We start from the raw sequence: 72089 nt of genomic DNA on the forward strand, positions 1-72089 counted from the left end.
ATGCCACTACGGATCTCTGAGTCATCAATTGCTTCTGAGAAATGTCCACGCGTTAGTCTCTCACGTGCATCATTACTCAGTTCGGGGTAAGCTAAGGCAGTCAAATCACGGATGGCTTGGCCGAGTTCTTGCAGAGTCTCATCTTTCCCACGACGCCTCATTCTAAGTTCCATCAAGAAATTTTCAGCATGCTCCCCTGGACCAAATCTATGTTCCAAGTGCTTCACTAAGTCCTTGTAAGAAATGGGTGCACCAGGAGGCAAATTTGACAACACCTTCAAAGCAGGTCCCTGCAAACGAGTCGCCAAATACTGCCCAGCCTCAGAGTCAGTCCACGCATTCAACTCTTTGCAAACCTCAAAATGACGGCGATAATCAGCCCACGGCATCTTGCCACTGAACTTGTCGGGAATGACATCCTTGCGATGTACATCTGCGGTTCGCATCATCACTTGAGTTGGGACATCACTCGCAACATATCGGGGGTTGGCATCAAACTGCCTAGCGGTATATTCACGTCGTCGTCTTGGCGGGATGCTATCACCATACTCATTCATTCTGACAGCTATCTCTGGATCCGTACCATCAACAGCCCAACTTCTAGTGACTACATCATCACCCCCACCAGTACCCTCTGTCATCGTCACAGGACTCACTGGACTAGCTTCAGTCATGACCGCCTTTTTATTTTTAGCGTAGAAATGGGGTTTGTGAACGTGTCTCTTACAAACAATCAGGAGCAAGCTCCCCTATGCAACTAGTCACCTATGTACTACTCTTTCACTTTAACTCTAACCAACCAGTTCGTGAATAGAGTTCTAACTTACACTAAGGTGCGAAGTGTGCATTTTTACCGCTGCGTAACTATCTTACGTGTATCAATACTTTGTAATACGCACTCATACTCTCCTATACTCCCAACCAAATTAAAGAACAGTACTTTATTACTTAGTACTCAGAATTTCCAGTCTATTTTAGAACACAGGTACTACGTGAACCTCTCGACAGTCCAGCTGTCCTAACCTCAAACTTCACCACCAATGTCACCATAACTTCTCCACATCACTATCTTAGGTCTCACAGCTCCCTGCTGTTCACCTACTACTAACTCACCACTTCAACGTCACTACATCGCCTTATCTCCACAACGGCATAAGTTCTCCAACACTCCAACGATTTGTCATGTAATACCAGTGTCCAAGATAGCACAATCACCTCATATTCTGTACTTCACTTTTAACCACTAAGTATGTGTTAGTGCTATAAGCCTAAGTACTATTTCCAAAACTAGCAACCTGTTTGTAACCACACCAACAAATTTCATTCTACTTTCCTAGTACAAAAATTCACTGACTAAATGCCTGACTTAGACCTTTCCAATAGACCATCAGACCGCTCACATGCTTATATAATTTCTGAAGTAAAGATTTAACCATCACTCCGCTTACAAAAATTTTGATCTCTACTAGTGCAGCGTGACCATCCCACCACTTACAAAAATTTTAACTTCTGAAAGTATACGTGACCATCCCACCGCTTACAAAAATTTTAATCTGAACTAGTGCAGCGTGACCATCCCACCGCTGCCACCAAAAATATGTAACGGTATTTGATCGTGACCATGTACCAATTTGGGGTGGCGATCTTAAAAGATTTGTCCTATCTGCCACCAAACAGTAACAAGGCTAGATCTCCGTAACGGTAGCTCAATCAATCAAATCTCATCAACTATCACTCATTCGAAGGTAATGCTGCCACCAGGTTTGTTCAGGTAAACCACGCCTTGCCAACAACATAACTTCCTTATTTGTCAGCAGAACTACAGAGAGAGAGGGAGATTAACTAGAATCTATTCATAACAAACACTGACCAATCAGAAAGTTCCTTTTATAAGTGCCTAATCGACCCTGAATGCCACTATCATACTGAATGTGCAATTGGTTGAAAGTGCGTACATGCAAATGAGCTAACTGACTTGACCGCCAAACAGTCCTACTAAGCCATTACTACTAGCACTCGAATACAGTGAGTCTCGTGATTTTGCACTAAAATCTCCTGTTTCAACAAGACTTCTATGCCAAGTTTCTAACAATCTCATCATTCAAGCATTCAGCATAATATAGGTGAGTTGATAATTCGATATTTAGTGTCTTTGTGCATAATCGTGACTGTCAGAATAGCTAGTGTTGATATTTAAATACCACGAGTCAGCTGTGCACGTTTCAGTCATTGCACCACAACACTCCATACAGCGACAATTTCTCCACACGTGTTTCCAGCACACACACAGTCAGACTGGCATGCTAAGCATTCACAACCACTCTCGAGCGTAAGGTCAACAGGCCTAACTGTCATGTACATTTCACTTGTAAATTGCGGCACCCACATTCTGGCATTCCTACAGTGCATCCTAACTACTAGTAATCCCTTCTCTCTCAGTCACAAAGTTCTTATCAAACTGATTACTTCAACTGGCTCGAGCGTCGATGACGGGTTCGTTTGTCCACAGTATATGGACGCGGTCGTGGGATGATGGTCTTGTTATACTGCTACTCTCGATTACTCCACACATCACAACTGCAACCACAGATCACTAAACAGACTTGCAGTCATTCGTCACACAACACTTGACTTTCTTCGTAACTTAGTCTGTTCAAGCAGGAATTGAATTCACAACAACACTGAACGTTTAATTCCAAACTTCTATGTACATTGTCGCAAAGTGTGATTACATGTAATACTCTGACGGTCTGTACACTTTACAGTATTGTACAGTTCAAACATTTACACACGGATTGTTTCCATTTTAGAAAATCTAGTATTGATACTTATACTCTGTCCCCCAATTCTTATATTATTACCTTTTTAGGAGAAGTATGAGTGCGTTTCTTTACTTACAGGCATGTTCATACTGACTTAATTACTACTAGACCACTTTTCTAATGAAGTGCTAATATTACTAATGTTACACTCTGTGTGAACTTAGATTCTATCAACTTTTGGTTATAGATTCTACTTATAGTGTCTTTAACTGAAATTGAATTACCGGTTCTCCATTCTAGATGTTACTTAGCTCTGTTCCTGGCATTTGTCTCCAAATCTAGACTGCAAGCAGTCTTCCTTGGTTTTCTCCTTTATAAAGCACGGCTCAATAAAATACGCAAACAACAAGAATAAATAACACGCGTCTTTCTACTAGTCTCATGACACTATCCGGATCTCACCCCGCCGGGATTTTAACCAGCACACACTCCACAGATACATTTCTAGGCCCTGTCAACAGTTCCTTGCAAGTTCTGCACTCACTCTGTCGGTGTCAGACCCTGCAACCTAGGTATCTCACTACCCGGTACTCGGTGATAGCATAGACATCAAGTGGGTCACACTCCTACCTATCACTGGTGGGACACAAACACCGCTTTAAAATAACCATCTTCTGACACTAAATCAGCACCTCGACCGTTACTGTGCACTAGTCAGGCCTGCCCTAGGCACACTCGATTTTGACACTTGTTAAATTTACTAAAAGTAATGAGTGAAAGGACAGAAACACAAGGAGGGAAAAGGGGGGGGGGGGGGAAGAGGAAAGAACAGCAGCTTGCCATGACCACATCACGCTAGGAGTAGGACATCAATTGCCAGATTGCAGCTAAGCCCTTGTAGTTTCAGCATCATCGAGACTCGACCTTCAGCTAAAGCGTCAAACTTGTCTTTCATCTCGAACCCAGTCTCCGACACTGCAAACATCACAACTGCTGGTTTGGCATGGTAACACGTCACTCATCAAGCTGTAGAATCTGCCGTCAGTCTTTCGCCTCATCAGGGAATGAAAGGGAAGAGGGGGGGGGGGGGAGGGGGAAGGGGAAGGGAATCTGCCCAACACTCATCACAACCTACACATGTCTATATCTATAACCTATTCGGTATTCAAATACAAAGAGCATGGTACCACCTCATGTCTTCATAAGATGTTAAACTACAATCCACTGCACATCACATTGTCATCATAAAATATTCTAAGTTCGCACTTCTCTTGAAAAATTTCTAAGTGCTGACACTGTCAAAAATTTCTAAGTCACACTTCTCTTAAAAATTTCTAAGTGCTGACACTGTCAAAAATTTCTAAGTCACACTTCTCTTAGAATGACTAAGTGCTGACTAGCGACACCATAAGATATTCTAAGTTCACACTTCCCTTGAAAAAAATTTCTAAGTGCTGACACTGTCAAAAATTTCTAAGTCACACTTCTCTTAAAAATTTCTAAGTGCTGACACTGTCAAAAATTTCTAAGTCACACTTCTCTTAGAATGACTAAGTGCTGACTAGTGACACCATAAAATATTCTAAGTTCACACTTCCCTTGAAAAATTTCTAAGTGCTGACACTGTCAAATATTTCTAAGTCACACTTCTCTCAAAAATTTCTAAGTGCTGACACTGTCAAAAATTTCTAGGTCACACTTCTCTTAGAATGACTAAGTGCTGACTAGTGACACCATAAAATATTCTAAGTTCACACTTCCCTTGAAAAATTTCTAAGTCACACTTCTCTAAAAAAAAATTTCTAAGTGCTGACACTGTCAAATATTTGTAAGTCACACTTCTCTTAAAATGACTAAGTCTCAACAAGTGTCTCATACAAAAGCAGAACTAACAGTTAGATTCTAGACGACACCAACTAGAATCCTAACACAGTTTAAATTCCAAACACTAGTTGCCAATCTGGGTAAAATTCTAGCAACAAACTGGATAACAACTTGGGTAACAACAATAATTAGACTGAGTCTATTCCTAGGAGACATCGTTCATGACCCCCTATCCCAGGGTCCCAGACCCTGCATTGCATCATCGCCATCTCTCTGTTTAGCAAAGAAAAATAACATCCTCTCTTAATAAATTTGCCTAAGAGACTGTGAGCATGTAAGAAAAATATTCTCAAACAATTGATACTCCATACTTGTCCCTACTCTATTGAGAAGCAGAGTTATTTTCGCCTAAGTCAATGGGAAAGAAACCCTAAATTCGCTATCCATCTTCTTAATAAAATTGTTTCCAATTTCCCTAACTAAGAAGACCATCACAAATATTTTCTAAGTATTTGTTTATATCCTCATATCTCAGTTTATAAGTTCTAACCATGCTAACAACATTATAGGGACTTAGAGAATTTTAGACTTACGATTGCTCTAACTTTATAGCCTCAGACTTTATCAGATCACAAATGTAGCATCAACAAGACATCAAGGATGTACAGGGTCAAGATCATCAACGAAATTCTCAGCCAGGGTAAAATTTCAAGCTTCCCGGGCCCCCTTTTATACCCCTTGACCCGGAGTCCTAAAGTGCAGACAATACGCCTCTGAACGCTGATTGGCTAAAAGTTTTTACGTCACGCACAGCGGCAAATTCAATTGGGAAGTACACTGCAGCGACCATTGTTCGCCGGGGAATTAACCTGGATACAACAAAAATTACACTCTCATCTTTGGACATTACACTTCCAAAGCAAATTCTGGCTATTCACCAACTTATTTCTCTTCAGTATAAAAGGTAAGCAGTGAAATTACACATTTCTTAATGCCATTTCTCGTACGTGAATACACTCGATCTTACCTCAGTCCCACATGTACAATTCTATGTTTTCTGACTGAGCTATAATTAGCACACAGGTTTCGCCGTTGCCGGTTGATTTTAGACTTGACAGTAAAACCACATAGTCTCATTTTATACCTGTGAAAACATTAAAATGACTTAAGTTTCTTCCAAAATCCAATCTTTTCTACCAAAAAGATCTACAAGAGCCAAAACCTATGTCCTAAATTCTGAATTCGTCTGTTGACATTCTGTGATACGGTAACTACGCCATACACTGTGCAATTGTCTATATAGCCTAGCTAGCGTCTACACATTGTCATTTACGTGTGCATCCTGCTAGTCTTCTATCATCACTGTTCATTGTTTATTACACATATTCTTCAATAAAATCTTCCTTACTATAATATTCATTTTGTGTAAAAAGCCTCAATTTCGTTGTTTTATATTTCCCAGAATTTTGTTCACATTCCAATGTTCAACGTTAACAATTTTGAAAAAAAATTATCAAAACATTGCCTGTATCCAAAGACAATATCAACATTGCTGTTCTCATTATGTACTACATGTATTGTATTGTATTGTATTGTATTTTTATTTTATTTTATTTTATTTATTTATTTATTTATTTTTTTTTTGGGGGGGGGGGGAATAACAGCGTTTTCCTCACAGGCCTATATAGCTATAGGCCCTAGCTACCATTACGGTTTCATACATAGCCTAAAAACCCTAACACCAACGCTGCAAAATTGATAATATAGACAAGGGGTCTTGGCATTATACGCCAGTTAATGTGAATGAACAACATAGAAAGAGATATAAGAGGGAAATAGTACCGATAATTACTTTTCTAAACACATAGTAGTCAATAAAAAAACTAAAAGATTCACTCCAGATCCAGGCTTACCTTTTGCTTTGCTCTTCTTATCACACGATCCTCATCCCCAAACCGTGCCCCACCCATGAAACACCACTCTAGCTCGGCCGGCCAATACAGTATACCTGCGTGCATGTACTGCGCGCGCGAGGCGCGTCGCGTCGCGGCCCCTCATCTTTCCGTGCAGCACACATACATTATGTATCACTGCGCGCTGCACATAGAATTCCATGACTGACGCGAAATTAGATAGTCCCAAGAAAAATCATAATTTTTGACATATTGCTTCTCTGAATTACTGAATGAAACAACCGCTTTATTTTGTACTTTTTATCATCTTGTTACTTCCTAACTGCAATTAGATTCACAAGCATTGTGACCCTGTTTATCAATATCCGAATATTCGACCAGAGATTTCGCGGGGTCGCAATAACCCCGTTTTTTCTGGTCACTAGTGAATCGATCGAAAATTTATCAGACGAAACAACCCCGAACGGGGTCAAATTATTTTGACCCCGCAAAATCCAACCCCGCAATTTTTAGAGTGTGGTATTTCAGCTCTTGCTCCGCATGTGCGACATCACTATGAGGGCCTACTAAATAGTGGGGCCTATCACCGGCGTAGACAGGATTTGATCTAAGGAGGAGCGGTTATGTGAGGGAGCGAAGCAAGCGAGGGGGGGGGGGGGGAGGAGGGTATGGTAGGGAGGAAAATTTTGACATTTTACAGTCCAAAAACTGCCATTTGTAGCTATATTCTTCGCTTTGGAAATTAAGGAAGGGGCACACCGGGCGCAACTGCTGTCAATCACTGGCAGCAACATCAGGAGAATGGCATAGCGATTAAATGCGAGCGAGCTTGAAAATTTTGACATTTTACAGTCTAAAAACTGTCGTTTGTAGCTATACTTTTTCGCTTTGGAAATTAAGGGGGACCGCACCGGGCGCAACTGCTGTCAATCACTGGCAGCAACATCAGGAGAATGGCATAGCGGTTAAATGCGAGCGAGCGGAGCGAGCGAGCTTCAAAATTTTGACATTTTACAGTCCAAAGACTGCCGTTTGTGGCTGTATTTTTTTTTTTCGCTTTGGAAATTAAGGGGGGCACATCGGGCGCAACTGCCGGCAATTACTGGCACCGATCCGGACGATAGCCTCTTTGAAATGGTTATTTGAAGGTTAAATATAAATTCAAAACTAGTCTTTTAATATTACATGAGAAAAAGTACCAACGCACCCTTTCGGCAAAACCGGGGGGGGGGGGGGCTTTGGACGAAGGGTGGGGTTCCAGTCAACGCGACGCGACCCAACGCTCCCAACGCACCCTTTCGGCAAAACCGGGGGGGGGGGGGTTTGGACGAAGGGTGGTGTTCCCATTAACGCGACGCGCCACCACCCAACCCACCCTTTTGGCACAAGCCCTTCGGGCTTACCACTGAAGCTTAAAATTCAACATTTACCATTGGCGTACCACTCACCCTCCATCGTAAAAGAGACAATGATTCAAAAACTAGTATTCACATCAAATAAATATATGAATGTAAACATACATATTACTAAAAAAATTAAACGACCAAAAGAACAACAAAAAAATACTTACATCTAGAGCTCTACATGTCTTAAGAGTGTATATCGCCTTCATGGATTCTAATACTGATCCAATAGATACCAATGAATAACCAGTGGCATAAAAAACCAAAAACTGGCAGAATGGCACCATTTGATTATTAAATGGCTTGACCCTCTCCCAACCCCCCCCAAAAAAAAAATATATATATATATATATAATTTGATAACAAAAAAAAAATGACCAAATCATGTTATAGATTTTTATCTTTGAATTAATGAAATGAAGTTCCATTTTAAAAGATGGTGACATGTAATGATATTCGTGAATATACCAATAGCTGAATTAAATTCGGCTATCAAGTCGCCTTCACTTCTAAAATCTTAGCATAATAAACATTAAACTGCAATACTGAAATACCTTTCACCATTGGCAAATACCACAAGCCACTGGAAAGTTGCCATTAAAATACATTTCAACATTGACAGTTACCAGTGACCACTAAAAACTTAATATTGAAATGCCTTTTACTTTTGAAGGTTACCACTGACCACGAGAAACCTACATTTAGCTACCTTTCATCATTGACAGTTACCACTGACCACTGGAAAGCTACCATTGAAATATCTTTCACCATTAACAGTTACCACTGACCACAGCAAAGCTATCATTAGAATATTACCTTTCACCATTGACAGTGGTTTAACACTCACCGCTGGAAACCTACCATTGGCATACTTTTCTCCATTGGCGGTTACCACTGATCACTGGAAACCTACCATTCAAAACCCCTTCACAATTGACAATTACCACTAACTTGAGACTATAGAAACCTATCATTCAAATACCCTTCACCATTAACAGTTACTGCTGACTACTATAATAAAAACTTACCATTCAAATCCTTTCACTATTGACAGTTAGCGCTGACCACTGGAAACCTACCATTCAAAAACCCTTCACCATCGACAATTACCACTGACCACTGAAAACCTAACATTCAAATACCCTTAATTCTCCATTGAGAGTTTACACCGACAACTGGAAACTTACCATTCAAATATCCTTCACACTTGACAGTTACCACTGACCACTGAAAACCTACTAATCCTTTCACCATTGACAATTACCACTGACCACTAGAATCCTACCATTTGCCCTTTCACCAATAACGGTTACCACTGACCACTTGAAAGCTTCCAATCAAATACTATTCATCATTGACAGTTACAATTGACCATTGGATACCTTACATTCAAATACCCTTTACCATTGACAGTTACTACTGACCACTGGAAACCTACCATTAAAATACCCTTCACCATTGACAATTACCACTGATCACTGAAAACCTACCATTCAAATACCCTTCACGACTGGCAGGTACCTCTGACCACTGGAAACCTACCATCAAATACCCTTCACCATTGACAGTTACACTGACCTTTGGAAAACTACCATTCAAATACCCTTCACCATTTACAGTTACCACTGACCACTGGAAACCTACTATTCAAATACCCTTCACCATTAACCCCCACCGGCCACTGGAAACTTACATTCAAAATATCCTTCACCATCGACAATTACTACTGACCACTGGAAACGTACCATGCAAACACCTTTCACCATTTACAGTTACTACTAGCTACTGGAAACCTACCATTCAAATACCATTCACCATTGACAGTTACCACTGACCACTGGAAACCTACAATCCAAATAACCGTCACCAGTGACAGTTACCACTGTACACTAGAAATCTACAATTCAAATACCCTCCACCATTGACAGTTACCTTTCACAACACTATTCAATTGCCATTGACGATTTTTGTAAGGGGGTGGAGGTTTGTAGAAGGGAGAACAACATAAGTGAACACTCCCCAATCAGCAAAAAGAGACACATGTGTACAATTATGTTGTTTTTGCCTTGTGGGTGCATTTCATACTTTCGACGTTCAAAAGAATTCAGCGGGTTAGCAATGTTATAAAGCAGCACCCAGTTTGGGTAGAGTGTATGCAAAAATTCTGGAGCACTACTGATTCTGTTCGCAGCTGTGAATATAAGATGTCGTGAATTAGCGCAAGGAGAAAAGTTGCTGAGGCAGATATTTTGAAGAAAGAGTTAAAAAGGGAAAAAAAAAAAAACAAGTATGATTCGGATATCAGTGATAGCATCAGACTATTGTGAAAAGTCACCAGAGGAGAGTTTGTGATACAGATTAGTCTGTTTGATGAGGTTACAGTAATACTATCGTGACTATAGTCTGCTGCTACGAGCACCACGCGCGAGTGTGTTCCCATGAAGTTTGTTTGGTTTTATTTCTGCTTTTTCAAATCACACATAACCATAGAGTACATACATACCAACGGCGTAAATCCGTCCTGAGGAGTGGGGGGGATGGTCACCATCACCACGATTACAAGCCCACCGGACCGGCGCAGCCTTGGGGAGGGGGGGGGGGGGGGGGGAGAGAAGCTTGGTGCCCCCCCCCCCCACACACACACACTTTATACAAGGATCGGATGTCCCACTCTTTTGCATAAAATATGATGTGGGAGGAAAGTGGCAGCAAAAATATGAAGACGAAGTTCTTGTTGCCTTTTTTTTTTTTTTTTTTTTTTTTTTTGCTTATCAGATGACTTTCGGCGGGAAATCAGACCTTAAAAGTATGAAAACATTTTTTTTTTTAAATATATGTGAGAGGGAGCGGAACGACCGAACGGGGGGAAGTTGTGTATATGGGGGGTGGTATCCTTCTCCCACACGAGGAAGATTTTGCATTTTCAGCCCTGAAATTCAGCGATCTGGTGCACACTTTTGGTAAAAAATGTGTTTTCTTTTCTTTAAAAAAACAATAAGAAAATGAAATATTCACAATATATTATTGAATGACTAAATCGTGGTATTTCAGCTCTTGCTCCGCATGTGCGACATCACTATGAGGGCCTACTAAATAGTGGGGCCTATCACCGGCGTAGACAGGATTTGATCTAAGGAGGAGCGGTTATGTGAGGGAGCGAAGCAAGCGAGGGGGGGGGGGGGAGGGTATGGTAGGGGGGAAAATTTTGACATTTTACAGTCCAAAAACTGCCATTTGTAGCTATATTCTTCGCTTTGGAAATTAAGGAAGGGGCACACCGGGCGCAACTGCTGTCAATCACTGGCAGCAACATCAGGAGAATGGCATAGCGATTAAATGCGAGCGAGCTTGAAAATTTTGACATTTTACAGTCTAAAAACTGTCGTTTGTAGCTATACTTTTTCGCTTTGGAAATTAAGGGGGACCGCACCGGGCGCAACTGCTGTCAATCACTGGCAGCAACATCAGGAGAATGGCATAGCGGTTAAATGCGAGCGAGCGGAGCGAGCGAGCTTCAAAATTTTGACATTTTACAGTCCAAAGACTGCCGTTTGTGGCTGTATTTTTTTTTTTTTTTCGCTTTGGAAATTAAGGGGGGCACATCGGGCGCAACTGCCGGCAATTACTGGCAGCAACATCAGGAGAATGGCATAACGATTAAATGCGAGCGAGCGGAGCGAGTGAGCTTGAAAATTTTGATATTTTACAGTCCCCAAAACTGTCCTTTGTGGCTGTAATTTTTCGCTTTGGAAATTAAGGGGGCGCACCGGGCGAAAATTGCTGGCAATTACTGGCAGCAACATCAGGAGAATGGCATAATGATTAAATGCGAGCGAGCGAAGCGAGTGAGCTTAAAATTTTTGACATTTTACAGTCCCAAAAACTGTCCTTTGTGGCTTTTTTTCGCTTTGGAAATTAAGGGGGCGCACAGGGCGAAAACTACTGGCAATTACTGGCAGCACCATCAGGAGAATGGCATAATAATGAATGCGAGCGAGCGAAGCGAGCGAGCTTCAAAATTTTGACATTTTACAGTCCAAAAACTGCCGTTTGAAGATATATTTTTCGCTTTGGAAATTAAGGGGGGCGCACGGGGCGAAAACTGCTGGCAATTATTGGCAGCAAAATCAATAGAATAGAATAATGATCAAATGCGAGCGAGCGAGGCGAGTGAGCTTAAAATTTTTGACATTTTACAGTCCCAAAAACTGTCCTTTGTGGCTTTTTTTCGCTTTGGAAATTAAGGGGGCGCACAGGGCGAAAACTACTGGCAATTACTGGCAGCACCATCAGGAGAATGGCATAATAATGAATGCGAGCGAGCGAAGCGAGCGAGCTTCAAAATTTTGACATTTTACAGTCCAAAAACTGCCGTTTGAAGATATATTTTTCGCTTTGGAAATTAAGGGGGGCGCACGGGGCGAAAACTGTTGGCAATTATTGGCAGCAAAATCAATAGAATAGAATAATGATCAAATGCGAGCGAGCGAGGCGAGCGAGCTTCAAAATTTTGACATTTTACAGTCCACAGACTGCCGTTTGTCGCTGTTTTTTTTTTTTTTTTTTTCGCTTTGGAAATTAAGGGGGGCACACCGGGCGCAACTGCCGGCAATTACTGGCAGCAACATCAGGAGAATGGAATAATGATTTAATGCGAGCGAGCGAAGCGAGTGAGCTTGAAAATTTTGATATTTTACAGTCCCCCAAACTGTCCTTTATGGCTGTATATATATATTTTTTTTCTTTTTGCTTTGGAAATTAAGGGGGGGGCGCACCTGGCGAAAACTGCTGGCAATTACTGGCAGCAAAATCAATAGAATGGAATAATGATCAAATGCGAGCGAGCGAAGCGAGCGAGCTTCAAAATTTCGACATTTTACAGTCCAAAGACTGCCGTCTGTTGCTGTATTTTTTTTTCTTTTTTTCGCTTTGGAAATTAAGGGGGGGGGGGCACACCGGGCGAAAACTGCTGGCAATTACTGGCAGCAACATCAGGAGAATGGAATAATGATTTAATGCGAGCGAGCGAAGCGAGTGAGCTTGAAAACTTTGATATTTTACAGTCCCCAAAACTGTCCTTTATGGCTGTATATATATAGTTTTTTCTTTTTGCTTTGGAAATTAAGGGGGGGGGCGCACCGGGCGAAAACTGCTGGCAATTACTGGCAGCAAAATCAATAGAATGGAATAATGATCAAATGCGAGCGAGCGAAGCGAGCGAGCTTCAAAATTTTGACATTTTACAGTCCAAAGACTGCCGTCTGTCGCTGTATCTTTTTTTTTTTTCGCTTTGGAAATTAAGGGGGGGGGGGCACACCGGGCGAAAACTGCTGGCAATTACTGGCAGCAACATCAGGAGAATGGCATAATGATTAAATGCGAGCGAGCGAAGCGAGTGAACTTAAAAATTTTGACATTTTACAGTCCCCAAAACTGTCGTTTGTGGCTGTTTTTTTTCCGCTTTGGAAATTAAGGGGGCGCACCGGGCGCAACTGCTGTCAGTCAGTGGCAGCAACATTAGGAGAATGCGGTTAAATGCGGTTAAATGCGAGCGAGCGGAGCGAGCGAGCTTTAAAATTTTTACATTTTACACTCAAAAAACTGCCGTTTGTAGCTATATTTTTCGCTTTTGTTTGTCCCACTCTTATGGGGGAACCATCCCCCCCCCCCATCGACGCCTCTGCATAATGAGGGTGCTTTTGTTAAGTAAAAGATCTGCTACACACCCTTTGATAAATTAGGGAAATATACGTCAATGTAAAAAGTGTACAAAGTTTATCGAAAGGGATCATGTATAGCGCAACTTTTGCATGTTTATGATTGCAATGCAACGATCTGGTGCATAGTTCTGGCGATAATTGGACAATTTTCCATTTAGAAAGTTCGAAATTTGTCCTCATCTCGGGAATTGCTTGGGGGATAAATGATTTGTCTGCTTAAACACTTCCGTAGGGGTGGGGCAAATGCCCCTTTGCCCCCCCCCCCCCCCCCCATAGACTCGACGCCAATGATCTTCCCTGGGTATGCCCATAGATGTATCCTGACTGAGTCATCAGTCACTGTCGTTTCTCAGGAATGATTCAGGAAATGGAGGGGGTTCAATTATGGCTATATAGTTTTTGTTATTGTTTTTTTTTCTTTCTTTTCGTACATCGTTTGCAGATGGTCCCCAGTTACTCGCGTCATAACATTTTTACATGTAGGCCTATACTATTTGACGTTGTCAACGTCTGAGCCACACCTTACAGTGCATGTCGATTTTACTTTCTTCGCGAGCAAGCGAAGCGAGCGAGCGCTTGAGAAAATTATACATTTTCCTACAAGATAGAATACTGTTCAGCTCTGTTACCTGTCTGAAGGCCGGCGTACAAACGGCATGCAATATGCCAAAATTGATACAATCACATTTCTGCTTCCTCCATTTTTTTTCCTCAAAATTCAGGGGGGGGGGGATGATTGTACAGGCCATCCCCCCCTCCTCCATTTCAGGGGGGGGGGGGATATATCCCCCCCCATCCCCCCCGGGATTTACGCCCATGATACATACACACTCACCAAAAGAGAAAGAAAGCAAAGTAAACACTTTTTTTAGTTCATATTTTCCATAGAAGATTTTGATGAAAATCAATGTATTATATTTCATGTCATATCAAAGATAATTTAATTGGCTATCAACCAAAATTTAAGCATGCGTGAACACATTCGTTTTTGTCCTTCAAGGCACAAAAGTAAAACTTGCAAAAACTATAGCATGTTGCCTTTCATTTGCAAATGCTCTTCAAGGTAACAATGATAACAAAAGACCAGTTTAACACAATGAGAGACATGGATGAAATAGCGGGTTGATAGCCAATTAAATTTCCTTTCGTATGATATATAATACATTTTTTTAAACCAAATATTCTATTAAAAAATATACTCGAAAAAGTGTTTACTTTCTTCTTTTTTTTTGCTGAGTGTATTTTAACATAACATTGGTCGATGCATTAAGCTTATATAGCATTATATTACAGAATAATTCAGGAGGACATCGTAAAATAACAATAAATTGTAAATTCAATCAATCAATCAATCAATCAATCAATCATAGTTTATTTCCAATCAACGAAAATCAAAACGTAATACAAAGTATACATATCATAAAAATTAACTACATAATGATTGAGTATTCATTCACTATGTCATACACTACGATAACCAAATTTTAGAAGAAAAATAGAGAAAAGGGGGATTGAGGTAATGGATTTAGGAATGATTTATTTGTATAGTAATTGTAAGACAAGAAAAGAAAAGAAAAGCAGAAGACCGCGATCATAAGCAGCTGCTTGACATAGATCGAGGTCTCGGGGTAAAATTAGAAATCAAGTTTGACTTAGACGGACGCGTCTGCAAAACAAAATTGTACAATAAACTACAAAGTATCGCTGTGATATATCATCAAAATAAGTCGACCTACCTGCGTTCCGTGAGAGCTTACAATGCAAAGTTGCAAAGTGATAGGTAAAAGCATTCTCGTGTACGTGTGTGCCTTGTTGCAGCCAGATATTAGAAATGAAAGGCGCATGCGTGATAAAAACGTACGTCACTGCACCCCACCGATCTCCTCGGCCAATATGATCGTGGATGAGCCAGTGACTTCAAGAATAATAGACAATAAGAAAATTCAACGCTGAACGAGCAACACTCTGTCAGGCCCGTAACTATAGAACGTTTATTGGGGAGTTCGAAATTTGCAAATAGTGGACCTTTCTGAGGGAGCAGGGAGGTGGTATTACCTCCCTGGAGGGAGTGAGCAGGGAAGGTCTGAGAGGCATGAGAGGTTAACTGTATTACAATCCTTGCATAATTCCAGATTACTGATATGACTAACGAATGACACTGCAGGGAAACATGAAAATTATTCTCGGTACTGGGTATGGTGCAATCCTATGTCTTTTGTTAATCATATATGATTGACAGATGATGTCACTGGCAGAATCTTGGTTTGTAATGGTGTTTTTTGTTTTGTTTTGTTTTTGTTTTTTTTTGGGGGGGGGGGCGTATCCAAATAATCTGAAGGAAAATATTGTACAATATTGTTGTAAAAATGGCACATAATATTAATATACATTTTAAGTTGCTCAAAGCAAAAACAAACGAAATTCTTTGATTGTAGCGTAATTTCCTCATTTACTTGAAAAACTTGTAAAACTTGAATATGAAATGTGGAATATATACTTACTATACTTACTATGCTTGTTTGTTTTTTCCTCGTTCTCTTCCTCTATCTAATTTAATGTTTGGGTTGTTGGACTGTTGTTGTTGTTGAAGTAAATTATCATCGATTATTCAGTGTTTTAGGTTATAGCCATGATAAAAATCATGGGGAATAAACTCCGGTTGGATTCAAACCCATGACCTTCTAATTGCTAGACAGGAGTAATATCCACTAGACTCCAGAGCTTCCGGCCAAAAATCAGTCATGATTCTGGTTCCTTGTAATGCATAGCGGCGGTCATGGCCGTTATGTTATTGCATATACATTCAAATGGATGATTATTGCCTCGAGTTGTTTTTATTGCAACTGACTGAAAAATTGTCCGTCATACCCCTTCATCATTAACCACACATGTCAATGTTTCCCTTTTAATGAAAATAGTCGGAATCTTTGCAGTACCAAGAACGTAGACTGCAATTCTGAAAAATCTTGCAACCAACTCATCAGTTTCATAATATTCTACTGTCTACCTTGCTCCATGCTCACATCGATAAACCTACAAGAATAAACAATGCAAGGTCTATTAAAACTCTGATTGATATTATTCTCCCGATGTTGCTCGTGGAAATTGTAGAAACAGTATCATGATATTCCTGACCATTTACCCGTTTTTAATACGCTTTAAAATCCTCAATTACCTAGCCGATGTTATGATCGTTCAGTTACAATGTACAGGAGTGAAACTCCAGAAAACATACATTTTTTTTAATCAAGATCTCTTAGAAGAACAATAAAACGGTATGATGTTATCAAGGTGCACAATTCAAACATCTAGGTTTGTATTCGAAGGCTTATTTTTTTCTTATTATGATAAACAAAATCATACCCTTGACTCCTACAAAGAAGCCGAGGAAATGGCGTTTGACAACCTTGAACTGACCATGGTTTCAGGCAATGTACGCTCACCCGTAATCGTCTTTTTAAGTTGCACTGTATCTCTGAGAAAATGACAAAAGTGCCCCCTTGCTGACCATAAAGATTTGCTTAAAAAGTGTGATAAAGAGTAACCAACATTAATCAATAACAATGGAAAGGAAGTCACTTTAACTCAAAGTCAGTGATAAGCCACGTGGCACCTTGCTCATGTGGTTGTTGATTGATGGCATGGATCTCCAAGTTCAACATCCGAAGCCAAGGCGATGGTACCAGGTGTACACGGCTCCATCACTGGAGACGTGCAAAATTATCAGATATTATTTACCTCAATATTCACAAAGTAAAGCGTTTATTAATATGGCATATCTATGTCTGGAATCAACGTTACCAAACGTGTTTTTCTCCTCACGTGGCTATACATTAACTCGAGCGAGAAAATCTGTTACATCAGCTTTTTTTTTTTTAATACGATGTTATTGTATTATCGTTGTCTTGTGAAGGAAATCGTAGCAGTTATAGACGGGAATAATGGTCCATATACTGAAGGGAGATAGAAGTCACAGTTGTTGTGGTAGTAAATGGAGTAGTTGCAGAAATGGTATACTATGAGTAGCGATAGAAATAATCTATTAGTTATCAACATCTTTTAACGGGAACAATCGTTCAGTTCTGCTGATATCCAGCAGACTTTCATTTCAAGAAAGCCCTGTAAATAATATATATATATATATATATATATATATATATAATATATATATATATATATATAGACTTTCATATTAAAAGCAAAACAAAACGATACAAACAAACAAAAAATCTTTACACGAATTGAATAAAATAGCAATGATAACATATCAGTTGTTACTATGATAACATTAGTAGCTGTTTCTCTGATAGGGAAATGAGTAATGGGTGAGAAGACAGGAGTGCGTATTAGAATCATTCACACTGTTAGCAATGATGCAGTATTTATTCTAAGTACACAGAGTGATATTATAACAGTACTGACATTACGTTATGAGGTTAGCAAGAGCAAGATTATGCATTATTGTTCTTACTCTGTGGAAAATGTCTAGTCTCAGCCAAAGTATTCCTGCTTCTTCTATTTTGTTGTCAAGGTCAGTTTTGGTTGAGACCTAACTTCAGGTTTCTAACATTTTTTGGTGAGATGATGAGAAACCTCTTATAGAATATGAAAGAACGTGTTATTCCAAGAGGAATTCAATGTTCATTTGATGAAACTTGTTTTTTAAATGGCTGAGACATCCATAACAGTGCAATCCAAATAACAAGTGGGACCCACCTTTTATAAGGATTGCTTTGTTCTACTTTACTTTTGGATGCCTCAGCCATTCCGAAACCGATTTTCATCAAATAAACTTCGAATTCTTCTTATACTAGAATGATATGTTCTGTATAATTTCATAAGTGGTTTCTTGGTATCTCGCAGAAGGTTAAACGCCCAGTTCTCATCTCCACCAATACTATAACATCCCTTTAATCAAGGGTATATTGAGTAGTTAATAAACTAAACACTGTGAAATCCGTAAGCTGTTGAACTGTCTAAAGCAACCTTATAGGTATATAGTTACTAGGACAAACAACGCATTCCAAATTAATCTGATTAGACAAAATGCATTGGTAATCAAATGGTTAAACCATTTTTATTGATTGATTTCAGACGCTTCGGTTAATTAGGTAAAAGGTCGGTAGTCAAATTCACAAACCTACTAACGTCACAAGAAGGAAACGAAATATACCAGCTCTTAATCTCGGATTTCAAATTGCTGTAATATAAGCATTTTAAAGAATACATTATTTTCCTCGAGTGGCAACTGATCATGCGGTTGTGAACGTGACAACCGTCACTCCTGGTCTGCTAATTCAGCAGTTAGAGAGACTTCCATATCATTTTCTGTAAGTTAAAAAGTCGATAAAAGAAACTTACTTATAAAGAAGTACATTATTTTGTCGAGTCAGTATTTCGTACTTGCGTCGGTAGAGAGTCGGCATACAACCTACATCTTAACTTTATCATTGTCTTCTGATAAGTTATGATATGTTTGTCCGTTATCATACAATATACGTAACCCTGACATTGAGCCAATTAGATTTGCGGATCTGACTTGAAGTGTTTGCATTATGGCGCGCCGCTTGGGAACAGAACATCTTGCCACGGCTGCATCAAAAAGTATAAATATTGCCATCTGACTGCAGCTCCTCATCAGATCTGCCTTGAAGATCGCCCTCTACTGACCTCTAGAAGAGTCTTCTCGACACCAGCTCAACCAGTTCGTCTTTGCCGGTGAGTTTTCCTGTTTTCCTATTGAACCTGCTGTCATAATATCAGGAAATAGACAAGGTGCTACTTATTTACAATAGAGGTAATCCAACTCTTCTCCCAAATATCAATAAACTCCTCAGCATCTCTAATGTCTTCGAATAGATTCTTCACTAATGCTGCTTATCATTTTTCTAGAAAATAAAATCTAAAGGCTCCGTCAAAAATTTCTTTAGGAACTGGTACAAACGCCGTAAGAACGATTTTACACCACTCCGGAAGAGCTCCTCAAAACGGTCGTACAAAACCAGCATTCTTATTTTCATAAACCGTTCGTAAGTTCGCAGCCAGCCTTGTCGATAGCCTTGTCCAAGATAATTTTCAACATCGTATATATACGAATCCCCCTTTTCTCAAGGCGGCCACACGAACAAGAGCAACGTCAAAAAGATTTTAGTAAATTTCGTACGGTCGCAAGACAATTCCATAGAAGCCTCAAATATTCTTAAGATGATCGTAAAACGCTCGAAGTTTTTCACAGAGGGCTCGTACGGCGTTCGTGCAGTTGTAGTCTCCTTAGCACTGATGCCATGCTGGCAGTATCAAATTTTCAACAGTCATAGAATTTTCGGCAGTACCTACACGACATGGCTTTTTTCCTCAACCAGACAACAGATATAAACATTTGTGAGATCTTTTTACGAATGACTTGAGAATGCCGTGAGCTTCACGTACGACTCACTTCGTTTCTGAAGAAGGTCTTGAATAATTGTTCTTCTAAATTTATCGGGGTTCGTACGAATTTCGTAAGAAGGCCGTAAGAAACTATGCCCCATCATACGTATATCTACGAATCTCTACGAACTCCCGAATTCGTATGAACATGGAGATTGTTTACGAACCTTTGTGACCGTAACTTTACTTCAAACAAAAAAAAGTTATAACTGATTTAGAAAAAGTTGCCCATTCTATTAGGTGTTATTTTTTATTTAGATAGATTGAAAAACAATGCTTGAAATTATCAAGTTACGTGTATTCGAAATTCTGCTCGACCATATGATATCAATTCATGGAACTTAAAGATAGGTGTCGAGGGACCAACGCTGGTACTAAATGTTGTTAAATCCAGACTATATCTAAGATAAAGTCGTATATGTGCTGTTTCAATTAGCAGGAAAGTTTGCCGCAAACACAGTGATGGATTTAGTGTATGCAGAAATTATGGCACATGGAGCTAAACAAGCCTTTAACCGCCCCTCCCTCTCTCTCTCTCTCTTGACTTGTGCAGACATCATGTTGACCTTCTTTGCAATCCTCCTCGTGGCAGCCGCCTCGGCCGAGCTCGCCCCGTTGTACCGCAACTCGGAGCCTATCCCAGGCAAATACATCATCAAGATCAGGGTAAGTTTGAAGAGCTAAAGATTATAATCCTTAATTTCCTGCTTCAGCGTTCATGGACACGAGTTTCAGATTTCCACTTCCTCAGAAAAGGTAATATAAGTTCTGTTTGGTGTGTATGTAGGCTGTCGGTGATACTAAAGTTGTATGGAGTTATAAAAAAGGGTCGAGATCGTACAAGAGTAGTAACACTTACATCAAACCTCCAATGTGAGTGACTGACGAGATTGTAGCTGTCCAGATACTGGAATTTCGAGTCGCGCCATGTCCATCATGAACAGCTTCGTCAACGACTGTATCTGAGCTCACAACTTCATCTGTTTAGCGCAAAAAGTGACAAGTGTCAAGCCAAGAAATGAACGTGTAACAATACAGTATTGTACTAGTTTTGTGAAGCGATGGTCGGTATGTAATATTCTTTGCTCTTCTTATGTAGGAGGAAACGCCTTTCCCCCCAAGTCCCAAGTTTTAACAAGTCTTGTATACAATGTATTAAAATTATTTCTGTACTCCTGAGCTTGTTTGTTGTAATAAAGCTTCTCAGTAAAACCACTCATTCCGATTTGTTGATTAATGAGCGTTTTATCCAGAAAGTAATTAATGAATGGAGAAAATAATGCGATCTTCCCTGTCATTGTCTGGACATGCTCCCAGGACGAGTACAACCTCGATGAGATCTCCTCAACTGTTCGCATCTCTGGTGGGCGTGTTGGAAACATTTGGCGCAACGTCCTGCATGGATTCGCTGCAGAGTTGGAGGAGCGTGTCCTGGAAGTTGTAAGTGCATTCTGTTACCATCAAAAGGGCTTCCATTTCTAACCCGTAGCAATGAATGACTAATCTTCACCATTTCATTTTCTTTTTAAATCTTCGTTGTATTAAGACTATGTCTATCGCTAAAGAAGACCGCACGCTGAAATTTACCTGCACCGTTCGTAAATGTTCATGTGTGTCGCTATCTGAGCATGTTTACTGCACAAGCCTTATGGCGTTGTTTCCCATACCTTCTCTGAAAAGCGTTAATGTACAAGTACTATATTGATCTTCTTCTCCAGCTCCCGCTGCTTATCGTTTGATATTTCGCTCTTCTTTTTTTTTTTTTTTAAAACTTGAATTGAGGTGTTTTTTCCCCTCAAATTTCATTTACTCGCTTGTTCACTGGCAACATAATGTTGCAAACAGTGTACAGGTATGGTGATATCTGTTGCTGTTGTTGTTGTTGTTGTTTTTGTTGTTGTTGCTTCCAGAGCACCAAAGTATAACCCAAGAAATTGATGATAATGACTCAATAAAGCGAATGGGAGAGGGAAAAAACCCGGATCACTTTCACCGCCAAGACTTGGCAGAGAGCGATATTGGCTGTGTGTTCTGGTAGTTGGTGTTAGACAATGCCTTTCAGCTGTCAGCCCAGGGGGTGTTTCATAAAGCTGTTCGTAAAGTTACGAAGGACTTACAAACGACTGGTGATTAGTTCTTGTGCTGAATTATTGAAATTCTGATAGGTATAGCACATCAGAACTGATCACCAGTCGTTCGTAAGTCCTTCGTAACATTACGAACAGCTTTATGAAACAGGGCCCAGATTCATCATGAGCGGCATCCTCTCGTTCCACACCTTTTGGTATATATTGGACTCGCGCTGGACACAGTGTTAGCACTGATATAAAATCCTGTAAAACTCTTTCTGTAGGTTCGGAGTCTGCCTGCCGTCGAGTACGTGGAAGAGGATGGCGTGTACCGTACTCAGGTCACGTGGGGTCTTGACCGTATCGATCAGAGGAGCCTCCCTCTAGATAACTACTACGGCCCACGAGGTACTCGACTTGACCTAGCATTTCTTCCAGGCTAGCAGATATTAATATGATCATCATGACATGTGGCACCAATGCGAAACACCTTTGTCGTGTTTGTAAATTTCACATTCTTGTTTGGGGATTTGTCGTCATTATAGGCGCAAAAGGAAACTTCTACAAACACCAGTTTCAACATTCAGCTTAAATACACTGCAAGTAGCGCACATGATTGTCATGTATACGTTGAGTTAGTCTTATCAATTCCCATGCATTCAACGCGGATATAAGCTATAAGCATGGATTTGTGACAATCCAATTGGGTTTGCGTATATTGTAAGGTTAAATTGAAATTTCAGTAAGTTTCAGTGAGTGTTATATCTCCACTTGTACATGACATAAAATAAGTATAGCAATATCAAATATATTATTTACAAGCCATGAAAATATAAACAAGATTTTACATTACAAGTACACAATCATGTGAAATAATAAATGAATTTCATTACAGATCTGTAAGTATACAGGTGGGGGAGACTGTTATCAAAAAGCAAATCGCTTGACTTGGACAACGGCCTCTGAACATAATATATGCCTTGTAACATTTTTTTAACTAAAGGAACGGAGCACACACACGTAGAACAAAATCTAACGTAAATCTTGAAAGTATTTTAAATGTCATTGGACCAAAAAAAAAAAAAACAAAAAAAAACATAGAAACACACAACCGAGAATAAGGGACCCGAATAGGAAGAGTAGAAAAGAGAAGCAAGGAAAAGAGAAGGAAAGCGATGAGATACAGTGTTCAGGAGTTGACAGCTAACAAAAGCGTTAGCTAATAAAAATCAGCGTGGATACAAAATTTCTCAAAACTGTGTTTATCTAGCGGTAGGCTTTCTCTCCGCTTCAGTAAAAGTGAGGCAAACTATGTGATATCATTAGACGATCAAAATTCAACAGAAATTAGAGGTATAAAATCGGAAACTTGAATGTTCAGACTTTTGAGGTAATGGGGAACAAGTTGTATAGATATTTATTGTCCTTCAGACTATCATGGATTGTCGGAATGTTTTGTCTTCTACAGGAACCGGAAGTGGCTATACTGTCTGGGTGATTGATACTGGGGTCCGAGATACCCACAATGATTTCGGAGGTCGTGCCGATCAGGTCAAGAACTATGCCGGCGGTAGCAATGTAAGTAAGACGGTCATTGACGAAACATGCCTTCATTATGATACTGACCATAATATGGACAAGGAGGGGGGGGGGGGGTGATTACAATATGGATAATTTGCAGTTTACCAACCAATTCGAATATGATTCTATTTGCCAACGTTTCCTCGTGTAATTCGTATTCATTCTGCATAAAAAGGTATCTATATGAAGCTGCATAATCATATTTGTATGAGTGGATGTGTGGTAAGAGGTTTATTGTGGGGGGGGGGGGAGGTATTCATCTGTATGTTTCGCTTTTTAGTCAACACTCTAGGTTTAAAATTTGACATTTTGGGAGTATTGTCTGTGGGAGAAAACAGTCAACGGGGTTTCCAATATTTACTTATTTGTGAGTTTCGCTGTGTGCGTGTGTGTGTGTGTGTGTGTGTGTGTTTGTGTCCGTGTTTGTTTGTTTGTGTGTGTGAGTTTGTGTGTGTGTGTGTGTGTGTGTGTGTGTGTGCGTGCGTGTGTGCATGTGTGTGGTTGGTTGTGTGTGTACCTGCGCATCATGTGAGCAACGCCGGTGATGGATAGCTAAGGTCCTTACATATGAAAAATAAACATCCTTCATATTGTAATCTTCTCTTACTGACTCCAGGATGACTGCAATGGACACGGCACTCACTGTGCAGGAACGGTTGGATCCAACACCTATGGCGTCGCTACAAAGGTGAACATAAAGGGAGTGAAGGTTCTTAACTGTTTGGGATCTGGAAGCAACAGTGGCGTCATCAGCGGTAAATCAAATGGTTGCTTCCTCTTCAACCTCACTTACTTTCTTCTATCATCATAATATGTCTCGACTGTCCCCAGTGTCAAGAAACTAAAGTCAGTTCATGGTAGCACATTGGCATCATGATATAGTCTGTCTATAGTCCTCCATCAATATTTATGCCAATATCTTTAGCCTTCGCAACTTTGTACTTAAAGAAAGTGTCAAGAAAGATTGCATAGGTGAATGTTCAATATAAAGGAAAATAGGAAAGAGTTATCGTATTGAATGACACCGTCAGTATATTACGACATGTAATCAAGCCATCTGTGGAGCTGCCATCACCACAACTTTGACACAAGAGAGGTTTTTTAATGAAAAAATCGATGCTTTCTGTTTCTCCAGGGGTGGACTACGTTAGGGCAAATGCTGGAAGCAAGGACGTTGCGTCCATGTCACTTGGAGGCGGTATATCCACAGCTCTCGACACTGCTGTCAAAAACCTGATCAGCTCTGGAGTCCCCACGGCTGTGGCTGCGGGCAACGATGACGCAAACGCCTGCTATTCATCACCTGCTCGTGCCTCAACCGTAAGAAGCGCAATTTTCCATCAAATAATAGTCCATATGACTTAATGTTAATGACACACATACCAACAGAGTTTCAACTGTAAGTAGCGTGACCTTGTACCTTGTATTTTCCATCAAAATCATAGTCCATAGTTCAGTCCACTGAAGCAGAATACCACTTACAATGATTGCCAATGCACGCTTTTGTAAGCTGCCAAAGCAACGGTTTAGCAAGGTCTTTGCTCATTGCAACAGACTACCATTCGTAGTCATGTCATTTATTGGTGTAGAGGTGCAGAACCCATAATTTTTTAGATTGAGGTTTTGGGCATCATTATCAATATGGGATATGAACATTCAAGTTCCGTCAAAGAAAAAAAAATATTTGAGCAGTGTGGCTAAGGTTGAATTGTTCTTTTTTCCTCTTAATGTCAAATCGCAGGCTATCACTGTGGGTGCCACCGACAGTAGCGACAAACGATCTTCCTTCTCTAACTACGGTTCCTGTCTCGACATCTTCGCTCCTGGTACCAGTATCACTTCCACGTGGTACACCAGCAACTCTGCCACCAGGACTATCAGCGGAACGTCTATGGCTTGTCCACATGTTGCAGGTACGGCCACACACACAAACTACATTTATGTCAATGAATCAATAAAATGCAACCTATGATGTACTGTCACGTCACGTTAGTATCTGAAAATGGTCATCGAATAACGCTGATATCTATCATTTTGAAATATACATACATAATTATTATTACGTTGTTATATTTCATTTACATACTGAAGATTGCTCTCTCTCGAAGTATAGGTTGTCATAGCGTCAATATCAATGTTTTCCATGAATATCGTAATCCTCTGTTCTCGGCGAATGGTATTACACAGTGAGTGTGTTTTGGTGTAATGGGTGCTATGTGTTGGCTGATGTAGAGTTGGGGTCGAGTTCCATATATACCCCTTGTCAACAAGTGTGAATTGACTAATTCATAATCTAAAGGCTCATTTATATTCGTCACAATCAACAATCCACAATTATGAGCTGCATACACACGGCTAAATACATGCCGATGACGTCACAGTAGTTAGTTCTGATACTGCGTACGACTACCATTGCCATAGTAGTGTTACTACATTCTCATTCTATAGCTTCTAGCCCATCACTGCTTGTTCTGTTTTGTTTGTTTGTTTGTTTGGTTTTGGTTTGTTTGTTTGTTTGTTGTTGTTGTTGTTTTTGTTTGTTTTTTTTGGGGGGGGGGGTTGTTTTGTTTTGTTTTATTTTGTTTTTACTTACAGAACTACTGCTGATGATTTATGTTGCTTTTTCTACCCCTGGTAGCCTATACTTCCACTTTTAGTATAGCTTTACTGGCCATGTTTGTTTCTGAAGATTCACATATCGCATTCCACGATCTGCCGAATATATGAGCTGACGCTGCCTGAAGTTTTGCAATGTTAGAAAACAGACTGTGTTTCAAACCCTCTCACACACACTTATTGCTGCTATAGGCTTCTTAAAGCACATGATTGATATAGAGTGATTTTAACATTATACCCATGGAAATGGTTTCAAGTGCACAGGGAGATAGCCTCTAATTCATTTGCTTGATATTTCAGGAGCCATCACTCTGTATTCGAAGAGTACATCATCTATGCTTGCTAGCACAAGCAACAATAAGATCTCAGACGTTGGATCAGGATCTCCCAACAAGCTGCTGTATGTGTAGGTATGTATGACACCTTTCATACGTGTACATTTATGTACATCGACTGGGAAGGGTGCTTTTCGAACTTTCTACATAAGTCAACCAAAATAGCCAATGGTTGCTTACATTTGAATAGAAAACTAGAGATACACAGGATGCCAATTCAAACAGAACAGGAAAGATTGCATTAAAATCTGACATAGACAGTGTAAGTGACATTTGAAATTTCACAGTTCCATAAAGCTGCTATTGGCAGCAAGCACATAACACACATAATATACCAAGAACATGAGGTGATTATGTCATACCCTGACAATTGTCATATTGACTTGTTTACAAAATATATTATTAAAATCTATAATCATAGTTGACGGTTTACCCGCTACAACCCTTTCCCTTTAAAATATATAGTTATTAGATTATTACAACCTGCAATCTAATTTGCCGTGAGATTATGATGAATTGAAGCTATCTAGTTTGTTTTCACTTGTAGTTTGCAAGTCTATAAAGAATTGTACGGCATTAACATCGCCACCTCAACTAATTTGCATTGTGGTTGCAATCGACTTTTCTGTTTGGCGATAATATGTGAAACATCGAATTTTCATGACTTTCTTATTTTACCCTATCCGATTTCCATGCGCTTCTCGAAATATGTTTGTTTAATTTGTCTCTATTATGATATTTTGTTGGACGTGGAGTGGATTTTTACTAAAATCAACGCTATCGTTTATTTCTCTCAAAATGACGTAGGTTAAGGGAGAGCTTCCTTTCAGACCAAGGCGTGACGTAGCCACGACTCGTCTCCCATTGGTCTTCAAGCAGACGATCTGATGAGATTACAACGAATTTTATGGCATCTAAATTATCGATAATCATCATCATTGACTCGAATGTTACTTCCCGAAAAAAGAAATCGTACTGGATTTCTTTCAGGTGCACTTTGCAGTACCGTTAACTCTGTAAAAATCAATGGGTATGCATTAATTGTATCAATGTAAACCAGAAATTAGTTTTCTTTAAAAATTTGATAACATACACTGGGTCACAGAGAAAAAATACTCAGACTGATAGATTTTGAATGAGTCTCAGTTAGCAGAATTCAGAATATGTAATATTTCAGACATGATCAACAACTTGACAGTCTTACAGCAAAGTTACACCTCTTGAAACGAGATATGAAAATTAAAAAAATCCCTGTCTCAAACTAATGATCAAACAGATACAATTAAATACATGATCTTCCATGATGGACGAAAGGCGATTATATAGCAGGTCATAGTTATTTCAGGTGTGATTAACACAATGGTTTAGCGAAATCACGATTGTTGTCTTAGACGTTGATGAATGGTGACATCCTTGTAATTGATTAAAGCTCAGCAATATGATGATAGGTATGACATTTGCTCTCCAATAAAGACGTCTGCAAGATTATATCGATCTGGTTTGTTGACTTGCACTCATTTCTTGAAAAAGGTTGAAGGAATATTGATATGGAGGAATTATTTTCCCCTTCGGTCATTACACTCTTTGTATCGCATCGTCCTAATACTGATGCTGATGATTATGTATATGAGAGGAAAAAATGGCCAGGTCGAAAATCCCGAGTGCACTGATATTCCAGCAAGCACATTATCAAACTTTTTTGCGTGTGTGTGTGTGTGTGTGTGTCTGTTTGTGTGTGTGTGTGTGTGTGCGCGCGTGGGTGTCTGCGTGTGAGTTTGTTAGCAAGAGTGAGGGAGAGAGACAGACAGACACGGAAGGGGAATTTCTGTAGCGGGATATACGATAGTTCCTTTTTCACATTGGACAAGAATTACTCACATGCATACACACATACATGCATGTACATATGCATATTATATATAATTCTATATATATATATATATATATATATATATATATATATATATATATATATATATCATCATCATCATCATCATCATCATCATCAAAAACAAAACTGAAACCAAGTTCATGCTGTATTCACCAACAGTACATTTCGGTGTGATGCCGAAATAAACTGTTATTGAATACAGCATGAACTTGGTTTCAGTTTTGTTTTTGATAATGATGATGATGGTATATATAAAGAGAGAGAGAGAGAGAAACTTTTGTGCGGATGATGGATACACGAGTATTTATATATGTATGGATAATAATATGTCTGTTGACAAAAAATGTGACATTTTGTACAAGTTGCTGTTGTAGCAACAAATGCCGTGGTTGTAGGGAACACTAATCCATTTTTGACTTGAAGTGAAATTCAATTTGATTTGATTTGATTCGAATTGAATTATTTGTTCCTGCATTTACATGCATGTACATAATAATATACTCATATTGTTGGTGCCATACATAATACGTAAACATAGATTGTAAGCAAAGTAGTTTTGTCTTCATTGCCTTTACAGTGTAACAAAACGTATCAAATAACAGAAGGGCTATAGCTTTAAGCGTAGTTTGATTTGTTTGCAACCCTCATACATAATACATATCAGGAAAAAATATACAAGAAGGAATGACTTGCGTAAAATAGAATAGAAGGAAGGGAAAAGAAAAGGTCTGTGTGCTTTCACTACAGGTTTACACAAAGTTAGATCACCTGGATCGCTGATCAGGAAGGCATGACAAAATATTTTCTCACCGAGGTACAGCCTGTCAGAGAAGTAAGAATCACGTCACGAGGAAAGATATAGCAAAAAGTAACTGTGATCTTGTTGTCAAACTGCCGTATGAAAAAAGGCGACTTGCAAGCTGGTGACTGATAAAGTCATCCCTGTATAACTACAGCCAAATCCCAGCAACCAAAATCAATGGCGTAGATTTCCTCAAGCAATGAAGCACACATTATGTACACACACACACACACACACTTTTTTTTTTCAATGATATTTTATTGATTTCATTCAAATTAATCATAAATCAACCCATTCTGGGTGTAACATGAACATAAGAACGGTACAAATGCCATTCAAAAGACAAATCCATAACCAACTTATACTGCCCATCATCTCCCTTCAAACATAACAACTCGATTATAAATCAAACCTACTGACCATTTCTTCACGAGAAAGTATTGACATGTACAAAAAAAAATGTATATATATATATATATATATATATATATATATATGTGTGTGTGTATCTTTGACTATGGTATACTTATACTGCCAATCATCTCTCTTCAACATAACAACTCGATTATAAATCGAGTATGTAAGGGTATATATGAAGAGCTTGCTCGCAAAAACCGACAAGTCCATATTTGTCAAATGGAGATATTTGCGATTAAAGGTCAAGAAAAATAAAGAGAATAATAAGAAAAATTTAGCTTCTTTTGACCATAACTTCAAAAATGTACCTTTATGTGTAGTGACCAATATATCATTTAAAAGGTATTATTTTGCACTTTATGACAGAGACCGTACTTCAAAATCTTCAAAAATGGACCTATCGGTCCCTGCAAACAAACTCTTCATACATACAAGGGTATATGCATAAAAAAGCAACAAAAATACGTTATACAAACTAGAATGAAATCATTTCATTGAAATCAAATCCCCATCCCCCACCAACCCCGATGCACTCAAACCTATCCCACACCCCCACCACAACCCCAAACACATACATCCACAACCACCACACACATACACCCCAAACACCAACACACATACACACCAACACCAAAAACGCACATACACACATACACCCCACACACAAAGCACACCCGAAGCGATACCACCTTCCTTCCTAATAAAAACGACTTCCAAATTCAGAAACATTTTCCCATTTCAGCAAATGTAATCCCAACTTATTTCTTTTTATAGCAATTTCTTTTTCTTCATCCCGAAAACTTATTATTCTTTTACAAATTTCCTCCAAAGTAGGAATTTTTCCCTCCGACCTAGATCTAAAAATAATATATTTCAAAATAAAAATTATTGTATTATAAAATTTTACTTTTGGATCCCTTCCCGTAACACCAAAATGAACGTCTCTCCACTCTATATTTCGAAGATCTGCCATCTCAAACCTATCTATCACTTCCTGCCACAAATTCTTAACATACACACAATCCCAAAATAAATGTTTATATGTTTCTACCGATTGCTCACAAAAAGAACACCGGTTATTTGCAACGAAACCAAACTCAAAAAGATTTTCCTTTGTATAAACAACTCCATGTAATAATTTATACTGAAATTCCCTAAGTTTTGTTAGAAGTGTTGTCATTCTTGGTCTTAAAAATATATGTGTAATTTCCTTTTTCGAAAACAAATAATCATTTTGGCCATCTTTCATTCGTAAAACATACAATTGCTGTAAATTTGTAACAAAGAGTTCATACACCTTTCTAAATGAAACATCTTTCAATAAAATTACATTCTCAAAAATTTTCAAAGAAATATTATATTCCTCTTTATCAACAGAATAAAAATCATGTATATTTCCCTCAAATTTCTGGCTTCTTACAACAACCTCCCCTATTTCCCAAACTTTAACTATATTTTCACTATCTAATCCTAACCTGTGAAAATATACTGCTGATCTCATACGATCTTTTTCCATAATTTGCTTCACTAAATAAATATTCTTCCTATATAAATTTTCACAAAAAATCATTTTCCCTTTACACAAATAATCCTTATTATTAAAAAAAAAAAATGGATTAATCTTGCCTTCTTGATAATTCCGGTTATTCTCCATTTCTTGCCATGCCCTCAAAATTTTTAAATAAAACAATGGTACATTAAACTTTAGAAATCGTATATCATAATTGCACAAAAATATGAATCTTCCTCCCGCAGTCTTAAAAATATAATCAAAGAAAAGTTTCCATCCCATGAGCTTCTCACCATATAACAATCGCTTCAACCACATAATTCGTTGACTCGTTGACACACACAGACACAGACACACACACACACACACACACACACACACACACACAGACGTAGCAACAACTCTCCAATCATTGACCTTCAAGGAGACGATATGACGCGATTACAACGAATTTCATGGAGTCTGAAACGATCGATAATCGTCATCATAGACCCGAATATTACTCCGTGAAGAAGAAGAAGAAGAAAAAAAAAACTATCACATTGGATTTCATTCAAGTGTACTTTGTGCTCTAGCGTTAGTTAACCTTGTCAAAATCAATGGACATGTATTGATTTTGACAATGAAAATAATGAAAACGGAAAATTAGCTTTCTTTGAAAATTTTGATAACTAATTTTGAATGATTGTCAGAGAGCAGAAATAAGAACATGAACTACTTCCAGCATGATTTAAAAGTTAAAATTTGCATAGCAAAAATTACACCGTCTTGTAAGTCAAACACGCTTGAAGCGAGATATCAAAAAGATTTCTGTCTTCATCTTCAGGATTACAGGTTACCTAGATACATGATCTGCTAGGATAGACCAAACGAGATTGAATATCAGCACTTGTGAATTTCATGGCTTGACGAAATCCCGATTGTCGTTTGAGGCATTGGTAAAATGGTGACGTGGAAAAATAATAGTGGCTTTAAAATTGTAATTGATCCTTACAATAATTCCAGAGTTGTAATGTAATAGTGTGATGTGCATGTACACACCAATAATGGCGTCTCAGTACACAGGCTGTTGGATCAATCTGCCTTGTTAACTTGCACTATTTTCTTGAATACGTGGAGGGGGAGGGGGGGGGGGGAGGGGAGGGGAGAATGTTTCTCCTACTAATTATTAATGCTGCTATAATGATATATGCATAAAAAAACAACAACAGAGTTCGAACAAGGCTATAATCAAACGTTTTGCGTGTGTATAATGAGTGCGTTCGTCAGCGGGAGGGGAGAAATGTAAATGTATCTTTATAATGTATAATTATTATTTATAGTGACAGCAACGGACTAAACTTGAACATGTAATATATATATATATATATATATATATATATATATATATATATATATATATATATAAAACGCCTGAAGAGATCTTTGTAATTGATTGGTTGTTTGACATTGATTATTCGGTCCATTTCACTATGACGTCATCATCCGTGCAATTGTGGTTCCATTTACCGTGCAATTTTGGATCCATACCAGTTGCTCCATTGCATGCTCACTGAGAGCCCGCGTACAGTGTATGTATGCGACAGCGCGCTACATAGCGTGAAGCGCCCAGTGAGCACTCTCGCGATCTCAGATTCTCTCTTGTTTCTAAGTTAATAAAACATGAAAGGACAAGGATCTCTTCTAGGCGTTATATAAAACAAATAATAAATGTTTTTCATTCGTGCAATGGACAGAATATTTCATTCGGTGAAAGATGAAATTTTTGATCCATTCAACTCGGCTGCGCCTCGTTGAATGGATCATTTCATCTTTCACCTCATGAAATATTCTGTCCACTGCACTCCTAAACATTCATTATTTGTATAATATATATATATATATATATGTGTGTGTGTGTGTGTGTGTGTGCGTAGCCTACATTATATATATATATATATATATATATATATATATATATATATATATATATACATATTGATATGTATTACAGTAATACACTCACTAAAATAGAGGAGACGTCTCCCCGACTGCCGCGATTTGTGTAACTCGAAAAACCAGAAATAGCTTGCTCTCTCACTAAGGACACGAAGGAGGCGACTCAAGGGCGACATCCAGGACCCCGTTTAAAGTGCGAGGCTCGGCCGCGGCCGAGCCCTGCTTCATTTCCACGTTTCCACATCGTCGCATGAAGGTCGCCATGGGTCTGCGCAAGGTCGCGGAGACGTTTCGGAGACTTCGCAGACAACACTGAGACAACACTGATCTCCACGACGTGGCCGCGACTATGAAAGAGACATCGCGGAGACGTCTCCATTTCCAGCTGGACGCAATTTTTCTGGTATAGCTCGCTCCACGCTGCCAGCAAAACACCTGTATTATGCTCGTAGAATGCCCGCAGATGACACGAAAATTCTCCTGCGTGCTAGAAAATCTCTTCTCGCAACGGGGCGATCGCTAACGATCGCCCCGTCACTATACAGGCATGCTAACCTGGAAACATTAAACTATACATTACTTGAATATGAGACCATTCTGAAGCAAAATTTTTTACACAACAATAGATATAATGTACTCAAGGACAAGTTCCCCTTCATTAACATAAGGATTGAGAGAATGTAGCAATATAACGTCGCTGGGGCGACAAGACCTCGTATCTCAAAAATGTCAAATGTTCAGGAGAGCCAAAAAACATGGCGGCCAAAGCACTATACTGAATGGGATAGCCGTTCCTTTGACATGCCGTGGTGGCTTCATTTTTGGGGTAAGACAGCTGGGATTTGGACAGGGGACATCACTTAACAGATTATTTGACCACTAATGCAAAAAAGTCATTTTCACCAAAATTTGAGATACAAGGTCTTGTCACCCCAGCGACGAAAGTAGAACACATCAATGAAAGTTTGAGGAAAATCGGACAATCCGTTCAAAAGTTATGAATTTTTGAAGTTTTTGTGCAGTCACCGCTGGATGAGAAGACTACTGCAGTGTATGATGTCACATGCGTACAACAATATAAAGAAAATATAAGGGGAATTTCACAAAATTTCATCTTTTGAAAAAAGTACACATTCCCTTAACTCGTTACTGACATAGTTATGGGTAATATTATTCCCAATGCCTTTAGAAAGAGGCTAGTCAAGTGCTCTTTTATTATGCGAAAAAAGTGAAAACATGTTGAATTTTCTTTACATTTTCTTTATACATGTACTGTTGTACTCATATGACATCCCGAGCCTTAGTAGTCTCCTCATCCAGCGGTTCCAACACAAAAATTTTAAAAATTCATGACTTTTTCATCGATTGTCCAATTTTCCTCAAACTTTCACTGATGTGTTCTACTAATATTGCTGCATTCTCTCAATCCTTTATGTTAATGAAGGTGAACTTGTCTTTTAAATAAATCCCACAAGGACTGGAACAATAAAGTCTATCTTTTTTTCTGAATTCAAAAGTGTTTATTTCCTTTTCTTATCTTTTCTTTTTCTTTCTTTTTTCTGAATGTAGATAAAGTGAGAAACGAAAAATGAATAACCTAGGGTTTCTACATAGGATAACACTGGTACTGTTTGATCAACATTTTCTTGACTGTTACGTAATTCATCTGGTAGTTTATTCCAAATATCTGAGCCAGGATGTATTATGGATTAAAGGGCTAATAGTGTTTGGGGTTACATAGTGTACATCAATTTCATGTCTTGTTGGATATGAATGAATTTCTGCGTTTATCTGCAACGTGTTTATAATGAAGAGGGAAATAAATTGATATAAAATCTCACATATACATGAACGTGTGCTTGTCTTCCTATTCTTGAAAAAAAAAATAGAAGAGTGAAAAAGAATGAAAAGGAAACTCAGGAATATTCCTATTTGAAAATTTCTTGATTGTCACCACTTTGGGGTTTCAGCGCTGGCAGGTATGGGAGAGTCATGAAATTGGCAAAGTAGAATAGAAAAAGTCAATAAGAAACCCAATTTGTTTATTTTCAAACATTATAGCTCTCAAGATAATTCCGTTCTGTAAAATGCATGTTTTGTGATATTCAGTATTTTTTTTTTAGATGCTTTCCCGTATTAGATATCAGGATCACTCGAGAGTGAAAAATGTTCATTTTCATTCATTTTAGAGTGACCTCAGGGATCACTCGAAGAGTGACGAGTGATCCCTAAGGTCACTCTAAAATGAGTGAAAATGAACTTTTTCACTCAAAATTCACTCCAGTTTCACTCTGAATTCACTGTTTTCTGTTATTCACTCCTTCAAAAGTGATTATTTTTTCTTTTTCGGAGAGTAGAATATCACTGGTTTCAGAAATGTCTCCATAAAAACCTAAGACGGTTTAAAATACACAAATACATAAAATTACAAAGTTCAAAATATATAAAAACATATAAATAGATAGCACAACAGACAAAATTGTATCAAAATCGAAATAATACATTTAATTTGGCGCAATACACTATGTCAACTTTGATGGCTGTCATCTTGATTTTTTTTTTTTGAGTGGTTGATCTAAATTCCGTCTTAAACTATTTATAACAAGATTAGTGCTAAGTTTCAAGCATTTACCTCTATTTGAAAAATATTTTTTGCTTCATCTCAACTGCTTCAGAACAATCTACTTTGAAATGATAGTGATCAGCGTCACCTGAGCTACCACTTGGTAAGAAAAGTTATTTTGCAGGCACAAGCCCTTGTTTGTCAAAGAAAAAGTCTGCGTTTGCCAAGACTACTACACGCACCACTGGCACTGCTATAAACGCCAGTTCCAGTGTTGCGAGTAGTAGTCTTGGCGCGCGCAGACTTCTTTTACGACTAACACGGTCTTGTCACAACTAAAGTGGCCATTTTTACACAGTGAACTTTCAAGTTTGAGACATTATTACCTCTGAGCCAAAAATGGTACTGACGCCTTATTTTCTCCAAATATTAATTATATGTCGAACAAAATTCTTGAAACGTTTCAAAATAATCCTTTTGTCTTTCTCTGATTTATGCTGAATCAAACATTTTCATGATTTTCCTTTTTTCAGAAAAATATCAAAAAATGAGTGTTTTTTCCTTAAAATCTCAACCCAGTTATCACAATAACCAACGAAAATGGTATCAACTTGTAGAAAATTTTATTATCTTTCATATGACATCAAATTTGTTGAAATCTGATGTTTCTATCAGATTCTATCTCTGAAATAGCAAATTCAGTAAATATGGCGGCCATCTTGGACGCAATCTTGGATTTGGAGACTTTCGCAACAAATTTTTTGAGGTAGACCAGTGGAATGTTGTTTGTTACAATATTTAAAAAAAACTTGAAAATAAGCATGTAGAGGGAGTGGAACTCGACCTCTATTTTTAGCTTCCGGCCCCCCGGTTAGCTACAGAAATTCCCCTTCCGTGACTGCCTCCCACTCTCTCTCGCTCTCTCTCGCTCTCACTAACAAAACGCACACACAGACACACAGACACACACACACACACACACACACACACGCACACACACACACACACACACACACACACACACACACACACGCGAGCGCACACACACATAACCACACACATGCAAAAAAGTTAATAATGTGCTTGCTGGAATCTCAGTGCACTTTGGATTTTCGACCTGGCCATTTTTTCCTCTCATACACATTTTCATCAGCATTAGTATTAGGACGATGCGATACAAATATTGTAATGATCGAAGGGAAAAATGATTTCTTCATATCAATATTCCTTCAACCTTTTTCAAGAAATGAGTACAAGTCAACAGACCAGATCGATATTATCTTGCAGATGTCTTTATTGGAGAGCAAACGTCATACCCATCATCACATTGCTCAGCTTTAATCAATTACAAGGATGTCACCATTCATCAACGTCTCAGACAACAATCGTGATTTCGCTAAACCATTGTGTTAATCACATCTGAAATAACTATGACCTGCTATCCAATCGCCTTTCGTCCATCATGGAAGATCATGTATTTAATTGTATCTGTTTGATCATTAGTTTGAGACAGGGATTTTTTTTTTCATATCTCGTTTCAAGAGGTGTAACTTTGCTGTAAGACTGTCAACTTGTTGACAATGTCTGAAAACATTAATATTTCATATTCCTAATTCTTCTAACTGAGATAATTCAGAATCTATCTGAATATATTTCTTTGTGACCCAGTGTATGTTATCAAATTTTCAAATAAAACCAATTTCTGGTTTATATTGATACAACGAATGCACGGCCATGAATTTTTACAAAGTAAACGCTACTGAAAAGTACACCTGAAAGAAATCCAATGCGATTTCTTTTTTCGCGAAGTAACATTCAAGTCAATGATGATGATTATCGATAAATTAGATGTCATAAAATTCGTTGTAATCTCATCAGATCGTCTGCTTGAAGACCAATTGGAGACGAGTCGTGGCTACGTCACGCCTTGGTCTGAAAGGAAGCTCTCCCTTAACCTACGTCATTTAGAGAGAAATAAACGATAGCGTTGATCTAAGTAAAAATCCACTCCACGTCCAACATAATATCAATAAAATTACAAGTCGAATCAAACAAACGTTGTACGAGAAGCGCATGGAAATCGGATAGGGTAAGATAAGAAAGTCATGAAAATTCGATGTTTCACATATTTTCGCCAAACAGAAAAGTCGATTGCAACCACAATGCAAATTAGCTGCGGTGGCGATGTTGACACCGTAGACTTGCATACTACAAGTGAAAAAATGGGTAGCTTCACACATGGCTTACGGCAAATTAGATTACAGGTTGAAATGATCTAATAATTCAGTGAATTTTAAAGGAAAATGGTTGTAGCGGGTAAACCGTCAACTATGATCATAAATTTTAATAATAATTTTTGTAAACAAGTCAATATGAGAATTGTCAGGGTATGACATCATCTCCTCACGTTCCTGGTATATTATGTATATTGTGCTTGCTGCCGATAGCACTGTTCCATGAAAACGTGAAATTTCAAATGTCACTTACACTGTCTATGTCAGATTTTAATGCAATCTTTCCTGTTCTGTTTGAATTGGCATCCTGTGTATCTCTAGTTTTCTATTCAAATGTAAGCAATCATTGGCTATTTTGGGTGACTTACGTAGAAAGTTCGAAAAGCACCCTTCCCAGTCGATGTACATAAATGTACACGTATGAAAGGTGTCATACATACCTACACATACAGCAGCTTGTTGGGAGATCCTGATCCAACGTCTGAGATCTTATTGTTGCTTGTGTTAGCAAGCATAGATGATGTACTCTTCGAATACAGAGTGATGGCTCCTAAAATATCAAGCAAACGAATTAGAGGCTATCTCCCTGTGCACTTGAAACCATTTCCATGGGTATAATGTTAAAATCACTCTACATCAATCATGTGCTTTTCAAGAAGCCTATAGCAGCAATCAGTGTGTGTGAGAGGGTTTGAAACACAGTCTGTTTTCTTAATCACTTTGCGAAACTGAAGGCATCGTCAGCTCATATTCTGCAAATCGTAGAATGCGATATGTCAGTCTTCAGGAACAAACATAGCCAGTAAAGCTAAATTAGAAGTAGAAGTAGGCTACCAGGGGTAGAAAAAGCAACCGAAATTATTAGCAGTAGGGCTATTAGTAAAAAAAAATAATAACAAGCAGTGACGGGGTAGAAGCAATAGAATGAGAATGTATACACTACTATACCAATGGTAGTAGTCGTTCGCAGTATATCAGAAATAAATACTGTTACGTCATCGGCATGTATTTAGCCGTGTATATACAACCCATATGGGATGTTGATTGTGACAAATATAAATAAGCCTTTAGATTACAATAGGAAGGGGTATGGAACTCGACCCCAACTCTACATTAGCCAACACATAGCACCCATTGCACTAAAACACACTCAACGTATACCATTCGCCGAGAACACAGGATAACGATATTCATTGAAAACATTAGGCAACAACAACCTATACTTCGAGAGAGCAATCCTAAGTATGTAGAAAAAAAAATATATATATATATATATATATATATATATATAACCACGTAATAATAATTATATCTGTATTGATAGCTATCAGCCTTATTCGATGACCATTTTCAGATACTAACGTGACGTGACAGTACATCCTAGGTTGCATGGAATTGATACAATTAGATCTAAGAGTCTGTCATCGACTTGTTTTGTAGTTTTTGTGGGTGATCGTACCTGCAACATGTGGGCAAGCCATAGACGTTCCGCTGATGGTCCTGGTGGCAGAGTTGCTGGTGTGCCACGTGGAAGTGATACTGGTTCCAGGAGCGAAGATGTCGAGACAGGAACCGTAGTTAGAGAAGGAAGATCGTTTGTCGCTACTGTCGGTGGCACCCACAGTGATAGCCTGCGATTTGTCACAGAGGAAAAAAGAACAAGTCAACCTTAGCCACACTGCTCAAGTATTTTTTTCTTTCTTTTGACGGAACTTAAATGTTCATATCCCATGTTGATAATGATGCCTAAACCCTCAATCTAAAAATTTATGGGTTCTGCACCTCTACACCAATAAATGACATGACTACGAATGGAAGTCTGTTGCAATGAGCAAAGACCTTGCTAAACCGTGGCTTTGGCAGCTTACAAAAGCGTGCATTGGCAATCATTGTAAGTGGTATTCTGCTTCAGTGGACTGAACTATGGACTATGATTTTGATGGAAAATCGCGCTTCTTACGGTTGAGGCACGAGCAGGTGATGAATAGCAGGCGTTTGCGTCATCGTTGCCCGCAGCCACAGCCGTGGGGACTCCAGAGCTGATCAGGTTTTTGACAGCAGTGTCGAGAGCTGTGGATATACCGCCTCCAAGTGACATGGACGCAACGTCCTTGCTTCCAGCATTTGCCCTAACGTAGTCCACCCCTGGAGAAACAGAAAGCATCGATTTTTTCATTAAAAAAAAAACAAAAAAAAACCTCTTTTGTGTCAAAGTTGTGGTGATGGCAGCTCCACAGATGGCTTGATTACATGCCGTAATATACTGACGGTGTCATTCAATACGATAACTCTTTCCCATTTTCTTTATATTGAACATTCACCTATGCAATCTTTCTTGACACTTTCTTTAAGTACAAAGTTGCGAAGGCTAAAGATATTGGCATAAATATTGATGGAGGACTATAGACAGACTATATCATGATGCCAATGTGCTATGAAGTGACTTTAGTTTAGTTTCTTGACACTGGGGACAGTCGAGACATATTATGATAATAGAAGAAAGTAAGTGAGGCTGAGGAGGAAGCAACGATTTGATTTACCGCTGATGACGCCACTGTTGCTTCCAGATCCCAAACAGTTAAGCACCTTCACTCCCTTTATGGAGACCTTTGTAGCGACGCCATAGGTGTTGGATCCAACCGTTCCTGCACAGTGAGTGCCGTGTCCATTGCAGTCATCCTGGAGTCAGTAAGAGAAGATTACAATATCAAGGATGTTTATTTTTCAAGTATGTAAGGACATGTAAGGTACAGACACAACCACACACAACCACACACATGCACACACGCACACATACACACACACACTTAAACACACACACAAACACGGACACAAACACACACACAGCGAAATTCGCAAATAGGTACCTATTGGGAGTATCGCGTTGGCTGTTTTCTCCCACAGACAATACTCCCAAAATTTCAAATTTTAAACCTAGAGTGTTGACTAAAAAGCGAAACACAAAGTATACCCCCCACAATGTGCCTCTTACCACACATCCACCCATACAAATATGATTATGCAGCTTCATATAGATACCTTTTTATGCAGAATAAATACGAATTACATGAGGAAATCGCATCATATATACGATTTGGTTGATAAACTGTAAATTTTCCATCAATCACCCCCCCCCCTTGTACCCATGGTCATTATCATAATGAAGACATGTTTCGCCAATGACCGTCCTACTTACATTGCTACCGCCGGCATAGTTGACGACCTGATCGGCACGACCTCCGAATTCATTGTGGGTATCTCGGACCCCAGTATCAATCACCCAGACAGTGTAGCCACTGCCGGTTCCTGTAGAAGACAAAACATTTAGAAGATCCATGATAGCCTGAAGGACAATGAATATCCATGCAATTTGTTTCCCGTTACCTCAAAAGTCTGAACATTCAAGTTTCCGATATTATACCTCTAACTTCTGTTGAAGTTTGGCCGTCTAATGATATCAGGTAGATTGCCTCACTTTTACTGAAGAAGAGAGAAACCCTACCACTAGATAAACACAGTTTTGAGAAATTTTGCATCCATGCTGATTTTTGTTAGCTAACGCTTTTGTTAGCTCCCAACTCCTGAACACTATATCTCATCGCTTTTCTTCTCTTCCTATTCGGGTCCCTTTATTTTCGGTGTTTTTTTTTTTTTTTCGTCTTTATACATTCCACCTTGTGTTGTCCTTTTTGGTCAAATGACATTTAAAATACTTCAAAGATTTACGTTATTTGTTCTACGTGTGTGCTCCGTCCCTTTAGTTTAAAAAAAAAATGAAAGAAAGCACATATGTTCAGGGGCCATTGTCCAAGTCAAGCGATTTCCTTATTGATAACAGCCTCCCCCACCTGTATACTTAAAGACCTGTTATGAGGTTTATTCATTATTTCACGTGATTATGTAATTGTAATGTCAAATCTTGTTTATATTTTCATGACTTGCAAATAATATGTTTGATATTGCTATACTTATTTTATGTCATGTACAAGTGGAGATATAAAACTCACTGAAACTTACTGAAATTTTAATCTAACCTTACAACATACGTAAACCCATTTGGATTGTCACAAATCCATGCTTACAGCTTATATCCGCATTGAATGCATGGGAATTGATAAGACTAACTCACAACGTACATGACATGTGCGCTACTTGCAGTGTATAAACTGAATGTTGAAACTGGTGTGTGTAGAAGTTTCCTTTTACGCCTATTATGAAGACAAATCCCCAAACAAGAATTTGAAATTTACAAACTAAGGTGTTTCGCATTGGGGCCACATGTCATGATGATTATTTTATATCTGCTAGCCTGGAAGAAATGCTAGGTCAAGTTGAGTTGAGTACCTCGTGGGCCGTAGTAGTTGTTTAGAGGGAGGCTCCTCTGATCGATACGGTCAAGACCCCACGTGACCTGAGTACGGTACACTCCATCCTCTTCCACGTACTCAACGGCAGGCAGACTCCGAACCTACAGAAAGAGTTTTACAGGATTTTACATAAGTGCTAACACGTGTCCAATATATACCAAAAAGTGTGGAACGAAAGGATGCCGCTCATGATGAGCCTGAGCTGACAGCTGAAAGGCGTCGTCTAACACCAACTAACAGAACACAGCCACAATCGCTATCTGCAAATAGTCTTTTGTAGTGGCAGAGAAAGTACTTTTTTTTCTCCCCACCCCCTTTATTGAGTCATTATCATCAAATTCTTGAGTTATACTTCTCATACAGCAACAACAACAACCACACGAATTATCATCACTGTCCACTGCTTGCAACATTATGTTGCCAGTGAACAAGCGAATAAATTAAATTTGAGAGAAAATACACCTCAATTCAAGTAAAAAAAAAAAAAAGAAGAAGAGCGAAATATTTAACGATGAGCAGTTGGAGCTGGAGATGAAGATCTATAATTATAGTACTAATACATTTACTCTTTTTAGAGAAGGTATTGGGAACAACGTCATAAGCCGTGTGTAGTAAATATGCTCAGACAGCGACACACAGGAACATTCTACAAACGGTACATATAAATTTCAGCATGCGGACTCCTTTAGCTATAGAAATAGTCTTAATATAATGAGGATTTCAAAACAATATAGAAATGGTGAAGATTAGTCATTCATTTCTAAGGGTTAGAAATGGAAGTCCCTTTGATGGTGATAGAATTCACTTACAACTTCCAGGACACGCTCCTCCAACTCTGCAGCGAATCCATGCAGGACGTTGCGCCAAATGTTTCCGACACGCCCACCAGAGATGCGAACAGTTGAGGAGATTTCATCGAGACTGTACTCATCCTGGGAGCATTTCCAGACAATGACAGGGAAGATCGCATTACCATGCATGAATATCTTTCTGGATAAAACACGTATCATTCAATAAATTGGAATGAGTAGTTTAACGAGAAGAGTCTTTTTTTCAGCAAACTAATAGTTCACAGATACAGAAATTTACATTGTACACTGTATACAAGACTTGTTAAAACTTAGGGGGAAATGTGTTTCCTCCTACATAAGGAGAGTAAAGAATATTACATACCGACCATCGCTTCACAAAACTAGAACAATACTGTATTGTTACACGTTCATTTCTTGGCTTGACACTTGTCACTTTCTGCGCTAAACAGATGTAGTTGTGAGCTCGTTAAAGACAGCTACAATCTCGTCAGTCACTCACATTGGAGGTTTGATGTGTTACTACTCTTGTACGGTCTCTACCCTTTTTTATAACTCCATACAACTTTAGTATCACCGACGGCCGATATATACACCAAAGAGAACTTATGTTACCTTTTCTGAAGAAATGGCAATCTGAAACACCTGTCCATGAACGCTGAAGGAGGAAATTAAGGATTATAATCTTTAGCTCTTCAAACTTACCCTGATCTTGATGATGTATTTGCCTGGGATAGGCTCTGAGTTGCGGTACAACGGGGCGAGCTCGGCCGAGGCAGCTGCCACGAGGAGGATTGCAAAGAAGGTCAACATGATGTCTGCACACGAGGCAAAAGAGAGAAAGAGAGGGGATGGGTGGGAGAGGGGGATATGGAGAGAGGGAAAGAAAGAGATTGAGAGAGAGATAAAGATATAATAGGGAGGGAGAGACATTTTCATTGTTATTACTTCCCATATCATTAGAATGTCGTAGATTGAAACACTTCTTAGCATACATAATTCCTTTTTCAGTGTCTACACCGATATCTGCTTAAGTGATGATTGTTTGCATCTAGACAATGACAACGAGAGTACAAATTCAAGAATGTAGCTTTCATCGAAAACCTATAGAACCTGTGTCCACGAAAGCAGGGCACTGGCTGATTATAACATAGAGTCCCTTCATCTGGGATCTGTGTGGTGGATAGTGTAAGAGGCTCTGGGGTACACGACCCTCGTCATGAATTCGACACCAACGAGTCATACAGCCCATGAGATCGACACCAGGCAAATAAGGCCCATGCGTCCGACACTATAGCCAATGAAGGTCCACGAGTCCTACACTAGGAAAAAACAGGCTTATGAGTCTGACACTAGGCAACAAGGCCCATGAACCGACAGTCATGGGGCTTATTATATACGCAGTATCGGTCTCGTGTGCCTTATTTTCCCACTGTCGAGCTCATGGGCTGTATGACTCGTGGGTTGTATGACTCATGGAACTTTTGTCAATGTCAAGCTCGTGGGCCGTATGACTCGTGGGTGCCGGGCTCGTGTGATGACCCCGAGGCTCTAGACTCGTATGAAGGAGTTTGAGTGATAGCAGGCATGTTCATTCCCAGACTCGTCTCTAAACACAGATATAAAAAAGGCTCCTGCAGAGAGACAGCCTTTTGCAAAGCAGCTCGCTATAATTTCAGCACACGCACACAGAGAGCAATGGACTCTCACACACAGCGCGTGACCGGCGAGCTGCGAGAGTAGCGAGTCCACGGCCCGCCGTATGCGAATCCGTTGCGAGCCGCCTTTGCAAAAGGCTAGCAGAGAGAGGGACTGAGTTCAACATTTATGACTTTAAATTATGACGCGTTTTATTACTCGTTTGAAATTTCCATCAATGTATTATACTACGGAGATGTGTGCGCGATTTGGTACTCTTTAGGAATAACTTCAGCAATATTCAGTGGCAACTTGTTTTCATCGCCAGTCATTAACAGACCAGCGGTAATTCAGAATTACAGTGCATGAGTCAAAATTGATATAATCATTGGAATGGAACAAAAGTAGTTGCATATCATCTAAACATCTCCAACCTAGACATTTACAACAAGAAGCGAAGGAGAATTATAACGGATATTTTCGGAACAACTGCAAAGAATATAAGTGTTACAAGATAAGGCATTACGATTTATCGCGGTGGACATGAAATAAAGGGGAAATTTAACCCTCATCGTAGATTCAGGGCAGACATAAAACAAAATAACTCAGACAAACCAGGGCAGGTCAGTAAATTTTGACCTAATTTGTACAGATCGTTCAAGAGTTATAGGTCTTTAAGGTTTTGGTTACATACATAACGTGCTATATTTTATGCATTTGCAGGTGTTAAACATACGTTTAGAGTAATATACCTACAAGATGACTCTGCTCAATGAAGCAGAATATACTACTTTTAGATGTAGTCTGGGTCTGACACTATTATCGACCCCTAACACAATTGTTTAAAAATTGTACGTAAATATGTAAAATGTGGTCGAGCGAAATTTCGAATGACTTGCCAAGAATGTTTTAAACTAAAAAAGGCCAAATGCAGCATAATCGAGAGGGTATAACTTATCTACTTGGAGCTTATTTTTTTTTTGCAAGTAAAATTTCAGTTTCCATAAAAGTAAAATTCTGCATTTCCTTTTCACAATCATCTCAAGAACTTAGAAGATGCTTGGTAGTCTATTATTCATCGTTCATCTATGAAAATAATTGAATTGTCTCTGTTGTAAAGAGGGAACGCCTTGTCTATGATAGCAGATTATGAGGAAAGGAAAATAGAAAATCTCACCTGGCAATTCGACGACTATAGGTGAGCTGGTGACGAACTGGTTGCGCTGGTGTCGAGAAGACTCTTCTAGAGGTCAGTAGAGGGCGATCTTCAAGGCAGATCTGATGAGGAGCTGCAGTCAGTTGGCAATATTTATACTTTTTGATGCCGCCGTGGCAAGGTGTTTTGTTCCCACCTGGCAAGCAATAATACAAACACTTCAACAAAGATACGCCAATTTCATCAGTTTTTGTGAGATAAAGGACAAACACACACTTACTTTGTGACTTGAAAAAATAAGGATTTATAAAAGTATTGATAAAAGTAGGTCATAAAATATGCAGAGCTTGCACCTTGCTGACCCAATGACGAAGTACTGAGTCGACAAAATAATGTATTTCTTTGTGTAATAGTAACCTTTATCTAGTATACTTTTTTTTTTTTAACTAAAGCGTATGATAGGGAGTTTTCATAACTGCTGAATATTCAAACTATTGACGGTTGTCATTGGTTGTCACGTTCACACCCGCGTGCACCAGATACCGACTTAGGGAAATTATGTACATTTTTTAAAATGTCTACAACTACAACCTGAAATTGATGATTAGAAGCTGGCCTATATCCCATTTCCTTCTCATCTTCTCATTGAGAAGGTGTCTTTGACTTCCCACCCTTTACCTTATCAATAATAATGCTTTTTCAAGATCGCAAAAAGATTGCAAAATGCGATTCTCTACTCAGGCTGAGAACAAAATACTCGCCTTGATCATGTAGTGGTTTTTTTTGTCAGTGTGACTGTTAATCTTGTGCATGGTTATGACTCACATTATTTCTTTGTTTATAATTATTGTCTATTCTATATTAACCCTTTGCCTCCTTGTGTATATTATAGTATAAGCAATGAACGTTCTGGACCTTAAACACGAGATCCTGGATTCGAATCCAGCCCGGTGCGTACATCTTTGTGCATAATACGTATGTTAGGTGTCTGCGGATGGGACCGACTCAGGAAAACTTTTTCAATACGTTTGGACATACCACTGCAAGCTTCGTGTTCGGGTTTCAAGACAACGAAAATAAAAGATAGGAAGGGGACTTCACTATCAAGTAAAAAATGATACAGTGATAATACCTCTTGACCAATGTCCATGACAACAGGTGCACACGGTACCAACGAGAGTAACGTGAAATATTATCGTAAAATTTGCAAATTATCATTTAACCTAAGGGTGATCGTAGAATGGTATCCATAAGTTAGATATTCATTATCTGCATGCCCTGCATCTACAGTCTGTTTTGTAAACGTGTTTTCAAGCTCACATGTCGTTTGAACTTGTTGGGCGTGACTATGAAAGTTATTATATCCACTCATTGATAATTTTCATTCTGAATTGCTTATTGTCTCCAGTCTGAGTGCTCCTTTTTTTGTTGGGCGGCAGCTGCAGAAGGAAGAAGAAGGACAGTATGGTACTTATAGTTGCATGGGTTTAATGCTGAGAGCGTTCTCGCAGTGCTAGTTGTAATGAGAAAGGTGCTTGTTTTTTGGAGTCTGTAGCAGCACTTGAAATAGAAGGATCATGGCAATTATGATAGTAGCAGTAGTTGATGTAACAGGAATTACAGTTGTAGACGCAGGTGTGGTTGTAGTTGTATTTTGTAGTAGAAGAGGAAATTAGTAACACAGGAAGACTGAGTAGAGTTAAACTCTTAAGATGATGAATGATATCAAGCCTATAAAACTACAAGAGCCACAGCACAACGAATTTCATTGCAGCGCTGATGACATTAGAAGTAACATTGTATTCATGTTTGCACATCTGCTGTCGTTTTAAAAGAGGATAACTATTGGAATAGAAAAGGGTGTTAGTATACATCCGGATGAAATTGTTGTAATTTGTACATTTCCTTAAAAAAGCAACAACAAAATCACGTCAGTTCCTGTCCGACATATTTTTCTAATTTGAACAGGAAAGGTATTTTCCTAGGGGGTCATGGAGTGCACAATTCAGTTTAAGCAGCGGTGGCGGTTAATATATTATTTGTATTTTTTGAGGGAGTAACAGAGGAAAACGAAGAAGGAGAAGAAGAATGAGAGTGGTCCCTGTAGTGAAGTAGGCTAGGAGTTTACATTTTCTTGGACAATGTCATATTTCATGGTCTTAAACATTGACTATTGTCATGGACTGACAACATGAAACCAACCCCCTAACTCTGAGACTGAAGTGAAGTGTTGAGTGTGTGTGTGTGTGGGGGGGGGGTGGGTGGGTGCTTCTTTTTTTTTTTAAATTACAATATTCTTCATGAGCCTTGTGATAAATTCAGTTACATCCTTCATTCAATCTGAATGCTTATTCGCATTATTCTATTAGCTGTTTTTGACACTCATGAATACACTTGTTGCCAATTGCGGCCATTTTATTCCTTACATTATAATTTTAGAATCATTCATCTCATTGCTTCACCAACGAATTTATGGTCGAGTACCATAAGTGAGGTTCCATTTCTTTGTTGTTTTTTTCTTATGAAATACTAATAGTAAGAAGCCTGAAAGGACGCTTCACACGCCACTCAGCCGTGCATGCGTACTGCCAGAAGCATGACCAGCCGAGTGGTACCACGGTATAGCGTATCACTGGTTGAGAGCGTGAGGAGTATCAACCCCCTCCCCCACTTCCTCCGCCAGGTAGCTAAGGACTTTTCAGACTAAAGCCAACAATTACTTACTTGAAAGAAGCCAGAATTCAAAGAGAAAAGTGATTTGAGTGAAATCAGGAACATTAGCAGAACACATCTGTGAAAGTTTTAGGAAGTAGGACGATCGATGCAAAAGTTATGAATATATTTTTAAACATATCAAAGATGTCGAAACCGCTCGATGAGGAGATTCATACCTTTTGCATCGACGGTCCGATCGACCGTTATTTGGTTCGTTTTGTTTGTTTGTTTGTTGTTGTTTTTTCTTGCCAATCATTAAAAAGTAGTAGATATTCTTACAGAGGGCAAGCCTGTAATTAATGCACTTTTTTCCTTGTCGATTATACCCATGCATCCCACACCTATCCCTTCGAAGAGTGCAGATACAATAACACACGCATATTACGTACTATTGTATATACCCATTTTTCTTTTCTAATCTTTATTGAGATTCATTTCAAATCATTATGATGTTATTTCAAAAGAATTCAGAAAGTTATATGGAACAGCTTACCAAACCAAACCATCAGTTGCTCCTCCCCTCAAATGTTCAAGGAAGAGGTGAATCTCCAGTTCCGCTAGGAGGGCAGAGTGCTTTTTAACATCACATGACTGCTTTAAAAATCAGCACTTCATATTAATATGTGCCTTCCCAGAAAAGATTTAAAGGACAAGTTCACCTTCATAGACATGTGGGTTGAGTGAATGCAGCAATATTAGTAGAACACATCAGTGAGAGTTTGAGCAAAATCGGACAATCCGTTAAAAAGTTATGAATTTTTGAAGTTTCTGCTCAATCACGGCTGAATGTAAAGACCACTAGCTTGTGATGTCACATGAGTACAACAATATAAAGAAAGAATAAAGAAAATTCAATATATTTCCATTTTCTCGCATAACAAAAGAACACTCGACTTCTCTCTTTCAGAAGGCAGGGGGAATAATATTATCCTTAACATACGTCAATAGCAAGTCGAAGAACTGTGCACTTTATTCAAAAAGTAAAGTTTTGTGAAATTCTCCTTTTATTTTCCTTATATAGTTGTACGCATGTGATATCATACACTGTAGTAGTCTTCAATTCCAGCAGTGACTGCGCAGATACTTTTGAACGGATTGTCCAAATTTCCTCAAACTTTCACTGATGTGTTCTATTAATATTGCTGCATTCACTCAATCCTTATGTATAGGAAGGTGGACTTGTCCTTTAAAATACACCGCACATGCACGCCCGCACCTCGCAACACGCCAGTACGCTGATACACCGCATTCTCTCTCTCTCTCATTCATCCCTTCCTTTTCTTTTCCCTCTTAGTTGTATTTCCTTATATATCTCTATATAGTTTCCCTCTCTTTGCTTACACACGTATATGTATGAGAAAGAAAAATAGATAGATAGATAGATAGATAATAGATAGATAATTGATAGATAGATAGATAGAGGGGGAGAGATGCAATAACAGTCTATAAGAGAAAGATGTCATGGGAAAACTCAATACTTAAGATGAGAAGGGTATACAAGATGAAAGGTATAAAGAGATTGTAACATCCATTCTGTCACATCTTGTTTGTGAAAATGGTCTTGTAGCAACCTATGTAAACATTTTTGTTCCTTTAGGCAGCCTCGCATGCATGTACGAGAGAAGTGATGACCAACGCTATAGCAAAGTGATGTCCTACATGGGTCATGTGGTTTCCGTGACTGACTGCGTGCGTCCCCGAGTTTCAGCCTCCGCAGCACCAGGTGCACATGGTACTATCTCTTGAAACGTGCAACCTTATCGTACCTTATTTATCTTCCTGTCACAAGCTGAAATATTCATCACTATAATGCAGTATGAAATCAGCATTTCTTTTAATCAGGTGGTCATTTATTAACAGGTTTATAAATAGGTTACCATAAGTTATCAGAAAAAAAATTTACATCATCTTTCTGAAAGTAGGCCGATTCATTGTCTCATACCTATTGATCCTTTCCATATGGGAGTTGAAGTAGATGTCTTGACCAAAACTGGATGCAATTAGAAAATTCCCAGTTTAATTTCACCATTCACACGTCAAATTCCATGCACATGCGGACCAAACTATGCACTTGCTGCTATGTTAGGCAAGGAGAGGTGAACATAACACATTTCCTTGCTTTTGTACGTCTTGCGATGAAGCACTCACCTGATGCGAGTGTTCTCCTTTAAACCTTTTCTGTGCTCTAAAGATCATAGCTTCAAACGAGTACTACGCTACATACTTCCTTTTGCCCTCCTGTATAGTAATGCGCTTACTGTTACATGTTATAGATCAACGATAACACCGATTATTGCCATAATTATGATCACATATTTATTAAATTTGTAGTATTGTCTTTACTGTTGACACTGGCACACTGCTGTAGAAGAGGGTCCTGGCATTTCATCTCCTCAGAGAAATATCGCTCCGTCTAGATTAACATTGTGGACAAAAAATTTTGTCCACGGATGTACGCGCGCCCTTTGGCATTCGAACTCAAGAAATTAGATTTGTTCTTAACAGAGTCTTATCAGCTTATATAGCCACCATGCTCCCGCATCGCCAGCTCTCCCCTCGCTATAGAGGGCCAAACAGGTACCAAACAGTCCCCTCGTAAGCACAGGGCCCCGTCTTATAAAGCCTTCAAATCAATCACAAGTCCCAAAATCAATCCCAACTTGCATTGCAGCACACAAAAAACTTGTAATTGATTTCTATCACAAGTCTTTATAAGACAGGCCCCAGATTTAACTGTCAGATTTCGCTGTCACACATTTGCTTTGTATTCTGCGGATGAACACCTATACTGCATCAGAATACGAAAAGTTTAGTCACAAAACGCGTTTATTACTACGTCTTGACTGAATACACTGGTGTACAAATTGTTACACAATAATATTGAGCCCACCGTACATAGTCAAACTTGTGACCAAACGATTTGCTACTTATACCACTCAGTATGTCCTTTCTTGCCAATTGATATACCCAAACCTAGAACTTAATATAAGAAATGCTCCTTCTCATTTTATGCTGCATGCAAATCCTTTAATGCGTTACACATTTTTTTTTTTTATTCAAGCAGCCTCTTCATTGCAAACATTTAAGAATCATGTACGATAACATCAGTCTCTCATTAGCATTTTGATACGAACCCTTTGCACTAGCTATGCAGCTGCATACCATAGTATTTGTTTCTATTTTCTCCGCTCCTTTTATGTTCTTTTTCATGTGTCTTATGCTCTTACAAACCGATTGTTCTTTAACTGTACCATTTATCATGTTCGTTTTTTATTGTGTGTACATGTAATGTAATGTTGGGCCTATATCGACGCAGGGCTCCCTTGTAAAGCAGTCCTTTGTTGCTTTGAATGAGACTAAACCCTGCGTTTAAAGAAGACTTAATGAATAAACATCTGAGCAAAATGCTCAAGACAGTAAATAACGTGATAAGCCTGTATAACTCTAGTCATCCCTTTTCTAACTTCCTTTTTAGGTGTATTTCCTACATTGGGAAATATCTCCCTCTCTCACTTTGCTTGCACATAAATTATGTGACCCTGCATCACAAAACCAACAAAAAGTCACCAGACATGGATTTTTAGTTAGGAGCAGATCCTGAATGAGTTTTTAAAAGACTTAAGCTTTAAAATGATATATAACTAAATTCAAAGGGACTCTTCTAACCAATTTTAATATTGGAAAGAAAGCGCACACTCTGGAAAGTGTGAAGTGAGAAAAGAGGTTCCGAAGTACAAGGTCCTTTCAGGCGCTTAATCTTTACCAAGCCATGCATGTAAGCTGAGAGAATAATATAACTAAAAACAGGATGTAAACCACTGGAGAAACAACAATGAAGGAATTATCAGATTAAGCTGAAATTGAGCATGCTTTATTAACATATTCTGTAGATGATTGAGGCCAACCTTCAAAGCAGTGGCATCATCCTTTCTATTAAGTTATTGGAGTTGAAAGTGAAGAGTATGGACAGTGTTCTTAAGAAATGAAAAAAAAAATGACACACCTAATCACACTATCCTACCAAAAGGTGTTCGAGAAATCTGCTCAAAGCACAGTTTGCTGTTCATTTTATGATCCCAAACTTTAGTATAATGTAGAAGAAGACTTGCTCTTTCAGAAAATGTGACAAACTCAAGATTGGTTCGGTTGACCCATTTCACCTATTTTCAGTCCTCACACAAAATCAGTGTGTGTGACTTTTTGTTGGTTTTGTGATGCACGGTCACATAAAACAATTTGAATGAGAACGAGAGAAACACAGGAAGAAGCAAGAAAAAAATGCAGTATGTCACAAATGGAGAAACTCAATACTTACGATAGTAGTAGTAGTAGAAGTAGTAGTAGTAGTAGTAGTAGTAGTAGTAATAGTAATAGTAATAATAATAGTGATAATAATAATATTAATAATAATAATAATAATAATAATAATAATAATTATTATTATTATTATTATTATTATTATTATTATTATTATTATTATTATTATTATTATTATTATTATTTTTATTATTATGATTATAACAGTGATAATAATAATAATAATAATAATAATAATAATAATAATAATAATAATAATAACAGGTCTTATTCATCCAGGATAGCCTCATCAGTGTTGCCATTTCTCTACCAGACGGCCCTGCTATTATTATTACACTAGCGTTGCAAGGATACACCTGGGTCGAGAGGGACATTGTGGGTAAATACATCTTGTCCAAGGACGTAAGCACTGCAGGCGGGAATCGAACTCGGGCCCTCCGATTGGGGAGCCGGGAGTGTTATCCACTATGCCACAGCGCCCCCACGTAGATGGGAAGGGGAAAAGATGAAAGGTAAAGAATGTAACATCCATTCTGTCGCATCTAATTGGTTTGTGAAAATGGTCTTTTTAGCAACCTAAAACAAAGCTACATGATTACTCTGGTTTCTGCATGCAGCCTCGCATGCATGTTAGGAGTAAAGTGATAGCCCACGCTATATACCACTCTCCAACCACCCTCCAACCTTCTATTACCTCTCGTCTTGTTAGCCTTCTATCTTGTTTTTGTCTTTTATCTTCACACCACGTCTTCTTATACTTACTAATAAGTTTCACACACACACACACACACACACACACACACACACACACACAGACACATGCACATACTCTCGCTCCCTCTCTCTCCTTCTCTCTCTCTCTCTCTCTCTCTTTCTTCTCTCTTCCTGCATGACAGCGACTGTTATAGGAATTTGTCCAAGGTGTTTGTTTCGGATTAGTTAGTTTATTTATAGGTCTCCATATCTTAAATTTTTTCCACTTTTCTATGTATATCAGTCTATCAATCATATTAGTGTTGTATTACGTGTGTGAGTTGGGGGGGGGGGATGCAGCCTACAAGCACTGCGTTTTAGCATTCCTCCCCATTTCCAGCATTTTCGGATACTTACAATATTTTGTAAACTTATCCTTTATTATCTATCATGATAAAAATGTATGTATTCAATTTTTGTAAAATATTCATAAGTTTCTATTGGAAATGGAAAAATGAATGAATGAATGAATGAATGAATGAATGAATGAATGAATGAATGAATGAATGAATGGATATATCAAAGTGATGTCTTACACTGGTCATGTGGTTTCCGTGACTGATATAGAGCATTCCCCGGTTACAGCCTCGGAAAGCAGCAGGTGTACATGACACTATCTCTTGAAACGTGTATTCTTATCGTACGTTATACCAAATTCAGAGATCAGTATTAACGTGCTTATCCTCAAGTGGCTTAAACTCGAGCACGTTAACCCACATCATCAGATAAACGGTTTCTGAAATAGGCTGATTTATTGTTCTATACTATCCTGCCTATGGCAATTGAAGTAATTGTTTTGTAGAGGGAACAATTAAGTTCAATATCTGGAAGAAGTCGCGGTGGTAGTGGTAGTGGTAATGGTAGTGGTAGTGGTAGTAAATATAGAAGTAGTAGAAAGAACATGGGTTAAAGAACACAATAAAGATGGAATATCACTGAAATAAGTTGTGACACTAATTGAGGTAGAATTTCCCCCGGTCAGCCTTTGTCAAAAACCATACCACTGTATATCAAGCGATTGTATACAAGAAGAGCAAGTAGAGGGTAGAGACTCGTCAATCAAAATAGCGACAGGGTCTTTGGAGACATGTGTAGTTTCAGTTACAAAAGGAAATTTAATGGAGTATAGGTTACAACAATGGATGCACATTGTGTGTTTGTTTCTGGACTTTGGAGATAATAATGTGCAGTTTCAGTTGCAAAAGAAAATTTAATTGAGTATGTATACAATGATTGATGTACATATGTGCATTTCTGGACCCTAGGACTCTATTACATAAAAGTTGAGATCAAACATAATTTTCTGTAAGACTCTGTTCTGTTCGGCTGATAGTTTGGCTTATGTTTGATTGCACCTTCGGTGTGCAACAGGGTTCGCAGATTTCGTTTTTCATGACTGGCCATTTTTTTTTCTTTGGCATCAACGATTCTTTGCACTCCCCTGTCATTTGCCTGTGGCAGCGTTTGTTTTTCAGACTATTCATTGACATACATTTCTGTAACATGGCAGAGGTACTTTTGTTGGGCAGGGATGCTGTTAGAATGCCCTGCCCTTTTGAGTGTATACCCTTAAAAGGGCAAGGCATTCTAACGGCATCCCTGCCCAACAAAATAAGGTCTGCCGCCGCGCATGCGTGTTGGGAGTCAAACGATGAGCTACGTGGCACCTCGCATGGGGTTGCTAATTTTTTTATAGCGCCGACTCTCGGGTTACATCTGCCTCTGGCGGCGGCGCCATCAGTTGTGCGTGGCGCCAATTGTACTTCGCACCATCACGACAAGGAGACGTGCAAACTTATCGTATCCTCTTTACTTTTTATTCACTTCCTAAACTTGCTATGTCTGCAGTCAGCTTTCCAAATGATATTTCATTCTCACGTAACTATTCATTATCTCAAGCACGTTAGAATCAGAAAAGTATTATAATACGCCGATTCATTGTCTCGTCATTGCCATACCGACGGAATCAGCAGCAAGTGCAATAAGGAGTTGCAGAGGTATTGGTAGTAATTCTAGCAACAGAAGTAATAGTGTGTGCAGCGATAGAGATATCAGTGAATAGCATTAGAATTAGTAGTTACAATGACAACGTTTTTCTGATGGATATAAAAAACAATTTTGTAAAAAGTTAATTTTTAGAAGACTTTGATGTTAGCGTTAAAGGGATGGTATAGTATAAGCCATTTCGGAGTTAGTTAATGGGCACATTGGTCCGAATGACCTTTCTTTTTTTTCAGTCGGTTAGGGGAATTTCACTCTTTTTGAAACGACATAATGGGTAAGCTTTACGTAAAAAATATGGAATTCTTTGAACCTGTCCAAACAAAGAATGAAATTGTTTAGACCAGATGACCAGAATATTCCGTCCATTAACACATGGGAAAGCATCTATTTCATTATTTTGAATTGAATGTATATTAACAATCTCTTTCTATTGATATTGCCAAATACCACTTTAGCTGTAAGGTGGATGTGCTGGCAAGCAGCATTTATAAGGATTACACGAATAATCATTACATCACAGATGCTTACCCCAGTGAATTTAAAAACCCACATGCTTGTTGGCACGAATTACCTTTCTTTTTCTCATGCGCAAAGTGGAACTGCGAACTGACTTATTGGCGGAGATGAGGACTTGGCTTTTAACTTTTTGTGAGATAGCAAGAAACCACTAAGAGAAATTCAAAGTTTGTTAGATAAAAATCGGGTTTGGAATGGCTGGAACATCCAAAAACAAAGTGAAACAAAGCGATCCTAATAAAAGGCGGGTCCCACCTTTTATTAGGATTGCTCTGTTTTGGATATCTCTGCCATTTCAAAACCAATTTTCATCAAATAAACGTTGAATCCCTCGCGGAATTTGATTATGATCTTTCATATTTCATTAGAGATTATTTTCTCATTATTCACCAAAATGTTAGAAACTTATAATTAGGTATCAACCAATACTGTACAATTCCTTTAAAACAGTAGATGTTCCAGCTATACATGAGACTGTGTGGATATTGTCTTTATACTTGGGAATGACATTAGATGTGATAAAAGTATAGTAAAAGCTTATACCTGAAAGAAGTTCAAGTATAGAAAGGTGGAAAGAGGGGGAGGGGGGGGGGGAGGAGGTTCTGTTCACTTCCCACGTTGAAGGATAGCTCACGCGTAGTTAAAGATAAATGTACATAATAATGTAGCAGTAACTAGAGTAGTAGAAGTGGTAGTAGTGGTCGTAGTAGTAGTAGTAGTAGTAGTAGTAGTAGAAGCAGTAGATGAAATAGCAGTTTACCTTGCACAACTCGAGTAAATAAAAAATGAACAATACACAAGAGAACATGCATGACAATCAAATGCAATACAGAGTGTGGAGGAAGAAGCAAAGGCCATTGACCTGTCAAGGTCAATGGCCTTTGCTTCTCCCTTAATGTAGTTAAATGTAACGAATATTATGATTAACACGAAGACAAAACAATAGGCATACATAACAGAACATAACAAAACAAACAAAAAATACCAATAGCTAGCGTCAATAATAATAGCTCTATTACAGGAAGGCACCATTGCATATCATTATGTGATTTTATTAATACAATTATATTATTTGTGTTTTCTCTTGAATAAAGACATAGAAACACACCGCTTATCATCATCTGGAAAACTATTCAACATCTTAGGACCGACATATCCTACATGATACTGCATGATATTGTGAATCGCGAAAACTTATACTCAAGCATTGGGTAGGCCAAATCATAGTTTTCCGCCTACCTTGTACACTATGTGTTTATCTAATTTTCTTTTTTACAAAATAAAAATAAAAAAGCATGGGAAACTATAGATTCTAAACAAATACAGTCATAAGACAAACAGTTTTGGTGTTGTTGATATCATAATATCTTCAATATATTCAACTTTCGGATCAGATGATTAGAATGTGAATGTGGTTTTGAGTTTGTCATAATTCTTATTGCACGCTTCTGAAGGTTTAAATTCTATTCAAATGACATAATGCACTATCCCCCAGCACAAAGAGTTGTCAGATAATATTGTAGGTGTGGTAAGATCAAGATTTGATAAAATCTAACGTGTATTCTAAAAGATAAGAATATGCTTGAGCCTATTTTCACAACAATAATTGTCTTCCCAAATTCACACATTATTATAGCAATAACAACATTTTCCTTCCACGTTAATTTTTCATCAGTTATAATCTCTAACTGTATACATATATATTATATATTATGTACATATACATATTTTTATGTAGATGTTATATAATATATATATATATATATATATATATATATATATATATATACATATATGAATTACAATGTATTTATTTCGAGGCTATAAAAGCATAAAACATGTTTTATCCACCGTGATTTGAATTAAGCATATTTGCTTGAAACCAATTATTAACAAAACCAAAGTTCATTATCAGAAGTTGAACAAAGGCAATTTACATCATAAGTGACAAGTATAAACTGTCATACGCAAGAGCAATAGTTAGAAGTAACTTATTTGAAAAAATGTAACTCATTCACAGAAATATAAGAAATTATAATGTACTAAACAGATCCCTGAGGAATACCATGTTATATGATATCGATGATTAAACGATCCTACCATTTATGAATACATATTAAACTTTAATACAATATAAGTATACATTTCCATCTTTTTGATAAGTGGATAGATCATGATGCATACATTCAAAGGTAGATTTTGGTAATAATACACATGTAGTTCTTTAATAGAATAAAGTTTATCATATAAGATGTTGTTCTTCCAGAAGAATGCATCTATGTTGGGTTTTTTTTTTTTCCATGGGACAGACAATATGCCCATCTGCTCATTCGTGCCTCTTCTCACCCCTGTATGTATTTTCTGATATTCCATTTTGAATCAAACATCCCATCCATCCCTTTATTATGAAAGGAATGCTCCTGAAATGTCTTATCAAAATCGTTGCCATTCAGAATGGCAACAATTTTGATAGGACATTCCTCGTTATAGCACCATGCTACAATCACCGTGATCTGATATAATAACGTTATGATTATTAGCTCTACTCAGAGGTTGAGGTACAGTGTCTTTCGGTGTTAAGTCATTTTCTTCATGAATTAAAGGGGTGGTTGGTTGAGGTGGGACTTGAAGTTTCCAACTGTTTTGTGAGATAATGAGAAACATCTTATGAAAAATGAATGAACATACAAATTCTAAGAGGAATTCAAGGTCTATTTGACGGAAATTGGTTTTTAAATGGCTGAGATATTCAAACCAAAGCGATCCTAATGAAAATGGAACCCACCTTTTATTAGGATCGCTTTGTTTTTCTTTGTTTTTGGATATCTAAGCCATTTCAAACCCAATTTTCATGGAATAAACTTTGAATTCCACTTATAGAATTTTTTGTGCTTCTTAACTTTTCATAAAGTGGTTTGTAAGTTAAAAGTTACTTTTTTGCAATTGGCTATATAAAGTCAGCTGTTACCTGGATAGGCAAGGCCTTTGAGTATCGCCCTTAATCTAGTTTGTTAATATTTTGATATGCAGGTATACCCTGAGCGTAGTTGGAAAGCCGCTCATGAATTATGTAACATAATAGTTTGATACTTATTCACATATAATTACTGTTTTTGGCAGATCAATAATATCATTTTCTTCCATAACCAGCATTCAAAATAATAAACAGACATTATGTGTTCAGTCTTACTTGTTGCTCTAAAGTACTGTCTTGTGAAACACATCACAGTCACGGCATTGCATTCAAGCCTTGTAATAGCACCCGTGGTCCGGAGACAGTTGCTCGCATCATGCCTGTGCGTGCCTGCTGGACGTGACCACAGAAATGGGCGTAACGTAAACAGCTATGTGACGTCTAATCCAAAAGCTAATGGTGATTGGCTGTGATCACGATGTGACCATACTTTCAGCTGCCAATGATTTCCCTCCTTCCATTCTCGCAATGTTTGTTTTGACATGCTGTCATTGACGTACAGGTAGATGTAATAATGTAGAGTGGTCTACTCTTGACATTTTTTAATGTAAACTCAGTACATTTCTTATTCGCCGGTTTGGTGAATTATAATTTACAGTTTGAGATATAGCAATCTTTGGGGTTTCTTTTCAGCATTTCTCTGAAATTTATTTTGCTAATCATATCAGTACCATAGCAACATGCAAATTAAAGGCTCAGTGTATATAGGGAATGCTACATTCCAATGTAGTTTCTTCATCACCATATTACTTTTGCAATGTTTGACAGACTGATGATGTCTTCGGCAGAATCTTAGGTAGTTTTTCTGTGGACTTTCCAGTTAACCTGAAGAAAAAGAGCAGGAAAATTATAATGGCACGTGTCTACATACTCATTTGGCCACATAAGTGGTGTTGAGGATGTCATGAATCAACATAATGTCCACGTGCATTTGCATTGCATTGTTCCTTTAACCGTCAAAACCTCTAATGTACTTTATAATATGCTTTATACTGGAAACTTGTTTTAGCATTTCTAACGTTCAGGAATTAGAGAATGTCACTTAAAAAAAAAAAACACCCACCTAGGCATCCTAACTGAGTCAATAAGACGTATAATTGGCATGTTCGCCTGCTTAACCTGTTGAGGAAGAGTCCTGAGTATACTCGGGCAAGGGTCTATTGGAAATGCGTGTTGTAGCAAAATCAGCCCGTCTTTCAACAGGCAAGTAATCTTCAGTTTTCGTACTCTGGATACTGTAGTCTTTCAATCCATACGAACATTCCAAAGTTTCAAAATTCATACATTTCAAAATTTCACGCAAAGTTTATTGTCATAAATATTCTTTCAGGCAAACGTCTTCAGTTGAATATCAGTCTTGTATTTTTGCAGTCACCCTATCTAAATAATTACCATAATATGCTATTGATTGATTCACGCGACACCATTCATGGAACCTGTGTCGCCGTTAGCCAAGTACGTTTTGTACAGAAATAAGTCCAGCGTATAAGGCTCGTAAAAATAAAGTGTCGCGTAGACGGCGCTATACATCTCTGACGAGAATATGTGAAGTTGAGGAGATATCATGTGAAGTTAGAGGAGACCTCCGGATGAATTCTAGATTTTTACATTTGAACAAAATATCATAAGTTAGTTATACTGGGTACAGAGTTTCAGAATTTATAACGACTGGGATAAAGAAATTTATAACAAATTGCAATGAACAAGGATGATGACAATCATGGTAGCCTCAACATCAAGAAACTAGTAATAAACGCATTAGCTCAAGGAAGCAGGACAAAAGAAGAAGGCATGCATAGATTATACACAGGTAAACTTGCAAGCAAGCGGTATTGTAATGGAATGACACTACATTTCTGAAAAATGAGAGACTCCTATAATATGTCATCATCTTTGTTCAGTGTAACTTGTCTAAGGTGTTTCAAAGTGCTGTCCGGAATGCCCCTTGAATTTGGCACTCTGCGCGTTCTTTCGATGTACATCGCCCTAACGAAATCTAAACAAACAAACAAACAAACAAACAAACGGAAGAGATATTTTATTTCCAGCATTATGTTTGTCCTGTCAAATCAAACCATACAAAAGAGACGTTAAATTTGATGGCTCTTTGATAGCTATACTTTGTTGCTGGTGATGTTTTTCATCTAGCTGGAATAAAGCGTTATAAATGGTTCATTCTAGGTTTTTTTTATTCGCTGATGGGTTATATAAAAAAAAATCGTTATTCTTGTAACTTTATTTCCCCATTTGGTGACCTTTAATCTACCAGTTGCATATTTAGTTCTCGTCCTGGTGGTGATGATTTTCTAGGCCAGTCTAGCAGCTCTTTGCCTATTAGACGGTTCCAACATATCTGGTCAAGCTTTCCCGAAAAAATGAATTTACATTCATAATGAAATTATAAATCCATTCACATTTAATATTATCCATACATCAGTTGTTTTTTTGTTTTTTTTAATTAAATTTTGCTAAGAACTTCGTAACATGAAATTACATTTTATTCGTGGAAAATGAGCAAAGAAAATGGGATTCCGTCGGGATTGAACCCGAGACTTCCTGATTGCTAGACCGGTGCTCTACCAACTGAGCTATGGAAAGTCCTAGTACAGTGTTCGTCCCAGAAACCCTTAGTTCTCAATGTTCGAATGGTCAGAAGCTACAGCAGTGTGTAGATGCTTTACTCTATGTATCCTGACTACAAGTGCTTTCATTAGGTATATGTCATTAACTTTCTGGAGATGTTAGATTGTGATTTGATTTGATTTGATTTGATTTGATTTGATTTATTTCCACCTTCAAGCAAATACAAATTGAATACAAATTTCAAAAGCACAAAGACAAAGAATAACAAGTGCACTGATACAAAACGATAATAAATATTATAACAGTACACATAGATACACATAAGCAATTGCATTGAGCAGTTTACATACATAGAAACATAAAATAAAATGTACAGTATTTTCTAGTAAATAACAGAGATAACTGAATGCAGAGGACAGCCATCGTGAGCGAATAAGCTTGAAATGGATGGGGCCTAGTAAAAAGGCTCTCTTGGAGGAGATTAATAGATATTGTCATGGCCTGCACATTGATATCTAACTTTAAAAAAGAAAAAAAAATGATTTGCCAGGTGCACGATAATGTTTGTGAAACTTTGTTTTTGTTGGGTTTTTTTTCAAGCCACAGAGAGACGATAGGTATTTCAACGCACAAATAGATTATAATAACTTGTTCCCTCAAAACTTCAACGAGAGTTTATGTTTTAAATGAAGGTATACTGATTATAATTATATGAGTTTATGAGTACTTTTTAAAAGGAAGAATTTAAACCTAGTCCAGCATTATCTTTTCAGTGGCATTGAACTTGTTATGTACATTTTTGGAACATCAGAGATTTTTGCAAATGATAAATGGAATGCATCTCGAATTCAAATACGCTTTTGTTCATAAATGTACACAGCTCGACAATCAGGTGAGATGAAGCTCTATTTTTTTTTGTTAGTTTGTTTTGTGTTTCTATCATTTATATTTTTCACGGAGATCACAATTAATTATTGTCTGACCTTGTACCACTGGATAGGAAAAGCGTGGGTACACCGGCGCCATCTTTTATATATACCTTGAAAGTGTCTGCATATACGTTGGCCATTCGCTAATTATTGTGACAAAGGATCCTACCAGCGCTTGCCCCATTATCCTTTGCGGAATGGTTTCGTAGTAGAGAAGAGCTTTTAGTCTTATAAAGGTCTTGCCCAAAACCAGCGGAAAAAACGTAGCTGAAGAATTTCAGTTTTTTCCAGATATTTAGACTGGCAAAAAAAGTTCCCCGCTACTCAGTGTAAAATGGTAAGTCAAACTTTTGCCGATGCATTACTATCCTGCAGAAGGAGTCTTTCATTATGTTATGTATTTGCATTGTATATTTATGTGTGTGTGTGTGTGTGTGTGTTTGCCTGTTTTATAGTCGCCTTTTCTGCTGATTTTCCGGCAAATACATACCATTTTTATCCTTGCCAGAAGGTTGAGGGTTCTCCGCGGCATACAAAACCGTGACGCTACGTGTAGTCGTTTCTCTCTGAAAACCCAATGAACTCTCAAAAATATAGGCTCTTACCTTTCTTTGGTTATATTATTTCGTGTCCTTGTCAGCGCATACAATGTATATGCACAGTTACAAGATACAAATTAACGTACTGATTGATATCTACCATTAGCGAATTTACTTGAAAATACTTTTACATCAAACTGTCTGTTGAGAAAATTATTTTTTCTCTTTTCTACCTTTCTAGCACAGGTAAAATGTAAGCAATGTTGTAATATCGTTACGAGATTTCATCCGAATACAAATATAAAGGGCTGATCTATATGTACATAATGTCGGATACGTTGGATCGTTGCAGCGTGTAAATGATGTGGCATTCTTATAGACATGATAGAAGACTTCTGTAATAATCAATTGGCTGACTGGTTTTTCTCATTCGTTCACAGTGGGCTGTGTGGCAAGAAAACAAGAGCTGGATGAACTGCTTGTTTCTAATCACCATGATCAAACGTAGGTTTCCGTTTTACGAGTTGTGTAAATTCTCTCAGCTCGGCTCATTAAATCTGGAATGTTATATAATATCATTGACACTGCGTACATTAAGCCCTGTGATGTAATGAGTGTCAAACTTATATGGGCCTTTTTTGCCTCGTGTCAAGCTCGTGGGCTGTATGATTCCTGGATGTCGGACAAGTGACTTGCACCAGGTCTAAACAAACAGATAGCTTGCTAAACTTGCTAAAAGATGAATTTCAGTAAAAGTATGAGTGCATCATACTTCCCCATGATAACCTTTGACCTTAGCTGGTCACTGAAATGTTAGAAGATTAGAAATTTAGATTAGAAGATTAGAAAGTTAGAAGATTACACAGTTTTAGCAATTTTCCAGTTAGCGATGCAGTCAGAAAGTACAACAGAAATATTTAAAGAAACAGTGCCAAAGGGTTATAGTGGGGCAGCTTAGCAAACCTATTGTGCATTTTGTGATACAAGCACCAAATTTGGCACAAATGTACATTAACATATTGCAAACATTTTCAGATATTGGGCCACTTGGAATTCTCTCTTTATGTCCGCCATATTGGATTTCAAAATGGCCGCCATTTGAAATCTACATTTGCGACTATCTCTGGGTCTAATGGTGCTATTGACTCGATTCTGGTGTCTAAATGTATGTTTTGGGGGGCAAGGAATTCCAATGGTAACAATCTGCATTGCGTATTTTCACCAATGGGCCGCCATATTGGATTTCAAAATGGCCGCCATTTGAAATCTACATTTGCGATTATCTCTGGGTCTAATGCTGCTATTGACTCGATTCTGGTGTCGAAATGTATGTTTTGGGGGGCAAGGAATCCAATGGTAACAATCTGCATTGCGCATTTTCAGCAATGGGCCGCCATATTGGATTTCAAAATGGCCGCCATGTAAAATCTACATTTGCTATTATCTCTGGGTCTAATGTGCTATTGACTCGATTCTGGTGTCTAAATGTATGTGTTTTTTTTTTGGGGGGGGGGGGCAAGGAATCAAATGGTAATGATTTGCATTTCGTATTTTCACCAATGGGCCGCCATACTGGATTTCAAAATGGCCGCCATTTAAAATCTACATTTGCAATTATCTCTGGGTCTAATGCTGCTATTGACTCGATTCTGGTGTCTATATGTATGTTTTGGGGGGCAAGGAATCCAATGGTAACAATCTGCATTGCATATTTTCACCAATGGGCCGCCATATTGGATTTCAAAATGGCCGCTACTCGATCTACATTTGTCGTTATCTTAGGATCTAATGACTTGATTTTGGTGGTGGTGGCGGTAGTTGTAGTGGTAGCTGTAGTGGCGGTGATGATAACAGAAGTATTACATTGTGTCATTCCAGGTTCATTGTGATGTATGCATGCCTATAGACTGACAGTGCTGGTTTTTTGTTTTTGTCGAAGAGGTTTAGATTAGCTCATGCTGAGCGAACTTCACCATCAACATCACCGCAACTCACCACAACTGACTGGAAATTACGCCTCATATGTCAAGAAGACAAGGTGGCGACACTGACCAAACCTGATCAATCAAAGAGGTAAGACATTGGTAGTGGGTAAAGTTCACTCGCATAGAACTTGATCAAATTCAATGAACTTTGAGAGCTGCCAGGATCATTCACTTGGAAAGACTCAATGATGGTCATGGCATTGAAGCTGCGATGGTTGAACACGGTGCACAATATCACCAGACGTGCAGGCTCCAGTACAACAACACCAAACTACAGAGGGCACAAAAGAGGGCACTCAAAAAAGAAGGGCAGAGCGATGAGGAACAATTTTTATGCAAACGCACCAGGACACATTCATGTTCATCGAGTACAGAGAAGGTCCAAGAAACGTGTTTCTACTGTGGATAACCTACTGGCGCTAACAGTCTTTGGAAAGCTGCAACATTGTCTCGGTGCTGCACTTGACAAAGCCTGCGAGCTGAACAGTGATAGTGATGCAGTCCATCTTGCCCGTGCTGCACACATTGTTCGCCATCACATGTTTGGAGAAGCCAAGCCCTTCACAGGATTCCCTGAAGGATGTCAAGAAGAATCTGTGCCACCGTTGCTGCTTGCCCTAGTCAGCATGATCCTAGAGGAACCCAGCATCAAGGACCAGACCGCAGACACTAACCCTGCAGCACTTACCGCAGCCCAGATACTGAAGTTCAACAGCGTCAAACACATGTGAACACGTGGCACCACATCGTCCACCTGTGTCAAGCACAGTGTTGCACAGGAGACCCCACTTCCAACATACATAGGGATGATGTTTCATGCTCATACACGCAAGAAGGAATTGGACGACAGACTGTCACACGTTGGCCTGAGCATCTCTTTCTCGTCATCTTGGGCTGCATTTAATGCCAGCCAACAGCCACCAGATGCTCGAGTCATCTGCCCCATGTCGCTGCTTCCGCTCTTCCTGGAAAGTGCCCACATTGTGGCCATGATCCTGCTTTCAATTGATGTGAAAAATGCTGTAGAACAATTAACTGAATCCTGGACAGACATCAGTGGTCACCTTTGATCAGCTACTGTTTGCTTTGGCCAGCAGATACAGTGGAAGTGGCGAGAGAGTTATGGTGAAGACCACATAGTGGTGATATTTGGTGGTCTCCACATATAGATGGCGTCACTGAAAACACTGGGGGACTGACTGCAAGGGAGTGATTGGGTGCAAGCACTTGTGCAAACTGAGATTACGATCGTGACAGCAGGGACAGCAGACTCATTCCTGCGAGCATTTCATGTCTTGCGCACAAGAAGAGCACATCGAGTGACTGCAACAGCACTGTACATCCTGCAACACCATGCCTACAACCACTACTGTCTGGGAGAAACCAGGGACGCACAGGACCTTCATGCGTTTGAAGACTGGTGTCGCCAGAGACGAGACAACATCACCCAGTTTCGCTACTGGGCAACTGTGCTAGAACTAGAACTATTGGTTCTAGTGTATGTGCGTTCTCTCAGGCAGGGATCGTTGATGATGTACCTCGATGCTCTGACAGAGCTGGTCCCACCTATGCTAGGTGGATACCAGTGCACCTTAAGGACATAGCAAAACTCACTACCAAACACCCAGATGTAGCCAGGAAATTCGGTGAAGGCCACTTCACAGTTCAGAAAACACAGAGGATGTTCTCTTCAATCCTGATTGACCAGGCACATGAGCAGAATAATGCCTGCATCAAAGGAGACGGTGGCGCAGTTGGGCTCACTGACAACCCTAGTGCCCTTCGTCGCTGGATGGTTGCGGGACCGGAGGTTGCTCGGGTGATCGAAGAATTCCAGGATGGGAACCAATACTGTACACCGCAAACAGTAGACAAACAAGACAAACAAGTTTCTGGGACCGTCTCTGTACTCAATGAACGTGAATGTGCCCTGGCGCATTTCCATAAAGATTGTTCCTCATCGCTCTGCCCTTCTTTCTTGGGTGCTCTCTTTTGTGCCCTCTGTAGTTTGGTGTTGTTGTACTGGAGCCTGCACGTCTGGTGATATTGTGCACCGTGTGCAACCATCGCAGCTTCAATGCCATGACCATCATCGAGTCTTTCCAAGTGAAATGATCTTGCGAAGCTCTCAAAGTTCACTGAATTTGATCAAGTTCTATGCGAGTGAACTGTACCCACTATCAATGTTTTTCCTCTTTGATTGGTCAGGTTTGGTCAGTGTCTCCATCTTGTCTTCTTGACATATGAGGCACAACCTGCAGTCAGTTGTGGTGAGGTGCGGTGATGTTGACGGTGAAGTTCGCTCAGCATGAGCTAGTGTGAACCTCTTGGATATGGTGGAACTGTCTTGAACAAAAACAAGCACCGTCAGTCTACAGGCATGCATGAATCACGATGAACCTGGAATGACACAATGTAACATTTCTGGCATCATCACTGCCACTACAGCTACCACTACACCTACAACTACTACCACCACCACCACCACCACCAGAATCAAGTCATTAGATCCAAAGATAACGACAAATGTAGATCGCGAAGCCGCCATGTATAAAAGCAGCCATTTTGAAATCCAATATGGCGGCCTATTTGGTGAAAATACGTAATATAAATTGTTACCATTGGATTCCTTGCCCCCCAAAACATACATTTAGACACCAGAATCGAGTCAATAGCAGCATTAGACCCAGAGATAATCGCAAATGTAGATTTCAAATGGCGGCCATTTTGAAATCCAATATGACGGCCCATTGGTGAAAACACGCAATGCAGATTGTTACCATTGGATTCCTTGCCCCCCCCCCCCAAAAAAAAAAACCAACAACAACAACAAAAAAACGTACATTTAGACACCAGAATCGAGTCAATAGCAACATTAGACCCAGAGATAATCACAAATGTAGATTTCAAATGGCGGCCATTTTGAAATCCAATATGGCGGCCCATTGGTGAAAATACGCAATGCAGATTGTTACCATTGGATTCCTTGCCCCCCAAAACATACATTTAGACACCAGAATCGAGTCAATAGCAGCATTAGACCCAGAGATAATCGCAAATGTAGATTTCAAATGGCGGCCATTTTGAAATCCAATATGGCGGCCCGTTGGTGAAAACACGCAATGCAGATTGTTACCATTGGATTCCTTACCCCTCCCCCCCCCAAAAAAAAAAGAAAAAAAAAACAACAACAACAACAACAAAACGTACATTTAGACACCAGAATCGAGTCAATAGCAACATTAGACCCAGAGATAATCGCAAATGTAGATTTCAAATGGCGGCCATTTTGAAATCCAATATGGCGGCCCATTAATGAAAATACGCAATGCAGATTGTTACCATTGGATTCCTTGTCCCCCAAAACATACATTTAGACACCAGAATCGAGTCAATAGCAGCATTAGACCCAGAGATAATCGCAAATGTAAATTTCAAATGGCGGCCACTTTGAAATCCAATATGGCGGACATAAAGACAGAATTTCGAGTGGCCCAATATCTAAAAATGTTTGCAACATGTTAATGCACATGTGTGCCAAATTTGGTGCTTGTATCACAAAATGCAGAATTCCTTTGAATTTTCGAGCTAAACCGCCCCACTATTAAATGTTTTGACTCTCGGGAAATATTTGACTTTGAATATGTCTCGAAGAATGATAGCACGGCACATTATTGAAGCCCAGAGTTGAAATCTACTTGCGATAATATCGCAAGTAGATTTCAACTCTGGGCTTATGTATGGCTTATGTATGTATGTCGTTTGCACAATCATTTGGAAAAGCGGTGACAATTTATACTATGTCTTTGTGAAATCAGACGCCATATCAGGTTGTTACGTAGATATAATTTGCATATTTAGAATTCATGCGCAAGATGCTATTATGAAATAGATCACAAGAAAAGATTTTTTTTTTTTTTTTTTTTTTTTTAGATTTGCCTTCGTCTGTACTGGCTTGAAGTGCGACAGCTGATGTTGCTGATCATCCACGAAATCTGACAGTGTTTGTCCTTTAAAAAACATTATACTGGCGAGGCCAGAAGGAGGAGGTAACCTCCTTGGGAGAGGTAACCCAACTGATCCCTCCTTACGTTTACTGATATCAGAAATTGTCAACATTGCATTCGCTGTGCCTTCATTTCTGTTTCTTTATTCGTTAGCATGGTTGTCTCTTACGAAGCCCATCGATAAGAAGATGGCAAGCAGCTGCAAAGATGTTCTCGGACTAAACTACACATTGCCGACACTAGGTATGTGCCCGGACGAACTACATCGGAGTGGTCTTAGAACAATGACTATTCCAAAGTTGATTTCGCCCATGGTCTCGGCAGATGTCCCATGCAGTGCTCGGCAAAGCAGACTCGGAATTCCTTTTGGACACCGGATCTGTAGAGCTCCAGGTTCGTCTGCCCGTGTTGAATCAGATTTCAAGACGTGTTGCATTTTGTTCTCTTTGACTTAATGTCTTAAGGTTTGCTCCTTCAACAATGACCAACCTTTTGTAATAGAAGTAATGGGATGCAATACGTGTCCCGGAAGACAGAGGGGGAAAAAGAAAAAGAAAAAGAAAAAGAAAAAGAAAGGAACAGTTTCAATGACAACGCAAAAGGCACACCTATGTTATACAAAATGTTGTCTCTTGAAAGCTAGAGCTGTTAATTTTCAGATTTTGAACTGGAGGTGTTATTACATAATAACGAGAACATTTAACCGTTAAATTTCAAAAAAACTTCTGCAAATGCCAATAATAAGGCGAAAGCATTTAAACTTCATGTCAGGAATGTAAAGGTTCATTTCAATGTCATTGAATTCCACATCAAATTCTAAAATAACACAGCTCTCAAACCTCATCAAACCTATTCTTAAAGCGTTATATTATTATGATGTGTCAATTGAATCTGGCGCATATTTATACAAAATTTACAGGCGAGCAGCACAATCCATTCTGCCGTTACTTCACACTTACAAATGAGTCAAACGCTCATTCTGGTATATCAATAATCAACGGAAGTTGATCTCGAAGAAGACACTATGTCTTTTAGTTACACCGGTTCACAACAGGAAAATTATATGTCTATAAATCTATAGTCATGATTTCAACTGAAGCTGATACTGAGGCTGGTATGAAAAGTATTAGAAATGGATAATGATTTCAAATAGACCCTATAGAAACCCTGATGGAAAGAACACAATGTCCCACCATGTGAAACAGAATGTGAAACACACATATGAATAATTGTGAATCATCAATTCACAGTGTGAAACAGAACATCACTGTGTGAATACCCTGTGACAAACCACACCACACTGTAAAATAATCTTCGTTTTCACTTAGTCGACAAAATGGACACATTGTGAACACACTGTGAGACACTGTTCTTTCCAGCAGGGGATATCTCTTGAAATTCATTTTTTTTAATGGAATTACTAAGTGTTTTTTTTTTTATTTCGAGTTGTATTGGGGGTAGAGGAAAATAAGGCGAGTAAAGAAAGGTATACGTTATCAATTCCAGATGGAGGCATAAAATCTGAGACCATTAGCAAATCTCTTCGTTTATCACCTTGTCGGTGATGTCGCCTTACTTTTCCATTCAGTTCTCAAGAACATATTTCATCTTTTAGTGATCGTGAATTCTGTAATCTCATTGGTCAATCAACCACTGAATATTTCCCGTATTCCGTGAATAAGGTCATATTGTGCGCATGCGCTAAATCCGCCACTGAATATTTTCCGTATTCCGTGATAATATGACGTCGTAATATTACACAGCTATAGCTGCGCGTGTGTATATATTATGCGCGCATAATCAGCTCGCGAGACGTACGTCAACATGGCTGACAGCCGGCGATTTCAACATCATTCACGAGAGGAAATCAGCAAGTAGAAGGTTAGCACAACGCCCCAAAAGATAAAATCGTTACCCCCTGCTTGTCCTTACGAAATACGGGAAATATCTACGGTCTGGTGCCATATTCCATTCGGCCTCCGGCCTCATGGAATATGGCACCAGACTGAGGATATTGCGTTGCCTGTATTTCGTGAACAAGCAGGGGGTAACTTGCTAATAGTATTAGGTTGTGAGTTGTGAGGTCACAAGGCGAATTTCAGTGGAACCGATGAGATCATTTACTAATGAAATTATTCGTAATAAGCATTTTCATCGTTCCCTCACCGTACCCAACGTAAAATACTACCCCGTCATGGTTGGAATAGTTTTACAGTGTAAAGAATACGGTACTAGCAATGAAACTAGTTTAATCAAGTTGATTAGACCTGTTGCAATTATATTCCCGAAAGTAGATTTCGTCAAGGCTGGATGCACAGCATATTAGTAAGCAATCATTTTGTGGTTTTTGATATGGTGATGATTCTGCACGGCTATTGTTGACTGGTTTTAATATACTAGTACCGTTTCTGCGGAAACGTCCCTGGCGTTGTTATACTTTTGATTGCTGACTTCTTTATTTTACCCCTGAGTATTAACTTCCTAAAAGTACATGATGATTATTGTTAAACGTTCAATACCTATTCTGAAACTGAATATCTAAAGTATTTGATCCAGAAATAGATATTATACCAGAATTCAGTTCACGTCCTGTATTGGTGTAACAGCAATAGAGCCAAGAGGGTATTATTCAGGGGCCGCGGAACCGAGTGGGGGAGGGGAGGGGAAGCATGATCTTGAAAAAAAAAGTTTACATTGTACATTAACCCTTGAGTCTCACTGGCCTGCAGCCCCCCCCCCCCCCGCCTTCACACACACACACACACACACACACACACACCGTACACACAC

At 38.7% G+C, this 72089-nt stretch overlaps 3 protein-coding genes and 1 long non-coding RNA gene across 4 annotated transcripts in view; 2 read left to right on the plus strand and 2 right to left on the minus strand.

Moving 5' to 3' along the window:
- Positions 1 to 5434, minus strand: part of LOC140227584 (uncharacterized) — a 10657-nt gene extending 5223 nt beyond the window's left edge. Inside the window, exon 1 of the mRNA XM_072308000.1 lies at positions 5180 to 5434. The gene's annotated coding sequence lies outside the window, so the exon portion shown is untranslated. The remainder of the gene's footprint in view (positions 1 to 5179) is intronic.
- Positions 3707 to 5999, plus strand: LOC140227585 (uncharacterized). The gene is made up of 2 exons (XR_011901060.1): positions 3707 to 4402; positions 4455 to 5999. It is a non-coding gene; the product is annotated as an uncharacterized lncRNA (long non-coding RNA).
- Positions 6000 to 19195: 13196 nt separating this feature from the next.
- On the plus strand, positions 19196 to 28094 carry LOC140227586 (aqualysin-1-like). The gene is made up of 10 exons (XM_072308001.1): positions 19196 to 19340; positions 20605 to 20717; positions 21369 to 21491; positions 22405 to 22528; positions 23589 to 23698; positions 24318 to 24456; positions 24837 to 25021; positions 25443 to 25614; positions 26618 to 26727; positions 27460 to 28094. The coding sequence occupies exons 2-9, from the start codon at positions 20610 to 20612 to the stop codon at positions 26725 to 26727; spliced, it is 1071 nt and encodes a 356-aa protein (XP_072164102.1). The 5' UTR covers positions 19196 to 19340; positions 20605 to 20609; the 3' UTR covers positions 27460 to 28094.
- Positions 28095 to 38447: 10353 nt separating this feature from the next.
- Positions 38448 to 42973, minus strand: LOC140227672 (aqualysin-1-like). The gene is made up of 7 exons (XM_072308087.1): positions 42941 to 42973; positions 42352 to 42475; positions 41204 to 41313; positions 40548 to 40686; positions 39968 to 40152; positions 39467 to 39638; positions 38448 to 38557 (listed from the first exon to the last, which is right to left on the minus strand). Exons 1-7 carry the CDS (start codon positions 42971 to 42973, stop codon positions 38448 to 38450), a joined length of 873 nt encoding a protein of 290 aa, XP_072164188.1.
- Positions 42974 to 72089: the final 29116 nt, after the last annotated feature.

Source organism: Diadema setosum, chromosome 4 (assembly GCF_964275005.1).
Source record: "Diadema setosum chromosome 4, eeDiaSeto1, whole genome shotgun sequence".
In the NCBI taxonomy this organism is placed as follows: Eukaryota; Metazoa; Echinodermata; class Echinoidea; order Diadematoida; family Diadematidae; genus Diadema; species Diadema setosum.

Bases quoted from the DNA above. Each gene is read 5' to 3' on its own strand.
- LOC140227672 (XM_072308087.1), bottom strand. From the start codon at position 42,973: ATGACGTTGTTCCCAATACCTTCTCTAAAAAGA. The intron at 42,476-42,940 runs GTAAATGTATTA...CTCTTTCTGTAG, and splicing joins CAATACCTTCTCTAAAAAGA to GTTCGGAGTCTGCCTGCCGT. The intron at 40,687-41,203 runs GTAAGTAGGACG...TACTGACTCCAG, and splicing joins ACTATGCCGGCGGTAGCAAT to GATGACTGCAATGGACACGG.
- LOC140227586 (XM_072308001.1), top strand. From the start codon at position 20,610: ATGTTGACCTTCTTTGCAATCCTCCTCGTGGCAGCCGCCTCGGCCGAG. The intron at 25,022-25,442 runs GTAAGAAGCGCA...GTCAAATCGCAG, and splicing joins CACCTGCTCGTGCCTCAACC to GCTATCACTGTGGGTGCCAC. The intron at 25,615-26,617 runs GTACGGCCACAC...TTGATATTTCAG, and splicing joins GGCTTGTCCACATGTTGCAG to GAGCCATCACTCTGTATTCG.